The sequence below is a fragment of the Agelaius tricolor genome, unplaced genomic scaffold (genome assembly GCF_023055355.1).
Source record: "Agelaius tricolor isolate 1412-34295 unplaced genomic scaffold, bAgeTri1.0.p SCAF_2, whole genome shotgun sequence".
NCBI classification, from domain to species: domain Eukaryota; kingdom Metazoa; phylum Chordata; class Aves; order Passeriformes; family Icteridae; genus Agelaius; species Agelaius tricolor.
Window position 1 is genome coordinate 55,717,824 of NW_027269262.1, and position 72,089 is coordinate 55,789,912.

Sequence of the window (72,089 nt, forward strand, 5' to 3'; positions counted from 1 at the left end):
CTACAGATATGGAGGTAAAAAGATAAGTTAAAAACTGTGATGAAACATATCCCAAAGGTAGCACCACTTTTTTCTCTCAGGAAAAAACTTCTTAGCACACCTGATATGAACCTACAATTCTTCCCACGGTTTTCAGGAAGTAATTTTTAATTCTGTATTTATGGTCTGTATTCCATATTTCTACATATGTAGCCTTAGTTTTGCTAATATTAATGCAATATTAAAGCAAGCCTGTCTTATAAATCAGTCTGGACATCAAATAATCCATATAATTATATTTTTTGATTACTTAACATGACTGTTACCAGCAATAACTTCGTAGTTCCAAATCATAAATCAAAAATATTTAATTAGCTTTAAAAGCATTAGTTGATGTGGAGCCCCTTTTCAACAGCTCTCCCAATTAATGATGAGCTGTCATTGGCAGTTCATTGCAGATCAGCCTGTCAGCTGTTTGCAATCTGTCTACAAAGGCAAAATGCAGATTATATAGAGCATAGAGAGCAAAATAAAAGTGAGATACAGGAAATTATAAAGTTTATTAAAGTGAGAAAAGAGCCCATACTGCCTTAAAAAGAAGCAGATTGAATTCACCCAATAAAGCACGTAAAACTCAGATGGATAAAGGAGTTTGGGGGAAAAAATCTGAACAGTCTTTATTTCATGTTGGGCTCTGAATATAGTCATTGTCAGTTAGGATCTCATAGACTGCAAGGCAGTGAAGTGAATAGACATGCTTTCCTCCCACTTCTAATCTGTTTCTCCAGACTCTCAGCCTGGAGATTTAAAACAAACTGCACTTCTCTGCTTGTTTACATACTCAAGTTTGCTCTGGCAGGTGGTAAAAAGGTAAAGACTATATAATTCTTAGCAAAGGCTACAGCCACAGAAGCACTGTGATGCTTAAAACCAGAATGCACTTTCCAAGACACTTGGGATCAGAGTATCTTAGTTAAAACCTGTGCTGTTACTGGTTTTGCTATGCCCATGCAAGTCTCAACATTTTCTTCCCATTCTTCAGTTCCCCTCTTCCATATGATTACATGTCAAAACATAAAACAAATTAATCTAACTTTTATCAGTGGAGTGCTAAATCTTACACAGTGTGAGTCAAGTCTCAAGGTCACCTCCAAGATTTTTCTTACCATTGCATTACTTTAGTTAGCAAGTGACAGGAATTCTATTTAGGAATGACAGATCTACTGTACAGACAGCTTCTTCTAGTGGAAGCTTTCACTAGATTTCATCTTCTTTGAGATATTTTGCAAATATCATGTTGCCAGTTATTATTAGACCTTATGTTAATTTAAAAATAAAAATTCCACTTGACAAAAATACTGTCATACATGTGCCTCCTTTGGCTCAAAGCTATCAATCATCATGATGAAGTAGACATAAGTTATGAGATTTCCATGGAGGAAAGAGTACTGGACCAGTGAGAGAATGTTATAACCCAGCTGTAGCAATAATTCCAAGCAGCTTTTAGGCAGTGAAGTCTTAATAAACTTAAACACTTCTTTAAGCCAGATTTATTGAAGCAGCTTCACATAATGTGGTTCTGGTTTAGGGTTTTCTATTCTGGGCAGAGCACCAACTGGAAAGAAGCCTTGGAATATGCACTCCCTAGTCCACTAGAGAGTCCTCTGAAAACATCATATACCTTTTTCCCTGCTCTTCCCTGTCCTCCCATCACATGTATTACTAATATTAAATAATAAGATAGTTCACTATTCTATGATGCAAAAGTAAAATAAAAGCAAACCAAAAGGTTAATTTTTTATGCACCAAAAGAGGATGCATGTTACAAAGCTTACACCTGAGACAGCAGGTTTTTGACAGTTCCCATGTGGGAATTTGCCATTGCCTTGGATATCTCTGAAAGCTCTTCGTGTTGCTTATTTAGCTTTTTTTTTTTTTTTTTCCAATAGAAATAAGTGCACTCTAAATTTTCTATTTGCATGCTTCATGTTCATTGTGTCACTCTTTCATGTTATCTTGAACTCCCTCTTTTTGAAGTATAATTTGCCCTATATTTCTCCCTCCAGAATGGTTTCCATTTAGATTTTGTACTTTAGTCATTTCCAGGAGCTATTTTCATTTGCATGACCATTTTACTTGGGTCTCTTTCCTCCTCCCTGACCTACTCAGAGGAGTTTTTCCATTGGTATCTATTTCATTTCTGTTTACAAATTTAAAGGCATATAATATAATTTTGGGAGTTCTAGCAATCATTCCTTCCTTTCAAACATAAGCCAGTCTGGAATTCATCTCTATTCTTTCCAATAATAATTTATACACATGGAAACAAAGATTACTTCTCTTGCAAAGCACATTAGTCTTCACCATGCTGTGGGGTCTCCAGGATCTTTTTGAGTCTAACAAGATTCTAGTTCAGTTCTAGTCTAATAAACTAAAAGCAATACCTGAAATATGCTGCTTTATATTGTGTTACTAAGTCTTCAAGTTTTCTTGTGATGCTTCTCCAAAAATTAGTATTGTCACAAAAAGATATGGCATGACCTGATCAGCATTTCTTGTTATTATAGGATGTGGATGAAAACTAAAACTGGAAAGAGAATTCTCTCAAATTGTCTCTGTTTTTGATGTCAACAAGTCTTAATGAAAAATGACTGGAAAAAAGTCTCAATCCAAAGCTCTCTCTAAGCAAAGCAGTGACAATGACTCTGACACTCTCCATTAGATTTGCATTGGGCTTGAGGAACTGCTATCCATCCTGGTCTGAGGGTATCAGACAGTGGAGAACAAGGCAGTTTCCTCAGAACTCTGACACTCAGTTTGATGTCAGCCTCCAGCCATGAGACTGCATGGATTGGCTGCAAGAATTCAAGAAGTATCATGGATACACTAATTTCATTTGGGAAAATGCAATATAACTCCATAAAGTGACAAAATCCAGTCTCGCCAAGAGGAATTCAGCCCCAGAACAGCTTAAAAACACATTCCTGTTGTTCAAGTGAGAACAAAATATAAGCTGGTGGTTTATGTGCTGTGTCAGTCTGCTGCGTACCCTGGGTCTGGGTGTGACTGGATGTGTTCAAACCTCTAGGGTTCAGAGGCAGCCTTTTTATACTTAGTCTCTGGTTATCAGCTGTAAATAAACCATGAGCCTGGTGAATGTGCCCTGAAAGCTGTACAGTTCATGTAACAGAAGTACAAGTTATTCTCAGGGTATGGGAAAGATGAAGGAACTCTTCAGGAGCAGGTAACATTCAAAACTCTTTTACCCCATCTTGCAAATTTCGGTTTCTGATGTCATCAGTTATTGCTTTTCTTTGGGGTATATGAATGGGAGAGACCTCTTTAAGTTGCAGAATTAACCTATTAGACTAAGGCATCTTTTAATTACTATAATTTATTAAACATATTTCAGTCCCCTAATAAAAAATGTTTAACAACTGCCATTAAAAGACTCTCTCACAATCTGACAATGAAATAATTCAGGGTTTTATACTTTCAAAATTTCATCCTGACATTTGTCCACAGACAGCTCCAATGTAGTACATCTTCATGTAGACTTTTAAGACAGAGAATTACACCAAAAAGTTTTTGATTGATTTAATTACACCAAAAAGTTAGTGATTGATTCTGTATGGGTAAGGCAGTAAGGATGTGGAGGTCATGTGAGGAGAAATTACTCCCACTGAAAGCCCTAAATAGCTCAAGTTCACAGAAGTTTAGAGACACAAAAAGTTTAAGGAACATTTCCATATAGCACTACCTAAGTACTCAAAGTTGCATTCAGGAATGTGTGAGTTATACAGATCCTCATATCTTCCAGTTGAAGCAGGGAGAACATGGTAAGGCAGGGGAGAAGCAAGTTTCAAAATGGAAAAGAAAGGAAAGGCTGCAGTCTGTTTGCTTTCTTAGACCTCTCTTACAACCAAATGCAAAATATTCCCTCTATTTTGTAGAATTCCCTCTAACGAAGCACAATCAAAAAGTGATCAATTTTAAGTACTTTTGTTGATGAAAACGAGTTACTTTGAGTACCAAAGATGAAAGCTGACCTGCAAAATATTCCTACCAGATCCTTAAGATACTGAGTGACAGGGAAACAATGAAAACAATAAATTTGATCTGGATAATCACGAAGCAATGCAGATGAGAATAGTCATATTACACTTTATGTACAGATATAATGATGGGCCTCAAGCTAACATTTTCTGAGATATGGAATGAAATACTTCCATGAAAACATAAATTTATTGTTCACCTCTAACTAAAGTGAGTGTTACTAGAAAACAAATATCAGTTACACAAATAAGAAATATTTAATTTATGTGCTATTTAGACAGTGAGTTCTAAGGGAGGCAAATGGCATAAATGGAATTCATATTGCACAGAACAGACTGCTGCAAAATGTGCTTCATAAGTAGAAGCACATGACCATCAGTGAATATTTCAAATAAATATAACAGTTTCTTTTGTAGTAAATGAGTAAGTAATTATTCCTTGAACTGGTTGCTTCATGGAAAAAATGTAAAAATTACCATACTCAATGTAAAAATGGACAGCAATTCCAATGACAGGACTATTTTTTAGAAGAAATATAAGAGGGAACAAACATTTTTTGATACTGCAAGTAAGCAAATGAATCAACTACTAAAGCAAGGGGCAGAATTACTGCACTTCTATAGAATTACAGGAGTGATAAGGACAAATGAGAACCAAAGCTAAATTAATTACACTCATTACATTGTGCAGTGTAATTACATTAATAAAAATCTACATGGATAGTAAAGTGATTCTGGTATGGTTGAAAAAAATACTCGTCCTTGGGTCTAAAAGCAAAAATCATGCTATAAATTTGTCTGTCAAAATATTTTAGAATTATCATCTTACGGTGAAGCTACATGAAAGCTTCACAGATTATTTACACTGTTTTCTTTCTTTGGTGGACTTTTTATGATAATGGCTTATATTTGATTTCATATTTTTTTAATACCTGTCTGTGAGCAGAGGATAAGGCTTTCATATCCGTAGAGACAGTGAGGAGGTAAGACTGGGTGGAAAGTTCAGCTATTGTATGGCTGATGGAGGAGGAAAGAAATTAAATGTAGACAAGCAGCAAATATTAGCCTAGGGAATTCAAACCCATCCTCCAGAGTACTAAGTGCTGCCTACCCTCACTTTTTTTATTTGTTCCACTCCTTTGCTTTTCCATAGCTATCTTTCCCAGCTCAGGTCTAGTGCAAGTAGACCCTGATTACGGGATTGTGAGAGCAGTGGGACATATTTCAGGCAGATTATTCCTTTCCCAGCATGGCAGCTATTGATCCTGGTCTTCTGCACCGACCAGTTGTCACAGGTCAGAGTCTCTCATGCCAAACCATCTTGTGCTGGGTAACTCTGACAGGTCTATAAGCAGCATGTCTACTTCTGCTGGCCAGTACAAGCTACTGACCCAGGTGAATTAGAGATCCCATGGTGGATAAGGAGGATCAGGTGGGATGAAAAGAATGTCTGTGAGGTGCTGGTTTCTTTGGTCATGTTAAAGCAATTAGGATTTCTACATCTCCTATGCCTAGTGTATTTATCTATCTAATGTCTCAACTTTACCCATTTCCTCCTGCAGCTGAAAACCAACATAGCCATTAATAAATTATTTTAAATATGATCTGAAGATATATTCATTTTGCTGTTTTACATCTCAGTTACTCTCCCAACACTTTTGCTGGTCTTCACAACAGGTGACCAGTGCATGTGTCCAAGTTGAATCTTGCAGTTAAACTTTTCCACATTTTGCTTATTCTCATTTTTGGTGTCTTCCATTTTTGAAACTAATGCCTCATTCCATGCTAAAATTTCAGTTTCTGACACCAACAAGGTGTTCATACCATCACTTATTTCCTATGTGGGTTCCTGCGTGCAGCATTGGGTTATTCTATTTATTTTAGAAAAGCCCCTCCACAGTGAAAGCCCTCATCACAGGAAGAGTTCCTTATAAAACTCTACTTGGCTGTCTTGCCCTCTACTGTCAAATCTCCAAGTGATGCATTTAGATAGCTGACAGTGGAGTAATTTTCCACCTCACTGATCAAGAAAAGTTCCTTGTTTTCATGTACACTTTCCTCACACTGTTTTACTCTGTGTCTTTAACCTCTCTGAGATGAGAATAGGGTCTCTGTCTTGCATTTGAATAGCACTCAGAGCACAGACTAGGAAAACTTTTCCAGTGTTTTGATAAAAAATTAAGAAGGTCTCAGCAACAAAGACAAAATTTGAACTTTGGGTTGCAGTCTCCATTGACACAGATCCAGGTTAAATTGCTGTTGGCCTTATGCTGTTGGCCTTCTCTCTGCAATATGCCAGATCAATAGTATTTGCTGACAGTGGTTTTCTTTAGTAATTCAGAACTCTGGAGCAATGAAGTTGTTTGAAAAAGGTGAACAGTTTAATAGAGTGAAAAATCAGGTTGAGGCGCTACTATTGCTGCTGGGTCTGTCTCTATCCAATATTCCCCACCAGGATAAAAATTAGACAAAAAATCTTGAGCAGGCAAGGACAACACAGTAATGGGAAAAGCCATAATCAGAAGTATTTCTGAAGCCAAAATATTTTTTATTTAATGTCACGAGAAAAAATGAAAAAAAAATCTGGAAGAGAAAACGGTCATGTGAAAACATGACAAAACTGCAATTTACTTGAGTGTATCATCTCGGCTTCTATGGCATTTGCTTCTTTACTGTGTTTCCAAAAACCATCCTGTAGACTTGATTCCTAAAATGTAGGACCATCAGCAGATCTTACAACTTACGTTCAGGTTAAACAAGAAAGGGACTGTCTTATGGTTTTTCTGCTACTAACTTTAGTATCCCTGCATCTAAAAATCATGATAGAGTATAGTGACAAACAAATGTGTAGATGGGTGGTTCGAAAATGTTGGGTGTATTTCTAGCTACTAAGAACATGCTGAGCATCAAAAAGGGGCCAAAAAGAAAGAAGGGATCCATGCCACAAATGTCTCAAAGAATAATTTTTTTCCAGAAAAAAATAAAAAATCTAAGCCATTTGACTTCTGGGAAAGAAGAACTTATAGGGGTTTATCCCTTTAATCATTTCATGATTTCTTTTTTCCCCTCATAAATATTTTAACTTGTCATACTAATCTCTGTTTTGCATCTTTGTAACATCTGTGGATCTTCTCTAAGATAGGGACTTGATCACTTTTCAACTCAATAGAAGTGAGATTTCTTTATTTTTTCAAAGGTGAAGCTCTTGATTTAGCACATTAGATTTGCGCTCAAAAATTTTATTAAATAATCCCAATTAGGTCTTCTCATTGGAATTTAGATATCACAAAAAGGAATTTTCAGAAAAAAAAACACAAATACTTGAATTCTTTTCAATTCCTTGAGGAAAGAAAGGAGAAACCTTTTTTAGACTGAGAAGCTAGCAAACCAGAGTGGAAAAATCAAAGTGAGACTAAAGACAAATGCTTTTCTTGGAGACTGATTGTCTGTTCTGAGCCTCATCCTTTGTCCTCCCACTGAAGTGTTTTGGCCAATAATCCTTCTATGAAGTATGTTACCCACAGAGATCCAAAGATATCCCTCTCACCATTCAAACCACTGGCATTTTCAGTATGAGTATTGCTTTCAAGATGGATTAGAAGGAGACTTGAAAACTTTGTTCTTAACAAAAGAATATGATTGCAGAAAGTTAGAAAACCAGTCCAGTTAATCACAAAGAGGACAGGACAACCTCCTAGCTGGGACTATAGATGGAGTACTTCTAAAAGTTGAGGTTGGACTGGTTAGAGCATCACAGGACACTGCACAGCTTTGGTGCAGTAATACACTGAACATATCAAAAGCAGGAAGAAAATCCCTTTGGATAACAAGGCAACCCTTTGCTATTTGGTGAGGAATTCTAGGGCAAAGTTTTCCTACTATTCTGTAGTGGGAAGAGTGCTGGGCATAGAAGCTAAGGGGCTCATGAATCCCACAGTGAGGGAAAGGGTAGAGATAATATTTAATCTGAAGGGATTATCTTGATGGTCAATTAATCTCAAGAATTGTGATTTGAGCATAGTAATCAATGTGTGTTGTCAATTACTCTGGATCTGACTGTAAAACCTCCACTGGATACTAGATTCTTTGTAAAGCAATCACATGAACTTGCAATAAAAGAGATGAGATAGCAAATGGACAGCAAACGCGACCAACACGACTAGATTTTAAATAAAAAATATGTAGCAGTTGTGCCCTGGAGACACAATCTTATTTAAGACTGATGTATCACCAGCAAAATTCATTCATTATACCCCTTGGATTTGTGGTATTATACTTTAAAGCATTTTTTCTCCTGTTAGACTTTTTTATTACCCTCTTTGCATACTTGAAGATGTTTTCTGTTGTTCACACTAGGTACATGATGCACTTTTGTTCACACCTTGTTCAACTGAAGAATAAATGGCTGAAAAAAATTTACCTCATGAAAATTAAATGCTGTAAAATACTAAGCCCACAAGTTTGAAGTTCTCAGTCGAGGATTATTTCAAGTTCACCAGTAGAATAAATATATATATTAAATAAGTGACCTCTTAATATACTTAAATAATCCCTCCTGTAAAATAGTTTATTTTTATGTTCTTTATTCCACCAAAACTGCATTGCAGTTTTCCAGTCTTTATATTTACATTATTTGCAACTCTTTCCATAAGTGCCGGTACAAATGTAACTGATGAAAATCCAGAATAGTCATACAAATGTTCCTGAAAGCAAGGTGCATTTCTGAGCAAATTTTTTTCTGATGCACAATAATATATATGTATATATTAACAAAGCTTCATAATATAAAATATCTTCCATGGCAAGTAAAACTTCCCCACTTACAGCTTATTCAGATTTCAGTTACACAGACTTCTGCATTTCAAGTTAGTGCAAATAATGAGAGTAAGAGCCTGAGCAGAACGATGTCAATACAACGGAACAAGAGAAACAGCAAAATTTTACCAACTCCCTGCATACGGTTATAACATTTAATCAGTACATCATTAGTATTCTTCATATACAATGTATTTAAATAATTGGCTTGTCTGAGCTATAGGCAACAAATTTACAAAATAAAATAACGTTTCACACAAATATGGAATGTCGGACAAATATATGAAAATAAAATGCATCTAGTAACAAAACATTGTAAATCAAAAAGATAAAAGATGTCTTCTCCATTTTTGAAGATTTCAAGGCACTTTCTTGGCAAATCAGAATTCTCTCCTTGGTAGAAAGTCTGCAAGAGAAAAGGACATGCCATTTTATAGCTAGTTTCAAACCAGAGAAGCAGACTGCTTAGCAAAATTCCGTTCATAAACCACAGTTTCCTGTGGGTTGCATAAATCATAAGATTAACTTCAAATGCCAGTGGGTCTTGCCCTCCTGTGAACACTAATGAGTTTTGCCGGGGCAAATCCTCAGTGCCAGTGCCAAGAGGTTTAACACACAGAGGTCTGCACTGCTGCACCTTGCAGGGAAGCTCCCCATGCACACAGCCACGTGCAGTTCTGCATTCTGGGTTTCATTAAATGCTTTACTTCCATTTGCTGGGATCTGACTCAGGAAGTGAAAAAGAACCCACCCAAACCTCTAAGGGCTGTAAGGGCAGCGTGTGCCCGGTATCCCGGTCCCGGCGCCACCCCAGCGGCTGCCCGGGGTGCGGCGCCTCTCCATGGTGCTGAAACATCCCGCCACGGCTTGCGCGACCAGATCCGCGGGCAGACAACTGGCTTTCCCCAAGCAAAAGTTCATTTCGAGGAGGAAAAGACCAAGTCTTCTCTGTATAGCCGGATATTTACAGATGAGGAAGGAAAAATATTTGCATAATAGCACTGCAGCTCTTTTTTTTAATGAGGAAAAGGCAGCCTATTTTAGTACTGGCAGGAAAAGGCTTAAAAATAGCTGTCAGTTCTTCAAGTAAGAGAGCCTCCTTCTTCAAGGCAACCAAGAGTCTGCAAGATCTGTCAGATGTTAAAGTGAAGACAAATTTTCTTACAGGCAACAGGATCTATGGCCATGTCCTCTCTACACTAATGTGAGGGTGGTGAGGAAAACAGATCCCTTGTGTGGAAAGATGAAGCAGAAGCAATCAGAGAATCATGTTAGAAATGCAATGTGATTGAGGGATGAACATATGTAACTCCTTTGTTGCACTCCCTACTAACAGGGAAGAAAGAGCAACTCCTGCCACTCTTCACCCTTCTCAAGAAAATGTTTCCATTCCAAGAATCAGTGGATATGAGTAAACATGAAGATCTGAGAATGTCTTATTTATGATGGAAACTATCTGCTGTGGAGGAATGGGCTGAGGGAGCACAGAGACAGCTGGGAAACACTCAAACCATGGCTATACTTTTTCCTATAATATTTTCTCTGTTTTTAACAAAGTAGAGAGAAAGCCAGCCTAGATACAACTTTAAGTGAATGCAGTGCACACGAGCTGCTAGCAATGCTTACCATTTAAAACCTTTCTTCCCTATTTTTCATGTCTTTGAATGTATTTTTGGCAGGCAAATTAAAACACCTGGCTTTGCAAATCATAGCAACTTTTGATCCTTTTGTATTTTAAAGATGGAAATAGGATGAGATAGATGCTTCTGTACTGTGGATATGTAGGCAGATCTTTGACTCATTCTCTTAAAAGAAAAAAGAAATTTGGAACACCAGAAATCTTTCTGAAAGCCCTGATACATGAATCCAGAGATGTAAATGGATACAGGTAAAGGAAAAACAGAGACTAAAAAGGTAAAACTGCAGAAAGTAAGAGAGTGGTAGGATGTTTGAACAAGCTGAGATTTAAAAGAGGATACTAAAAAACAAACAGGAATTTAAGTACCCCCCCTCCAATTTTTTTTTTTTTTTTAAGAGGACATTCAGGAAAGGATTCCTGCCTTGAGTCATGAAAAGGAGATACAGGCAAAGTAATGAGATGCCTAATCAGTCTCTAGTTTGCTGTCCTTGCTATATTCAAAACCATCTGCAACACCTGGAAATCAAGAGGCCAAAGAGACTGAAAAATGTGAAGAATAAGGGAAGAGAAAGAAATTATGTCATTTCTTCTCAGAACTGAAATATTGCCATATTCTTTAAAGCACAGCCACCAAAATGAATCCCACCTCCACTGAGAAATCAAATCAGCTAACACTGACTCATATCCTACTTTTCTTTTCTTATTCTTGATTAGTATGAATTGAAGTCTTGATGCAGGAAGAAGTGACATACACAACTCCCCCAAGCTCCAAGCTTGCAGTATTTGTCAGGAGGAGGTGGTGAAAGGAAACCATCTTTAAAGAAATGTAAATAAATAAAATTCACTGATCTTATACATTTTAGTGGTTAATAATAACAACCAGAGTGTGTATTTACAATTAATCTTTGAAATTATAACTATCTTATTATTATTCAAACAACAGGAGAAAACAACTCACTTAGAGATGTTACTTTTACCAGTGACAATGCTGTGTAATTAACATTTGACATGCTATTCATAAACAAGAATGGACTGGTTTCTTCCTCAGACTACTTAGTGAAACCTTTAGCTTTCCACATCTTTATGTTCAGTTTCCTTCCATCACCATGTAGTGGTTATTAACTTTTCAGAAATTCTCAGAAGACTATATGGGAATGAAAAGGGGTCCCAGAAATGAATTAAGTGATAGGTGATCTATGAAGATTGCAGTGGTAGACCTGAGACCAAAACATTCTGTTTTTTCCATGGATTAACAACAAAGTTCTCTGAAGAATGGCCTGAAATAAATGTGCTGATGATGTCCTTGGGCATTTTCTTTCACCAAGCAGACTCCTTCTTAAAATTTTGAACAGTAAGAGGCCACCCAGTGCATAACTATGGACTGCAGTGCCACAAGTGACTTGCAGGAAATTATACTGGGGCTTGCCAGAGGTATTTGTGCTTCTATGTATTTCCAGGAGGAGCCAGTCAGTTCTGCAAAGCCAAAGCTGCATGTTGATACACTCTGATAATACCACATTTTTTTATGCACACCTGATAACAAGGTATAAATGTGAAGTAAACCACTAGACCATTCAACAAATAAGAAAATGATTGGGGAAAATGATACTTACATAGCAAACATCCTAGGACTGTGTACACAAAGGGCTCATTGCTAATCTTGTTAGCAATCTTGCACACCTTTTGTAATCTATAAAACAGAAGTACCCACAGCAATAATGAATCTCAGTTGCCAGATACCCTCAAAAAACTGCATAAAATTAAATGTAAAGTGTGTACCTGAATTTCAGACACTCTACACAGTGAAACTGTTATCTGATTGAAATTCATGAAATTATCTGTGCAAGATGCAATATTAGATTGTACCTTAGCATAAACAGTGCTCTAGAGGAAAAGTACAAGGGATGCAAGGAATTAAATTTCAACCAGGAAGTTTTAAATTTCAACCAGGAAGTTTTCTACTGGGATGTGGAAGACCAGGAATTTAACTCATTATCTTGGAGGCTATTGTAACTATCACTATAACATAGTCAGAAGTCAGGCTGCTTCAAACATTTTATTGTTGCATTTCTTATTAATATTGATTTAATTCCATATTTTCCACATTTAAGTACATCTCCTAATCATCAGACTAAAGATACTAACCTCCCACTTCCAATCCCCCTGTGTGTGCCCTTGGTTCAAATGACCACTTGGTTCAAGAGGATCCTGAGTCACTACTGCTATCCTTTCTGGTATTTGCTAACAACAAATACATAGATGCTTCTCTTGCTTGATATGTATTTTAATGAAACTTAATATAAATTGTGCCAAACAGCAAGAAAGTGATTGCTATCTGGGTTTCAGTTCCTCAGAAAATATTTGTACAATTATAACCGTGTCAGAAGGAGAGGAAATAACTCATCCTCAGGCATCCCATGATGACTAAGGTGTCCCTGACAGAAAATATCAAACCCCTCTAAAGGCACAGGGAAAGATCTTGGCTAGGATCAGCCTGAATGATAGATAAGGTGAAGACAAACATGAAGATTTAGCTCTCCTTTTTAGAACAGAACATTTCAGGTGAATTTAACTCATTGTCTGGTTTGGGTTTGCTTGATGCAAGGGGGAACAAAAACTCTGCTGTGGTTTAAATCACCCTTTTAATTTTACAATTTGCTTTGATAGTTGAACTAAAACATAAGTTCTTAATACCAATCAAAATCACAGTCTTGTTTTTAACTTTAAGAAAAGCTATTTAATTAGAAGAAAAATAATATTACTCTTTTTCTGGAGAAATAAAGTGAAACACTCAGGCAATACATTAGAGTCCAAATAATATTCACATGCTCTGGATCCATGTGTCAAGGCATACAATGTGGTATTTTTGCACAGCATGTAATAGAAATATGCCTTGCCTACTCCTGTGTCTGCTTAGAAAGCTGCATGTGTATCTTTTGAGGATAAGCCATGGATTCCTACATTCCAGCTTCTAATAACAATAAAAGCAAAAAGCAAATGGAGATGAGGGCTGCTCCATCCCCTTTCAAACACTAAATGCTCTGATGTGCTGACCTATGGTGAGAGAGCACCTTAACTGCTCACAAACAGTGCTTCTAAGTGATGCAGCCAGAAGGTCCCATTGCTTGTTCATGTTAAATCCTGAAAAGCTTCCAAAGCACCAAACTTTGCCCACAGTTTGTGCTTACACATCCTTAATGAGGTTCACCTTCTCTAATTAAAACACACTCCTTCTTTTCCACTGACTTGAATTGAATTGTCCATTGCACTAGAGAATGCTGAAGTAACTTCTATTTAAGGAATTTCTATTTTGGTTTGGGGTTTTTGTTTGCTTTTTATCCATTTTATCCAAGAACATTTCTATTTTTCAGTGTCTCTGACAAAACTATATTCAGGCTGTGTTAAAGCAAAGCTTCTGCAGTCTCAGAGAGGAAGTTTGCTTGATAAGAACTGAAAGTATCAAAAACAAAGTGATGAATCAAATGATTTTCTGTTGTTTAACAATGGGCATATAATAGAAAATTATATTCACAAGCTGAAATATACTAAACCCCAAAGATATAACTCTACTGTTAAGCATTAATAGAAGGTAAAGAATGGTTCAGATTTTATCTTGCACAAGGAAAGCTAAAGAGAGCAAGAAGGAGAATATCTGCCTTCTGCATAAGCATGAAATGATTTTTTTCAGTGTGGTTTTGGTTTCATTTATTTCAGCATCGCATTGAAGGAACTCCATGGTGTTCAGCTGACAGCAAGTGCATTAACAGGAAATCTTTATGTATTAGAAGACCTTAGGTATGTTTTTTAATGTAGTGCTAAAGAGTAACTGTTAAAAAAGGACTAGGACATCAAACACTTAATAGAAAAAGTGTGCTGCTTTCAAGCAAGTATCACAGCTAGCATTAAAAAGTACTTTGCTACTTACAGGTTGGTGTTGAGCAGTCCCTTGTGTTGTGATACAGTCGATGAAAGTGCTTGCTACACTCTGAGGAAAATGTGACTGGCCCTGTTTGAAAGTAAGGAGGAGTTAACAACAAGCTCTCAGTGTCACTGCTCTGCAGCTTCAATGGATGACAGCAACACATAGCATTTTTTTCTTGGCTAAAACTGAATTAGTCTTTTACTATATCTTAAACAACTATGATGCAACAGAAGTATAATAATGCTAGTGAAATAACACAAAGAAATTCTTTTGCTGTGCCTTTATGTTCATGATATAAAAGCCAGAAAAATGACACATTAAAATGACTGGCTGGTTTAGCCTTGAAATTCCAGTAATTCAAAATTAGCAGTAAAATTTCTTATATGGTGAAAAGTAGAATGACAATTACAGCAGAATTTACTTTGTTCAATAGTAGTCTAATGCACCTGGACTGAGGGTACTATTTGTAAAGATAAATAAAAGCAACATTTTAACCAAATATGAGTTTCTAACCCCTGGAAAGATGAAGTACTTTCATGTACTAATGCTTTTAATTTGCACATAGATGGTTTATAAAATTCTTAATATACAGTGTGGGTGTTGAAGGAAAAAAAATGACAGCTGAATAACATCTAGGAACCTGATCTCCTGTTAAAATAATCCTAGTAAAAGAGCATACAGTGTGCAGAATGCAGGATATGTTTCTTCTTTGGCAAGGCAAATCCCTGCATGTCCAGGTTATAGTGTGCTGCTCTCTTCTTTGGATATACAGTGCCATCTGTTTACATTAATATTTGATTAAAAAGTGTCCCTGCTTATGGCCAGGGGGTTGGAACTGAATGATCTTTAAAGTTCCTTACAACCCAAAGCATTCTATGGGTCTATTTTTCTATAAAACATGTCTGAACTGTAACAAGTTGCCAAAGATCCCTTCCAAAATTGCTGACGGCCCCAGAAAGTATTACTGGTGACATTCAAGGAGAACAAAAATATAATACTTGCATCCTGTAACCTGCTTAGCAAGACTGTCACTGACAGCTGAGGATGAGTATCCTGTGGTTTGGACAGAAAACATTGACATAAACTGACATTAAGTGAATAAGGCTAAATTTAAATGCAAATTTAGTACAAGTAGGAACCCTAAATAAGAATAGATTGCTTCAAACAATGCTACAAAATGATTCACATGAAGCAGACTTTGTTGGCCAGCATTCCTTTCAGAGGAAACCAGGAAGCATTTCTGGGAAAAAAAAAAAACTTGTTTCATAACTTGAAAGATGGTTTATGGGCCTGGTAAAATATATCAATCTAATTCTCTCTGGATAGTGAAGCCAAACCACCATGAGCTCCAGAGAAGATTCCTCTCTATGACAGTGAACATACTTGAAGATTGGATTTATTTTACAGTAGTACATGGATTTCAGTAGATTTTTTCAGCCACAAAGGAGCTTTTCAACAAACTGGAAGAGCAGCCTTTGCAAGTCTGAACTGGAATATTGTTGCCATTTTTTTTATCTGAGTGAGTGCTTAGGCTCAAGGAAAAGTATGTAATTTGAAATTATCCAGCATATATGGAGACAACACTGGCTTTTGTCACTAAATAAATTCCATGTCCCTTCAGATAATATATGGTTTTCCAGCTCTCTTCCCTGTCATCAAAAATAGGATGTTAATTTTACTGTGTCTTACAAAACACTCTGTGTCAGCTGGCTTTCCAAGTTAAATTGATAGATTACTTTATGACTCACAAGATTATTTATGATTTTTCCTATAGTCAAGGACTGTTACATATGGTTCTTATTTGGCTTTAAAATGTGTCTATTATTCCTGGCATATGAGAAGTGTGCAATAATTTTCTTAACCCTGAAACTGTAAAGATAATGTACTATAAAGATAATATTGATTTCAGCTTCTCTCTTTTTTTTTTTTTTTTTTTACATCTTCATTAGTTTAGGATGTTCTAATTCTGAACTAGTAAGGACTGTAATCAAACAGTTTAATTAATGAAGGCTGCTAGAAGATTCTGATTGGAACAGAATAAAAAAACCAAAGTTCTACTGTATTTTAAGAAAATGCCAATGTATTACAGGATCTAATAAAACTATGAAAAATAAAATAAAATATAAAACAACAACAGGCAGAAAACTCCGCCACTGAAGATCTTAGAATATATTAAAAAAAGAGTGAAAGAAAGAGAGGAAAAGAGAGAGAGAGAGAGAATGAGAGAGAAAAAGAGATAGATAGATAGATAGATAGATAGATAGATAGATAGATAGAAAAGAAAGAAAAGGAAAGAAAAAGAAAGAAAGAAACTAACTGTAGGCAGAAATTTGTAGCCAACAAATAAACTTTCAGTATTTTGGAATGATCCTGCTTTCCTCATTCATTCCAACTAATCTTACTCAAGGAATTTCAGCAATTTTGATGGCAATTAAATTAAATTCATGCAGAAAAGGACTATTAATTTAATGAATGGGTCCAGAGACATGCCTTGAACTAGTTCTTTTCTCTTTTTCTCTTCTATGATTTACCACTCTCACAATAACTTCTGTAGAACTCGTGGCTGTTTTTCCCTGGTTTTGAGTAATGAAACTCAATCTGTATTCATTACTTAGCTTCCCCAGATTCTTATGTTGAGCTTTTTATGGTAGCTGAGGAGTTTCCAAAGCTAAAAATGAAAAGGAAATGGATTAAGTACTAACATAAACAAATCTCTCTTTTCTGACCCTCCCAGGAGAGGAATATTCAGTGTTCTTCTGTCACATAGAATAGCATAGTTTGAAGCTTTATGTTAATTTCTTTCTCATATGGGCTGAAAATGATCAGGTTCACAATTCCTCTTGTTTACTGCAAGGATGAAGGGCCAGCTGGCTCTGGCACATTTCCTGTAGATTCTGTTGGGTTGCAGTGAGACATTGGCAGAAAGATCCTTAAAGTTGTGCTTATCCCAAGGGTTGGAATACACTTCCCCCATGCAAAAGAGACAACAAATACCTTCCTTTCTTGTCAAGCACTGCCTGAAATTTCCAGCAATGAGGAAATGCATAATTATTTCCAATTCTCTTTTTCATGCTCCAATGTCCAACTATTTCTCTAGCTTTTAGTTTCAATACTTCAAATAAACCCGAAAATCACCACAATATTTGCAGAATCACACTTTGAGACCTTCACTTTTCTGAGTTACAGAAAGCTGGAACTGGAGAGCAAAGAATCAGTGCAAGCACCTTGTCATTGGCAACTTTATTGCATATATTCAGAGGGTACTATATTTTTCTCAGTAGTTGCAATACAGTCCCAAAGTTAAGTGCATTATACAACTCCACCTCAGTTTTCAAGTACTTGGTTGTAATCATCATAAGCTTTCATACTTGAAACAGCAAGTTATTTTTTATATTTCGTTTACACTAATTTAATTCTTCCTTGTTCTATCTGCTTCCACTATTAAAATAAGTATCCACACGTAGACATCATGAGACAGATGCAAAAATCTTCCCTGATTTGGTAAAAACTTACTTGGCCACAAAGGTCTGTTTATTAAAAATATGTGCAGGCCAATGAGAAGTTCTGAAATTAGTGAATGTGAAAATAAATATGGAAAGCACAATAGGAGGATAAAAGTTAAACAATGAATTTTAAATTATGTTTTAACTTACCACATTTTGAAACTTATTTTAGACCAGATAGTTCATTTGATTATTCAATGAAACTAGAATTGTTCAAAACTTTATACTTCTAAAATATGCTCATTTAAGTTCAGAAATGTTAATTTGGTGTTGAGCCTCAAAAAAATTAGTTGTGTGACATTTGTAGCTACATAGAATATGCACATGTGGGAAAACACAAGCAGCTGCCTTACCTGTAAAATGTTTTATGAACTTGTCTTTTAGACTGGAATCTCTTGGAAAAATTTCTGAGGAGAGAAGAAAACAAAATTACATTTATGTAGCCTAGGAATTACAATAAAAGCTCTGAAAGCATAATATGCCAAGATGTCTGATGTACAGAGACCAAACAGATTCCCAAATTAATTATAGTATTAATTTTCATAGTGGTGGGGGGTGTGGGCATGTAAACAACATTGTGAAGTATTTCAGGTAATTCCCAGATGAAGTGAAATATTGTGAAGTATTTCAGATAATTCCCAGATGAATACTAAATGGTCATCCTATGACACACAATCATTTTCTGACACAGATTTCTGCACATCTTAGGTCTGAGTGGGGCTGTAAGCATAGAAAGACTGTAAATAATATAAATGATCACACTTACAAGTATTTAAGTACCTGGATAAATTATGTAAAATACATAGATAAATAAAAACTAATTACTTTATGGATTTTGAAATAACAAGTGCCTGAAGAGAAAATTCTCCTACAAATCACCTAAAAGAGACATGGGCCATGCACATTTTTATTGCAATATTAGTAATAAAATGGTCCTCATCTCCTGTGAAAAGTGCTGTGAGTTTTAAAATATTCCCTTTCCATTTATGGCATTTTTTTTCCCAGAAAGTACAAGAGTAGAAGCCTCAGAACCCACCAAAAGAATCACAAAGAACAGAAAATGGAAATAACACAAAAAGATAAAGTTCCTTTTTCATTTTCTTCCTCTTTTTTTCAATGGGATGCTGCCTCTGGCTGACAGCAGAAACTTTTGATGCAAGTAAATACCCTCAGAATGAGTACATCTGCCCCCAGTCTCATGAATTTTCCACTGAAAAAACCATATCAAAATTTTTGAGTACCTGCAGTTATTACTGGAGACAGTAACAAGCTGCCTGTTATATCAAATTCAAAGAACCTCTCCTGGCAGTAAGACAAGGAGCATTACTAACATGTATTTAACTGCAGGATTGGGACCTGCAGTTAAATACATTTATTCACTAAAAATATTTCTTTATATCTAAAGTAATTTTAAATCTTTGTATTCTCCTACATTTTTTTTTCCAATTCTCAATCTGAGTTAACATTTAGCTCAGAAGAGAGCTAGTTTCCTTTCATACTATAGGAAGATGTTGGTTATCTGCCAAGATAAATTCTTACCACTGGCTTTAGGCAGTTTCTCAGAGGTCACATGGGTGTATTTTTAGGCTGGGATTTTAAGATAAAATGCCCAAGTCTTACTGCAACTCATCAAGGTTAGGAAACCTACTTTACTTAATATTCCTTAAATATATCAGTTTTAACTAATTTCTTTTCTCATTGCACAAGAATTGCAATGAGAAGGGTCTCATTGCATTTCTTCTCATTGAGAAGAAATGCACCCTTTCTCCAATAAACTTAGAATTTTACCGATAAGAAAAGTCAGGTAGTTTAAAATGATACAGAATGAAGACAAAAAGGCAAAATAGGGAAACAATTGGTGTGAGCTTTGAATGAGATGCCTCAAATGGGCAAGTACTGATGAATAATCACTGCCTGGTGAAGGGTAGGCTAGGAACTCACCGTCCTTGCTCAGACAAAGTGCATTTAGATACAGACACTTGCAAAGTGCATAGAATTTCCTGTGGGAACAGTAGCTGCTTTTTGCCCCATAAAATTCTCTATTTGCCTTATAAAATTCTCTAGGAAAAGCCTGTATACAGCCAAAACCCCACCTCTTAATGGCCACAAGGTGAAACAGGAGGACAGATTGATGCTCTGTCAAGGAGCTATGCACTGCAAGTATAAAATTGCAGCTGTAGCTGTGGTGGCAAGCCTGAGAAGGAACACTGCAGAGTCTGCTTTCCATGAGTAACCCACACTGGCCCAGGGTTCACACCAGCCTGCCCCAACAGGGAAATCTAGGTCAGTTGTGTGTTGAAAAGCAGCCAAGTGTCGCTGCCTGCGTGCCTGCTGCTCCCCTGCTGCGGCTGCTGTCCCTCCGGGCAGCAATCAGCTTTTCACCATGTGCCCATGGCTCAGCTTCCTTCAAGGGCTCCTTTGCTTAACAGTGCAGTGCATGTGCTGGGTGAAACACAATCAGTGAGCCCCCAGCCCGGCACAAAAACAACCTAAGCTCATTTGTATGAGAATCACAGGCAGCACAGGTTACTGGAACGCTTCTGGCTCTAATGGCAGAGGCAACTCTCCCTGAACCATGAATTGCCCAGCAGAAGCACAAGGACAAGCACAGTCATTTTCTCCCCTCTTCCAGCAGCGTAGCCAAGCCCTTCTGTCTGTACACAACTGCGAGTTTGAGGTCTCAAAGGACCTAGCATTTCAATCAAACTAACACACATCTTTGAATAGAATATGTGTCCCTGACTCCTGATGACGCTGCAGCCAGAAGCAGGACATCAAGTCCATACATACTTCTGGCAAGCTTTTCTATAGAGCAGCAAAAACTCATCATGAAAAAGCCCCTGAGCTAGCTTTTTCTGGCTTCTAAACAGTTCTTAGTTGCTCCAGTCATATTTTATGTGTTATCTATCACCTATTAAGGTGTCCATTTTCACAACAAAGGTTCATATCCTCACAATGCAAGCTAAATTCCTTTGACATACTAATTTCACAAAAGAAAAGCAGAAGCATGTATATTACTATTATAATAAAATAGATTGGCAAAGTATTACTAAAATCAAAACACTTCAAAGTCACACTGTGAAAAACTAAAAAAGAAACAGGAAAATGAAAAAAAAATGTTTTAAGTGTGAAATCCACATAAATGGAAAATATTGAGTGGAAAGAGCTTACTGAATTCACTCTTGCCCCAAGAACATATTACACAAACTATTAAAATACAGCCAGTATATATCCTATGTGATATAGTAACATTGGTTTTATTAATCTGGGAGAATATTTAGACTGTGGCATTCTTGTGTCCAGGCTTACAAAGTCTGCACTGCTCACCACAGAGTACATCTGGGTTAAAAGGCACTTGAGCTATTGACTCTGTGTTTGTTCTGGGCATAATCTCAGTTTATAATCATAAATAACATTAGTTCTAGGATTTATTTCCTATCTACATTAGGACTTCGATGCGTATCCTTCGATATTTACTCATCCAGAACAAAATATTGCCTGTCCTTCCACAGACAGCACTGGCCATGGGCAACTATTAAGTGGTGCTAAGATGGATTTTCTATTGGCTCTTCTGTCCAAAATGGCAGAAATATTTATGGTAGACTCTAGGGACAAGACAAATTTTGAGGGTTTTCCAGCTCCGCTTCACAGACAGAATGGTTAACTTTACAATGCAAAGTTGGTTCTAAACCAATCCATACCATTAGTCCTATCAAGCTAGGACATTTCAGATTCTCATGGCTTTAGGTAAGAGGTGAGTAGATCTGCCTGAGTTTTATCCCAGCTGGGATAAATGTGATGATGGAGAGAGCTAGCCAGGTCCAAGTGAGGAATCAGTTGATTCCTGATCCAGCTCCTCTCTCTCAAATTTTTTTATAAACTTTCCAAAGTTGATTTAGCCACTGTTGTAAAGCTAATTCCTGAGATTATTCTTTCAGTTGTTATTCAGCACTCAGCAGCTGACAGGAATGTTTAATTTTTCACTAATTCGGGTGAAATTACAAAAAGCTCTGAGATTAAACAAACTACAGCGTGGTCTCAGGTTTGTCCTCAGCTTCCAACTTAAGACATAGTTGCTCCACCTTCAGTGGTTCTTTTCACCTTTCTGTGCCTTCAGTTTCTCTGTGTTTTGTCTGTTCAGACTGCAAAGTTGTGACAGCACATGCTGATTTTTACCCTGTGTTTGCACTGTCTCCTGAATCATGTCACCATAATTGTGCCAGGAACTTTCATGTCCTAATGGAGTATAAATAAAAAGAACTGTGATCACAGCCCTGAAATAAGCCAACTCCACACAACAGTTTGTTGACTTGGAACATAAAACCTCGACATCCTCAGGCAGAAAAAAATCAAGATCTCCATTTGTTTATGCTCCCAACAGACAACTTTTGTATATTTTTAGTTTATTCAGAGAACTAGTGTCAATCAGACAGCAAAAGTGCTCCACTGGTCAAGTCTGGGCCAATCAGAAATGGTGGTGACACCTTTGTGATAACATATTTAAGACAAAAATAAAAAGAAGTTATTGTGCAGATGTAACTACAGCCAGAGAAGAGCAGATTGAGAACATTGAGAGGAACAACTCTGCAGACACCAAGGTCAGTGGAGAAGGAGGAGGAAGGGGAGAGGGTGCTCCATGGTGCTTGAGCTGAGATTCCTCTGCAGATGGTGGTGCAGACCATGGGGAGGCAGCTATGGCCCTGCAGCCCATGCAAGTCCATGGGGATGCAGAGATCCACCTGCAGCCCCTGGAGGAACCCCACACCAGAGTAGGCGGATGCCTGAGAGGAAGCTGTGAACCTGTGGTAGGCCCATGATGGAGCAGAGTCCTGGCAAAGGTCTGCAGACCCATGGATAGAGAAGCCCACTCTAGAGCACGTTGCGTGGTAGGACTTGTGACCCCATGGGGACCCACACTGGACCAGCCTGTCCTTGAAGGACTGCACCCCATGAAAGAGTGGCCCCCATAGCAGCAGTTTGTAGAGGACTGTTCCCCTTGGGACGGGCTCCAGTTGGAGAAGTTCATGAAGAATTGTCTCTCATGGGAGGGATATCATGCTGGAACAGCAGCAGAAACAACATGCAATGAACAGACCTAATATCCATTCCCTGTCTCCCTCTGCCACTGAGGGGGAGGAGGTAGAGCTAAGAAGAAATGAGGGGTGGGGGAAGGTGTTTATAAGGTCTTACTTTACTTCTCATTATCCTGCTCTGATTTTAAGCAATAAATTCAATTAGTATCTCTAATTCCAGCCTGTTTTGCCCATAACAGTATTTGATGATTGATCTCTCCAGGTCCTTATCTCAACTCATGAACCTTCATTATATTTTCTCTACCCTGTCCAGTTGCATAGGGGAGTGATAGAGTGGCATTTGTGGGTGTCTGGCATGCAGCTAGAGTCAATCCACTAAAGTTGTGCATTTTCTTAGTTCTGTCTGTGAAATGGCAGAAGAAAACTGTCAGCAGTAAGATGCAGCTGACTCTTCTATTATGAACCCAGATGCAGGCTTCCAAAATGTTTTGGCATGAAAATAGCATGTGGGTTTTGGTTTTTTGTTTTGTTTTGTTTTTTAGAAAGAACATTTCAAGTCATGAAACTGCTTACAACACAGTATGTTTTAGCAGAGTTTTAAATAAATGTGACATTTTAAAGGAAAAGACTTTCCAAAGTTTCAACTTATACAAAGGCTATATTGGTTCATAGTATACAAATAAAACTTGCAATGGTTGAAATTTCATGCTCCCAAAAATATTGGAACTCTGTCAGCAAAACTTGTCTTGAGTACTTACACAGACAACTCACATTTATTTGAATGGAGCTTTTCTTTTCTACAAATTCTTCACCTTGCCTAAAGATGGCAACTCTTGCCTACTGCAACAATCAAGGTGAAAAAATACTAGGAGGAGGTTTGCATACTTTCAACTGTGTCAAGATGGTTTACTTAGCACAGAACATAGAATGTTTGGAAATAAAAATGATAACAAAATCTTTCAAATGTAAATTCATAAGGAATTTTATACGTTCCCAGAATAATTGAAGTGGTAGAGATGGAATTCAACCAGGCCAAGATAATAATACCCAAGTAAAGTGATATGCTGGGAAGATGAGTGAATAGAATGACATTGCAATGCCAGGATGAAAGCATCCTCAGCATGATTGTCCAAAATATAAGTGAAACCCTAGAAAAACAATGCTTAAAAAAATATATATATTCAAAAACTTAATGTCCCAAATTAAATGTCTGCATTTTATCTACATACATAACTATTCCTACAACTTTTAGATATACATGTACTGCCTCAGTTTAACAAAAGATTAGAAAGAGTTTTGCTCAAAATAGAAAACAGTTCAAAGAGCAAAGATAAGGCATCCTAGTGGAGAAAAAAAATGTTAATATTTATTTGAAAATAATTCAGTGTGGTGTGGAGTAAAACATAGGTGTTTCACTCAGCAGCAGATGACTTAAGCATGGTTGAATCAATTAGCATATACTTCTTTCTTCAGTTCCCTTACCAGGGGGGGAGAAAAAGGTCTTAATTTCCTCCTTTCATTTTTACACTTTGGCTGTGACCAGATTACACAAAACTCTTACTTCTGGGCTCATGGCTGGACAAAGACCTTACCTGAAAAACTGAGGGCTTCCAGCAGCTTTGGCTAGGCTGAAATGCTATATTGTATATGCTGCTAGGCCATTGCTACCAGAATGATATTACTTTTTGTTCTGCACACAATAAACATATCAGTATAGATTGAAATGTTTTCCTGATTCCTCATGTGGTGTCTGAAACAACAGAGAAACAGAGTACACACTTTGTTGAAAAAGTGGGACATTTTTATTCCCTGCTAAGGGACCACCAATTGATTCTAAGGTCCTTAAGAGCACTCAGAATCCTTAGGATGAATTTGTGGTTGTATTACAACTCAGTCCACAGACTAATAGATTTAACACTTTTCCTACTGCAGTCTCCCATAGAGAAGGAAAAAACCCCTTTGTGTAAAAAGGAGCAACTCCTTCCATCATTATCAATCATCAATCATTAAAATTTTTATATTATTTGTGTTAGAAATAACTGCCATATGAGAAAATATCTACAAAAAATGTTACTAAGACAATTAGAAATTATTAGAATAAATGATGTATTTTAATTCTCTTAGACTACTCATCTGCAATTTCTACTACATAAACTCTATTTCTGCTTTTGCTTTGTTCTTTTTCTTGCAGTTTTCCGCAATTAAAAGTTTTACAATAATTTCTAATTGTCTTAGTAACATTTTTTGTTTATATACCCCTACCCCAACTCCCATACCCAGCTTTCCCCTACTAGGTCTGCAATGCATTCCTTTAGACAAGGGAAAATATCTATTTCTGTGTGCAGTATTCCGAGAAGTCTGTGTTACTACTCCTGTTAAGTAACACACACAGTTCCCACTTACTGAATACTTTTGTTTTGAGACTTTGATGTGTACATACTGAGCATAGATGGAAAATGAGTCAATGCTCCAGACAGACACATTCCTTTTCAGATGTAATATTGCTGTTGAAATTCAAAACTTACCAGATTCCTCCAAGTGTTGTGTAATGAAGATTACAATAACTTAGCAATGGTTTTTTTTTCATTTTCTGTCACTTTCTACTCTAGCAAGTGAAGAATTATCTAGTATCTCAGTATTTTCTGGAGAAGAAGAAGCCTCAAATAAATCCCCAAATCAACACAGACTGGATTCACAGAGGCATGAGTGTCTGCTCAAGAGAAAATCCGGAATTAATATATTACTGCATACCACTGCCATCTACTGAATGTAGAATATGCTGAAATTACTCATGCATGCCTTCCTGCTCTGTGAGCAGAGTTTACCAGGCTTCCCATTACCCTGCCTAATGGGATCTCTTTCAGTTCCCACAACACAAAGTATACTCCAGAGCTTAAGGGTTACACATAGAGCGCAATTAAGAATTCATAATTAATGACTTGGTCAATTTATCCTCTAAAAGACTAGATATAAACACTATTCCAATCTCTTTGGATTTATTTGCTGTCCATAAAATTTTTGTTTGGCATTAAAACTTTATTTATACAGAAATTGGAAGGCACATTGTGATATCTTATACTACCTCATTAGTCAAGTCCTAAAATGCTAATTCTGCTCCCATGCCTAATACATGCTTCCATGTTTAATTATTTGTCCAGGCTTGACACAGTGCTTCTAGGGACACTTAAACCAATGACTTAACACTTACTTGCCTTGGTATTCATTCCAGTAATATTTTTCTGATGTGAACATGGCAAATAATACTCTTCTTAAATGCAGATTAATTGATATATCTTCAAGTTCTCCCAACTTTAGTTATGAACAGAATATGTGGTCTTGCATATAAAATGTTAAGGTTTTATTCTGGAACATTCACCATAAACTTGAGTAATGAAGTGGGCTGTGGCAACAGGCAGTTTAGACGTACAGTGGAATCACCCCAAAGAAAAAGCGTACCAGCATCTGCTTTCATAATGGTTGATGAAATTTACCATGTCAGCCACATTGTCAAGACTATTACATTAAAAAAATCAGTGTTGTTATTAACTCTGCTAAAGATGGGTATAAAAGGAAGAACTAGCTTCCAAAATCACAGTCTGGCATTTAGTCACAATTTCTATTTTTGTCCTCTCTTCACTCTAGAGTCAACCATTCACTTTTATCCCAGAATGTTTACTCATGTGTGTCCCACCTCTCTTACTCACCCTTTTAAGTCTTATCTACATCAGCTGCTCCCTTAAAACTAGGGGGATTAATATCCACAGGGCATTCAGGAGCATAACTACAATTAACTTAGTTCTACCAAAGCCGCAATACTGCAAATATTGGGCATTTAAAAAATGTGCAAATTGTTGTACAGTGGGATTCCCAAAACTGACAAAAACCACCAAAACATCTACAAATGGTAGTAAAATGTGAAAATAAGCCCATTAAAAACATACAAAGAGCAAAGGCACACAGCTTTCCTAGTTCTGCATGCTTAGATTTTTGTCTGTAGATCTATGTTTATATGGCCTCATAAAATTTGTTTGATGGATTGACCCCTGCACACTACAGGTGAGAATAGATTTGAAGTATAGCAAATTTCTCACTATTCACCTTTTGCTTGGAATGGAATATTCTTTTTTTTTTTTAAGATTTCTGAAAATAATCTTGAAATTTAATATGAAATGCTGCCTTTTTACAGTGACCAGAGTAAAATTCTACTTTTACTGATGGTTGTATACTCTCTCATTCATCACCTCCCCATTCATGTAATTGCAAGAGAATTATGGAAGACATTTTTTACTCAAGTAGTTTTCAGCTTTATCATTATTACAGAGACCTTCAGGTGGATACCAAGAAAAAAAATGACAAATGTGAGACACTTAGTTTCAGTTGGATTTATAAAATTTATTTGAGCAATGGGGCAGTAAATTTTAGGAACACTGTTAAAAATAGTACGGAAAATTCTGTACATACTATAATATAAATAGTAACACAAAAGACGTGACTCGGATCTTTCCTCAAGAATAAAGGGGTACTTATTTATCTCTAATAACTGATACACAGGCAAGAGAAGTCTTACATTAGCTAGGCACATTCCATTTATTGAAAAAGGTTATGAACAAGATTCTTGGATGTGCTTCCTGAAATATCTGATAGCTGGATTCAATAAATCCAATAGGCTTCAACCAAATTATTCTAAATGTGAAATACCAATTTTAATTTATTTACCAATTTATGTTCTGTCATCCCCATTGGATCATGGCATAAGAGGTGTGATTTCCCCTTAAATCCCTACTCCTACCTCTCTCCTAGAGTGCTTCTGATCACACCCTACATCTTACCTAAAAACAATGCAAGCTTGTAAACCATGAACCAAAACATGTTCTTAAACCTTGAGAAGAAGTGGATTTATCTGTCACTGTGTTTTATCCCTAAATCCTCCATTCTTTGTTTACTGCAAGTCACTAAATGGAGTCAGGTTCTGAATTAATTCAGTTTACTTGCTACTACATGTGAAAGTGTACCTGGGATTAGAAATTAAATGTCTCAAGCTCCTTGCCACATTTCCATCAAATCTGTAAGTAACATCCTACTGATTAAGTGCTAGGTCTTATGAAAAAAACTGCCTGTTATTCAGGCCCTTTTTGGATGTTTCAAACTGTTAAACATCACTGTTTTTGGAAAAGCAAATGAACTTTGGTGTACATCATGAGACAGATAACTTTTAAAGCAATCCATTTTTTCAAGTTTCTCTTTCTGAAGCACCAGAGCCATAATTGTGCTGCTGTCTCAGAAGGCGTTATGTGCTCATTTCTATTCTAAATTTATGTTCTAAATTTATGCTCATTTGTATTCTAAATTTTCTTCACTGCTGCAGTTTTTTCTCCATTCATCTGTGGTAGAAAATGAATGAAGCCTTTTTTTTAAAAAGCAAGACCTTCAGTCCTGTAATCCTTGTACCTCTCTATCAAACATCACAGGACATACTGAGAGCAGATTGCCCCGGCCAGGGATGCTGTGCTATTGCAGCTAGGATCGTGGCAGTCTTGCAAGCACAGTCCATCCCCAGCACAACATGGGATGGACTGGGGAAACCTGCCTTCCTTCATGCAAGTGCAGGAAGGAGAAGTGACACAAAGTTCTCTGAGACAAACTTTTGTCTCCAGGTTTTCCTATGTTTCAGGTGAAATCAATTTTTCAATAAAACCTTTTACAAAATCAGATCAGTAAGAGTAAACAAAGCAAACACATACTGATTTTACTTGACTTTGCTTTTTCATTTGATTATGCTGCTAACTGGAAAGAATACAGAAGTCCTATCCTTTCCCAGCTTTCTGACTTGAACTCCTAGAAAAATCCTGGAGATACCACAACTGTTCATGTACTCTCAGTTTCCCACTCTCTGTGATCCACATCACCATGCTGTTCAAAAGTAAAAGCACCTGTGACAGTGCAAGGGCAGAGGCTGGAAAATTCATCCAGATGTAAGAGAACAAAACTAGGAGAAACAGGTATAGGAGTATTTGGTGTTCATCTTATCATCACTTGGAGCACTTTCAATGGATACAAAACACCTTCCCACCTTTACTCACACGGAGGTCAATCCTTCAGAAGCTGTGGAGGACAACTTTATTTAACCAAGGCCCGTCAGTAGCCTTAGAAGCAGAAAAGGTTGATTTTCAGTCAGGGGAGGATGATACAGATCTGTTCACATCCATGGTAAGGATCCAGACAGATACTTCTCCCACTCCTCCCTGCATCTACCCTCCCCTTGCCAAGCCATTCCCTTTGCCTTCTCCCCTCCCTTGCATTCTGCTTGGCCTCTGTACCTTGTCTGGACTCTGCAGAGCTGCGAGTGGGGGCAGAGAGTGACAGGAATAGTTAGCAATGGCTGCTATGAAGACGACTAACAGCATGAACAGTAATTCCAGGGAGGCCTTCCCACCTCAGCACAGCAATGACTATTTACGGCCTGAAAGGGCTTGCCAGCCACCAGTTCAACATCCTCTTAAGGGCAACAGATTATCCCTAAACTTGGCTCCTCCAAGACTGGGCTCTGGACTGTGGGAAGGACATAACCTGAAGCTGGAGGGAGCTAACCCACTCAAGCTACAGAAGAAACATTTGATCGTGTCTGAAGTGTCAGGATAGGTGGACTGGGAATGGGGTGGAATACCTTCTCCTGCTGTCGACTATACACATTTTTCAACACTGGGAATATTATGTTCCTCCTCTTCCCCTCAAACGTTGATTTTTCTTTAATTCACCATTTATGAAGGAAACATAATTGCTCACTAAGTGCTTAGACACCGTACTTCCCTTTCTCAGAAAAAGAAATCACAGCTCAGTTCTGATTAAAAGACTACTGTAATGGCATTATCATCATCACAAACTTGAAGAAGCTGAGCCCTAGCTGCAGTATGAATGCAGAAACCAGCACATAAGAACAGCCCTATCTAAATCAGAATATTTCCCAAAGCATCTTCCAAGTATGTCTAGAAATATGATACTAAATAATTTCTCTCTGTTCCTTTACAATGTATCAGTTACATGCTGTACCAAGTCATTCATCATCCAGACACAATTTGTACAAATATATGTCAGTCTATAAATTGGCTGTAGAAGTTTCCAAATATTTTTTTTTGTCACACGTCTCCCAGTATTTCTCCTTGTCACTAGTACTATGTGAAGGATCTTAGACAGAGAATGGAAATGTGTTTCAATTGTACATGAGAAGCCTTCTCCCAAAACAATCCTATTCTTCCTGAATGTAAGATTGTCAGCCAGCTCCAGATAATTTAATTTTGGTTGTAACAAAAAATTCCTTTCAAGTTTTCAGGTGCTAATGTCCTTCTTTAGATATTTTCCTCACTCTTATAAGGCCTTCATAATTAAATATGGGTTTGGTTTGTTTTGTTTTTTAATTTTTAATAGAGAATTTAAAAATACTAAAGGAAGCATTCATTAGTGTAAGATTGAAAGTGGTGTGATTTAAAAAAGATTCTCCCTTTATTCATAAAAGTAACAAGCATCTCTTAGATGTTCATTACAAGAAAAAAATATCTCTATGAAGTTATAAGTTTTTCAAAACTACAGTTTCCCAAGGGGATATTCATACGCTAATGTCTGTGGCACAGGTCTAATTATAAGACTGGAAGAGCTGTAATGCAAGACTACAAAAAGGGGAGGAAAATAAGTGTACATCTCAATGTATCTCTTTGAGACTGTCAAAAACCACTGTCTGAACCAGGAGTTGCAATTGTGGTCCTTAATGACAGAATCTGTTGTTTTTGTTGGAATAAAAACCAAGAGCAACTAAGAAAATAGGTTCTGTTTAGAGTCTTAGCTTATGTTTACAGCAATAAACCACAAAGCAGTTGTGTAGAAGCAGCTCTCTGGATTTCTGGCTGGTACAATTAATCTAGGAGCTGGTGTACTCTCAAAGAACACATTTTTGAGGACTGAAAAACGCTGGAAGGAGACTATGCCCTGATTCTGTTCTCCTTGATTTCAACAGGAGCAAAACCAGGTCCTCAATCTGTGTGTAATTCACATGATCTACTTAGCTAAACAATTAAGTCACAGCTCTGACATCTGATATTTATTTTAAGTTCTTTGAGCCAGATTCTCTTTTCTGAGCCAACCCTTTTTTCTGTTCTGGTGGCACAGAGTCCATAACAACCATGGATTTTCCCAGCTGGAGATTCTACCAGCATTAATAAGTCTTTACCCATCTGGCAAAATCAACTTTCATGGTATTTCCTCCTCTATTTTTCATGGTATTTCCTCCTCTATTTCACCTTCTGAATATTTACCATACCCTTATGAGAAAGAGTAAATTACTAGGCCTGAGCTACATTCCTCATTACCATGCTTCAAATATCCTTAGTCTGTATACTTGCCTCTTCAAATTAAACCTATATGGTTAATTTGAAATAATCCTTAGGCTATTGTGACTGAGGTAGAAGCATAGTCTGCTCTGGTGCTTCTTCTGTGGTATTTCAGAAGACATACAACTGAGTATCCTTCCAGGATGTGTACCAGTGAGATACCTCAGAAGGTCTAAACCCATGTACTCTGGGTCACTTCTATCTGTGCAGGCCATGCTTAATAATTTAATCAAAGTGCAAGGTCACCCCTAAAGAGCCTCAGTCCAAACATGCCAACCTCTTAGCCCCCATCTCCACTCTAAGACAGCAGAGGCTGAAGACAGGTTCAACTGAAAAATTCCACACAATCTGAACAGAGTGTTTGTCAACCATTGTCTGAGTGGGGAACCTTATGACACCTTCTATGTTATTGTAGGGGATGCATGCAATGAGAAGAACTTTGGATGAGATGAATTTATTGGGGATGAAAAGAACCAGGATGCAGTTAAACGCTGCACTTACTTGAGTCTACTTCAACCAACAATGCAGTGTGGAACTGATCTGCTGGGAAATGTGAAGGCTCACAGAGGAATTGCCTCCTATGTGTGCTGCAGGATGTAATGGACAATGCTAAGACATTGTGAAGGGACCACCAATTATTCAAACTTCATCCACACCTTTAAATATGTTCAGACTGTCAAGGATCTGAGTCCAATCTCAAGATGCACTCAAATCCTCATCCCTTATGCCTCTGCTGTTTTCTGAATAACAAAAATCTGGAGCTCTCCACAAGTATATGCTGGTACATAGTCTAGGCCACAGCTCTTCCCCAGTGCCTCACAGTGACTTCAGTGTCACAAACAGATATTTTCACATTAGAGACTCTGCCTTGGGCAGCTGAAGAGTCATCAGTTTCAGAGAGAACTGGAAACTGGCAGCAAACAGGTTACCAAACAGAAGAAAAAAAAAAAAGAATAAGTATGGAAAGTGTGGTTTCTAAGAAGAAATTAAAAGTCTGGTTGGGTATCTCACTTATTTCATTGTATCCCCTTTAGCTACCATATAGTTGTGCCCCACTTCTGGCGAGAATTCTATTCTAAGGTGTGAGTTCCACTGAGCACTTACAATGTTCAACAAACAGCTACCCACCCCATTTATCTTCCAAACACGATATAATGGTCCAAAAAAGTAGGCTCAGACCTTCATGCGCAGAGATTTTTGGCCAAGGAAATGAGTCAACTTGGGAGGTAAACAACATCAAAGAGAGCAACATTTAGAATGCAGCAGCCTCTTCTGATTCAATGCTTTTTAATCAGCCACTTTCCAATAATTCATTAAGACTTGAACAAAGAGATTGAAGCATTGGCTTCTTCTAGGGCTTCAGCCAAGCGTAATGAAATTATACCAGGATATATTTACAAGGTTGGATACCTTGAACTCAGCTGTAATTATGTTTATTAGTAATTCTTCAATAGCTGCTCAGAAAGCATATTTGTATTAGTTAATCCTTGCCTGTGGAGACCCTTATATTAGCTTGGCAAAAGAACATTAAGAAGGATGGATTTCTTTTTTTTCCCTCTCAGCAAATCCCTGTTTCCATCAGAAAATGCTCTGGGATCAAGAAATAAGCCAATTGGAGAGTATGTGGTTACTTTTCTGCTATTACTATTAGCAATCACTTCAGAAAACAGTTAAAACTAGAAAGGATAAAGATCTAGGTTAACATACTCTGTGCATACTTCATCTTTTTTTTTCTCCTCTGCCAGAGATGTGAACATATAAAACCCTAAAATACATATTTATTTTGAAAAGTAAAGAAAAAAATCTCAAAACTATTACAGATCTGATGTACGAGTTTAAGCAAAAGATCCCTCTTAAATAAATAAATCTAATAAACAGAATGGCATATTCCTCAAAACAGTTGAAATGAGAAAATGTGGGTATTTTGAAACCCTTGCTGTTTTGAATATTAAGCTGTACATATGTACTTCCCCCTTTCCAAGAGGAAATATGTATTACAATGCTAATTGTTCATTAAACTTACAAAGGATAATTCACTGAAAATAATGAGGCACATAGAAAAGACTGGTCGAACTATTCAAGGCATTACTTACTGAAGCTATCTTTCCCTATTCAATTCTATAGAATTGAAATTGATCTATTGAAAAAAATTCTATTTTTTTCTATAACAGAAAACAATTTTCATTAATTTGTCTATTAGCCCCTCAGGATCACTAAACTATCAAGATATTTCAGATGATATTTCAGATGAATCAAGAGACTCCAAATTATGCCTGGAAAGTTATTGGAGGGCTCCTGACTGAAGGCAAAACCACTCATAGGATAAGATACAGACACCACATATCTGTAAGTATTAAGAGGAAATTCACTTTGTGCAATTCTGCAGGACTCTATGCAAAGCACTCTGGTTTAGCTATCATGGCTGCTAATAAATGTAGATTTTGGAATATTTGCATAAATTAAACACAAGAACAGCTGCAATACATCAAAGGCAATATATGAACTAGTTGAATTGACTGAATGAAAACTGATGACATGTGCTTTACTGCATGCAAGCCAAACTCAGCACTAACAAACACAGCAAACTCTGTTGGTGTGAAAGGAAATAGAATCGAGTTTGCCAGAGCTTAATTAGACCCTGCTCCTTTTCTAAATATGAATAGGCTCCAGGTTGATTGCTGTGCAAATGGTAATGTTTAACTGTACTTTACATTTCCTGTGCTTATTTTAGAAATGTTTCTATTTTTTTCCGAATTTGAACAGATACAGAACTGTCACAGGTGGATTTATAACATACCATTTCTCCATCATAGATACTTTATTCTGAACTACTACTTTGAAGATATTTCCAGGGATCATATGTCAGGTTTATACTCAGGCTAAGGTCATTTTACCCTATCATAATTACATAAGGAGACCGCTGATAAAGCATAACTAAGATCAAAATATTTTGTGAGTGTTACATATAAATGAATCAAAGATAGTGAGCTAGTTACACATACTAATATTGGAGGTTTGATCTTCATAAACAGGTGTAATATACATGCAAACATACATTTCATTGGGCCAAAAGGTGCTGAGCAGAAAGAGCTAACCTTAAATTAAAAAGCAGAAAACACTTTCTATAGTTTGTGACTGAGCAACTTTAATATTTCCCTGATTTTTTATACCACTGTCACTGTTATCCTGGCATTCTGAGATAGAGTGTAAATGCAGAAAAAGTGCCTCCCCCTAATACTTGAGAAGTTTTCTATTTATTCTAAGATTACATTTAACATATTTGTAATACTTAATCTCCAGATTTTCTCTTTCTCTCACTCCTTGTTCTGACAGGAAAGAAACAGCTACCCCAGCCAAGACTAAAGATGGCTTTTCTGGAGGTGCTGCTCAGTTCTGGGACAGTGGACTTCAGTATAAATGTGTAGTTTGGATTTCTTTCAAGGATTTTTAAAGCCCTGACTGCATCTTACATAAGTGATCCTCCATATCCCCATGCAGCTGAATCACACATCCATGCATGGAGTGACTCCATCATGTAGGTAATGTGGAGCCACCCTGTTCAGGAGAAGCAGATATGAGTGTAAATTTGCAGTACCTTTGCCAGTCTTATCCACACAAATGATTTATTTTCTAGTAATCCCTTTTCTGAAGGAATGAAAGTTGCCTGATATCTAGAAAAGTGACTTGGTACTGAATAAAGGGGGAAATCTGTATATGTTATCTTCATATACAAACCTGGAATTTGATCCTATAATAATGGGAAGCCCAAATTGTGGTACTTTGCTGATTTACTAGTGACCAAGAGGTCCATTCAAACTTTGGGTGCCTAGTATCAAATGCAGGCAATTAACCTGCTCTAGATTGCCTTCTGACACAGAAGGTTTCCCTGAAGGCCACAAGAAACCCTCTAATTAGTATGTCTCAGTCATCACTTTTCATTTGCTGTGTAAAAGACAAGTTCTGAAAATCTTTTTCCTAAATTTCCTAAATTGAAATTTCTGTGACAGCAGAGAAGTCTCTCATGTATTAGGCATGCTGTGTGATTAACACACTAAGAAGTAATTACTCTATCATGATTAGAGTAATAACATCACAGCTATCTCCTTACTTATTTTAATCCAATGGGATTTAAGGGTTTTACTAATCCAGGGCATACATCCACTACTGCCACATATACTGACAAGGATGTATTTTCTAACACTTCATTTCAAAGTCATCATAAACAGCACAGGTTAAGGAAGAAAAATTGTCTGACTGTTTTCCAGTAGGGTTTTATTTTGCTTTTCACTTTATTTTACAGGCTTGAGTAAAAAAGGAGAAAATAATTTGAGTATCAAAGCCTTAATTAGAGCTGTGCTATGTCACACAGGATGCTGTCTAAAATCTGCAAGGAACATGACAATAATTGCTTTGCTGATGTAACTTTAAATGTTTTTCTTTAAGCCAAAGACACGGATTTCAAACCATGTAGTAAGACAACACATATTAAAATGCAATAGAACCAACTAACTGGAATTGAGAAATAAAAACGTACTAGACTTTAAAAAAACAACAACAGCAAGACACTTACAAAAGAAGTTTACCTATTCTTAGCATTCAAAATTGTGCCTTTACCATGAGTGGTTTTTGCTTGGCTACATACATTTTGACTCTGTCTTTAAAAACAAAGAATTAGGATCAAATAGTAGCCACAATTTGTAACTCCAAACAGTATTTTTCACTGGTGTTAAAGCCCATACTAAACAAACACGTTTTTAAGCACTGTTTTGGTAAAATCAGTGGAGCACTGCACATCAATGATTTTTTTGCACAAGCAGACATGATAAAACATAGGATAATATCAAAATGGCCACTAATCAATCAAATGCTTGGATCCTTCATGTGTTATATCTTGTTTATAACCTAAAGAGTTGTGCCCTCAGTATGTAATCAATAGTCAATTAAACCCCTCACTAGAGCAACTGTTTTCCAATTGGCCAACATTAAAACCCCAGAAAACTTGAGTAAATAGCCTCTAGGACTTACACAAAAGTAGTAACCTCTAATTCACAAGAGACAAAATGAAGCACTCATCCTTAAATTGAATAGAAAGGCCTAACCATCAACCACCAAAACCAAACATAAGCAAACAACTGAACTGTTTTCTTTTTTTTTCAGTACAATGTCATCTGAATGCATGTAACAACAAAGAAGATATTTACCATGACTATTAAAGTGTACTTTTTTGGTATGTTTTAAAACAAGTCTTACAAATTAGTAATATAGGATAACATTCCATTTCAGTTTTGGGGTATTTTTACTTCTGTGAAATGTACTTGATAAACCACTGAAAATTTTATTTTTCTAGAAAACAGGTGTTAATAAGGGGAATATTTTCCCCTTGCAAAAACTACTTTTAAGTGACTTGGAGAGATCTTCTTTAAGAATAAAATGATCTCAATGCAGACAGTGGCCTTACGTATACTTTAGGCATGGAAGCAGTCACCCCTTTCTCTCTCCAGCCTCTCAGTGGCTCTTTTTGTAGATAGTGCATCTTTCTTGGGCATCTCATTGGTTATGAAGCTTTGTTTATAGCTTTCCACAGCGACGACTACTTTGCAATTATTTTTACGCTGTGTTAGCACTTTGGAAAACATAAGCCTTTATAATTCACATTGGTGAATTATATCTCTTAAATCACATGTGGGTGATTTAAAACATCACATCATTCTCATGCACATTGCCCTCAAACCTTATTAATTAAAAGAGAAGTCTGTGTGCCTAGATGCATGGATGTATGTATAATTCTCTTTTTATATCCTTTTCCCTGTATACATGCTTATTCAAAAAGCAACATCATCTCCACACTTGAAGCAGTGTACTTTCAAGGCTAGAGGCTACCTATCAAACAATAAATGTATTACAAAGCCTTATACCTGTGCACTGCCTTTCTCCCACCTCTCAGAGGCTTTCCCTGGCAGACTAACACCTGAAATAACAAACCACAAAAACACAGAGACCTGCCATTCTTTCTTGATAGAAAAATCAAATTGTGCATAGTGTAAAGGAAAAAACACTCACACACACACACACACACACACACATATATATATATATTTAAGGTCTTCAGTTTGCTCACAGGCTCAGGGCCAAGCTAGGCTTATACAAAATTCATGCTGCTCCTCAATTACAGATGGTAATGCATGCAGATCTACTTTGAAACAAAACTTCTGTTTTCTTTGCTATTCACTTTGCTGCATATTGGAGAAGTTCTGGTGTACTTCAGAGCCAGTCCTGGTGTAATACATTGAAAATTCTGACATGCACTTTTCTGGGGCCAGAGCTGCACACACTAGTAATAGGGTGTCTTGTCGTGCTGAATAAAAGTCCTATAAAAATATTAAATAGGACTAAAACAAAACCCAGAAGACCTCCTCATATTTATCAAAGCAATAGCTCAACAGAAAAGCTTTTCCATATGCTGACATCCTATCTTGCTCCCGGGACAGCACAGTGCACTCTGAAATGTTTGCTGCTCAGGGTACTGCAGTTCAACAGGGCTTCTCCCTTTTTGTGCCAGGACAGCACAATGTCTCAGATATCCTTCACTGGGATTAACGGGAGTGAGAGCAAAGCCCCTTGGAGACCACTTCATTTGAAGCACTGCTCTATACTTCACTATATTTTGGGTCTCCATGTATGCAACAACTACATTTTATCTTTGCTCACTCCCTCATCAGCACTTAGGGTTGGTGCATGGGCTTGATATTCTCCACCACAATATGGAAGACTTCTGTCTCGTCCTAGATTTCAGATGCCTTTTGTTCAGTGGCCTGGCTCTACAGTGGCAGTTCTGTTTGCCAAGCACAGAGTATTGCTATTAAAAATCATATTGCACAATACACCTAAAACCCCAAGCAGGCAGGGACAGGAATGTAGCAGTGGTGTGACAGATGGCAAAGCCATCATAACCATGATTGGTCCAAGCACTGTGCAGAACTGAAGGAACAGACAATCTCTGCAGTGTTTGGGACTTCCTTTCATCAAAGGAAATGAAAATCTATCCTGCCCACTGGTATTTTTGGGTGGAACTGACACCTAACCATGGTACAAGCAGAGATAATGGTTCTTTCCACCAAACCCTCTGTAATTTTTTATTAACTTTCATCTTCTTCTAAGCTTCTAAGTCTCCTGAATGCCCAGCAATTCCTATTAACACAGTACAAAAAAAAAAAAAAAAAGGCACTAGCTTATTAACAGGAATAATAATCAGATGAGGCTTAAGTATTACAAAGAACACTGTGTTATGTCATATCATATATTTTAATTTCTTAGAGACAAAGTTTACATTCCTCAATGGTCTCCTTTTTTTATTCCAGATCTGTAATTACATTCACTGAAGTAGTTTAGTACTAGGCACAGCAGGTCTTTCAGAATTAGGGACTTCCAGCTGTAATTATCACTACAGGAGAAATTATCATTACAGGAGATTTCTTTAAGTGAGGAAAAAAACCATAACTTTTCTTATGCCTTACATAGGATATAGGGGTTTGATTTAACCATAAACTAAAATAAAACTCAAATATATTTTTCAAACCTAATTCATGATGCATAATGTTTAAACTAGCACTATGTCATAGCACAACTTTTTCTGCTGCTGATGTGTAAGAAATTTTGGCATAAAACTGAACTTATAAATGCAACCTCAAAGTTTAAATATTTTGAGGACCAAATTCTCTTCTCTGATATGTTATTCTAAATCTGAGGTAGATATGCTCAGGAGGCTAATTTGAACATACTCTTAAACTCAGAGCAATATTTGTCTTCATTCCTTCATGCTTGACAAATGACTACTCAAAATGTTTTAAAATGTCTTGTTGGTCTCCCAGGACAAAAGGGAAATTTCAGCCCCCTAACGCATGTAAGTTCAGATAGCTCCTTTCTCCACTGTGGTGGGCAATATGTAAGGAAAGAATAGTCAAAGCAGATGTTTTTATTTCTCAAGATTCTTTAAATCTAATTATGTGGAAGCTATTCTGGTTTTGAAGAAAGTGTTTGGAAAAATCTAACAAAGAAAATCGAAGAACAATGACAAACTATTCTAGTTCCCTTGACGTGACATCCAAAAATAACCTGAAGCTGAATCTTCTCTTTGTGAAAATACATGCTTTCTTCATACAAAAAGCTGACCACAGTTATGCATCAGAAGTAGGGGATAGTTATAAAAAAGATTACCAATTGAAGAGCTTTCATCACTAAGATTAAAAAACTTTAAGACACTTCTTAGTGAAAAATATAAAATCACACTCAAGCATAAAAACTTCATGGAAATCAGGCAAGTAAAGGATGTTATGACAGAAATTTTAATCCTACTAGATATAATAACTCTAAGGAACAACTTGTATTTTTAGTGACATCCTACCAGGAGTCCTAGAAAAAATGAAGCTTGCTTTTTGGGTAGTTGGAATTTCTTCTAAAGGTACTGTTCAAAGTGATCGTTCTCATTAATCAGGTCACCAAGAAAAACAGGGACAGATCTGTGTGAGATAAGACTTTTGAACATGTAGGGATAAAAGAGATAAGAAGTTAAGACAGCTAAAGTGTTGGTGAAACTGGTATTTCTATTGCATTTGTAAGTGTGCTGGGTCATACAAGAACCGTGACACAAATTTTCTAATGGTTAAGAAGCACATGACATGGAATACAACCCTGGTTATTAAGGGGCAAGAAAGACCTAAAGAGTCCTTTCCAGGCAGCTCACAGCATCACACTGTCCCACACAGCTGAGCAGGTTTGAGTGTCCACTCTATTTCAGGTTTGCCCCTTTGCTCTGTGACAAAATCACAGGAAGTAGAGCACAACTCTTATTCCCATGGCATAGCTCTGGCCTGGGAGCTGTCCATGAACCACCTGCAAGCCACATCCAGATGGGATATCACAGAACAAAACCACTTTTGCTTTTATATCCCCTTTATGCATCTGAACTGAGTGGTACACATACAATGGCTGACAGGTAAGGGTTTCACTCTTCTTTTTCCTGCCTCATCAAGGTGCCCTGTGGATGCTGTGCTTTTCCATTACTGCCTCAGCTAAATGAGCAGGAGCCCATCAATCTAAGGAGGAGGTCCTATCCTCTCTCAAAGCACACCCCTGGACATGTGCTGTAGCCACTTGCCCTGTGCTGCCCCTAGAATTCACCCAGTGGTACTCCAGGTCAGCTTTCTCACAATACAAATAGTTAACCAAGCCCCTAAATGAAATAAAAGAAAGGTGAGTGTGGAGGTGCAGCTCAGTGAGAGGCTAGACTAAAGCTGGAGAGAGTCCTGAGAGTGAGGGAATGAGATAACAGGGGAGGAAGCACATTTCAGTCCTCCTGCTATTCAACTCATTGATAATACAGAGTAGCATCCTCAGAAAAAAAAAAAAAAAAAGAAAAAGAAAACACACAGAAATCATTTGTCTTGCATTCTCTATTCTGTATACAGCACTATTCCAGATGCTTTTTGTTTCAAACAAAAGTAATTAGCTGCTCAATTGCCTTTTAAATCAGACACTTGGGTTTGATTTTCAGCAGCTACAGACAATCAAAGTACATAACTCCAGTTTCAAATGCTTGGCTGAATACTCAACTGGATGCAACAACTTTTCTGTCTGAGGGGAAGATAAGCCTTCTGTTCAGCTGATGATCAGGTACTACCAGCTGGAATAAAAAGCTGCCATTAATGTGTTGGTGACAGGAGTTATAAAAATGAGTTAATTACTTGTAAGAAAAGCTTTGTCACAGTCCTCTATCCCAAAAAACAAGTACACACCATCATGACAGGTACTAATTTGTATCCTTGGTATTGGTAACAAAAAATGAGGTGAATATAAAAATGGGACTATTATTTAAACTGTAGAATGCTCTTTCTAGGCTGGAGAGACAGCTACCTTTGTGGCTGCCCCTAGGACACTGTACCTATGTCAGGGACAGCGGGAGAATTTCTCTAAGAATGTTCATCTGTTCCTTTTGTGTACAACATAGTTACTAAAAGTAATAACTAACAGAAAACACCATCTTACTGTGTATAATACTGATGTGTTTAAGAAAATTCCCCTTCACAGTTATATAAATATTATGAAATATTTCTACTTTCTATAGTTAAATAGAATTATTTAGTTAAGAGCAAATATATCAAATGGGAGAGACTTGTTCAAAACAGAATTTTTTTCTTAAACCACCTGATAATAGTAATTCTTGCAATAATTACGGCAAAGTATAAACCTGAGACTAATTCTCAGGTTTATACTACTCTATCTTTCATTCTCTTGAAAAGAAGAATGTAAGACTTCATGTACTCTGCCTTGAAAAAACATTTTACTTTCTTTTTCTTGGGCTGTGGTCTTGTCCACAGCACATAAACAGATATAACCACAGTAAATAAACAGATATGACCAGTCATGCTGATAACCTGCAGCATCTTCTCCAGTCAGCACACAAATCCGTGGCAATCTGGTTTGGGCTGCCTTTCCATAACTACCAGAGACCTTATATCTGAAAAAGCAAGAATATCTGGAAGCTCACTGGGACATTACAAGCCCTTACAGACGGGGTATTGAACCCCAGGTTCAATACCTGGAGCAGACCAGGCTAAGAAGCTTCCATGGCCAGAGCATTGTTTACTTTTTGATGGATAAATTTTAGCCCAGTTCCCTTAGAATGTGCAGCAATCTCCCTGAGCAAGTGTGGCCCTACCAATCAGTTATTCGCCTATTAACTTCTCAATCTGTCACCCAACTTCAAGTTTTTTGAAAATGGAGCTTAATTTCATTTAAAACAGGCTACTGAACAGAAAAGAGTAAGTCTACCAGTGAGACTTGAGGAGGGCTGCATCTCAGCTTCACCCATTACCAGCCATCAGCCACAAGGGCGCTCTCCAGGGACACAAATCCCTAAGAACCTGAACTTCCTTGGGTTTCCTCAGTTTGGCTTCTCTCCAGCAAGCTCTGTGGCAGGCAACAAGAGAAAAATATTAGTGGGCCACAGCCAGGGACAGTCACTAGACTCTCCTTTTTTGTGGCACTGCACCATCCTAACTCACACAAACTCCTCAGGCAGCTCCACTCCAGGAGGAAATGCTTTTGCACGGCTCTGCATCAAGCCTAGCAGTGTCAGTCTCCTGGGCAAGGACAGTGGGACTATCACCAGGCAGCTGTGCTTGGCCCTGTGCTGTTGAGTATCACCAGGCAGCTGTGCTTGGCCCTGAGCTGTGTGAGTATCACCAGGCAGCTGTGCTTGGTCCTGAACTGTCCCTGCTGTTCCTGCCAGGCCTGGCCCATGCCAGTGCTCCCTGCCCGTCTGAGCATCCTCCGAAAGGTGAGATAAGCCCCATGCCCAACTCTGTCTGGATCTTTTGCACCTGTCCTGAGAAACTAGAGAAGTGCATCACATGGGAACTAGCAAAGTTGGAGAGGAAGTTTGAAGGAGTACATCCAGAGAGCTGTCACTCAGATTGGTCATTTATTCTCTTTGTGGCTGTCAGAGCAGCTCTCCTAAGACTGGGGAGAAACAGGGCTCCCCCGTGCTGCGCTGCAGCATAGGGGAGTTGGAAGCCTTGCTCTGAGGGGCTGTAGATCAGTGGTGGTCGCAGCTGACTCCCCGGCCGAAGGTGCCGAAGCCCCGGTGACCCTGTCCTCCCTTCGGTCTCGGATCCCCCACAGCTCCAGCCGGGGAGCGGGGCTGGGCTGTGCTGCCCTCAGCGGTGCTCGAGCTCAGCAGAGCCCCCGCCGTGGCTGCCCCGGGGACTGGGAGAGCATCCCCGACCCGCTTTCCTCCCGCCCGCTCCCTCCGTCCCACCCGCAGCGGGGTGCTCCGGCAAAGGAGCCGTCGGGCTCGGCCGCCGGAGGCAGCGGCAGGGACGGGATCCGAGGGGGCTGCATCCCAGGCTCCTGTCTCTTACCTCCGTGCCGGGCGGCGGCGAAGAGCCGCGGGGGCGGCGGGGCGGCGGCGGCGGCGGTGCGGGGGTCTGTCGGAGGGGCACCGCCGCCGCTGTAGCGCCGGGAGATCACCCGCTCCCTCCGCGGCGGGCGGGGCGGCAGCGGGCGGCCGTCGTCGCCCAGGGCTTGCAGGAGGATGTCGAGGAGCGCCCCCCGCTCGGCTCCGGCGGCGGGCACGTCCCTGCCCTCGGCGCCCGGCGGCGGCGGGGCCGAGGCCAGCAGCAGGAGCACGATGGCGGGCAGCGCCTGCCGCTTCTTCGCCCCTCGCATCTCTGCGGCGCTGGGAGGAGGCAGAGAGCGAAGGCGGTCAGCGCCGGGCCCGGCCCGCACCCCACCCGCCCGCCCCCCATGCCGCGCCCGGGGCACCCCCGCCCGCCGCTCCGCACGCCGGGGCCGGGCAGAGGGGGCGCGGAGCGGGGACACCGAGGGGCCGCCACCCGCCGGCCCCGCCAGCCCCGTGCGGTGCCGCTCGCCCGGCTCCGCGGAGGCTGCGTTTAATAGACACGGATTAGGGGAAGGGTTTTGAGCGCGCCGCACATGTTCGCGGTACGAGGTTTGGCGGGGTATTTGCTCGGCTCCCTTTGGCCCCGGAGTCCCCGCGCCCGCGGGTTCTGCGGGTTCTGCCGGCGGAGCCCCCGCGATGGGCCAGCCTTGTCCACTGCCACACCGGGGGCTCGGGGAGCGAGCACGGACGGCAGTCGGATGGAGTTCACTGAGGGGCAGGTTACACTGGAAGTGCCGCACATCAGGGTAGAAAGGGGGAAAACAATTACCACAGGCTGCGGCTTCGAGAGCAGCACTTAATGCCCTAGGTAAGCTATTCTAATTATAGAGAACGGGCAGGATTAAGAGGGAGGGAGGGAAATTCTGTTATTTACAAACTGTTTTCTAGCTGGCCTGCCTTGCAAATCCTCTTGGGCGAAGGAGTTAATCGGAGCCTCAAGGGAGCCGGCTTTCCCCGACGGCTCCGGGCTCTCCCTCCCTCCCTCCCTGCCGTGCCGGGGCGCACGGCAAACCCGGGAGTAACCGGGGAACGACCCGCGGTTCGCTGTCGGGGCAGCGGCACCTCCTCGTTCCACGCCGAGGTGCCTTCTTTAGAGCCGGCTGGCGGCCGCTTACCTTCAGGCAGAGGCGAGTGCGGCCGGGTGCGTGCGGGCTGCCGAGCGAGCCCCGGTGCCGCCGTGGCAGAGCCCGTGTCCCCGCGGAGGCTCCGCTGGGCGCGGAGTGGGGCGCTCGGTGCTGCGCCCGGAGATGGGGGATGCGCCCTTCAGGGCCATGCGCTTCTCTTATATAGTCCACACCGGCGTACTCATCTGAGTACTATCGACTTTAGGTGGGTGGCAGTCGATGGAGACACCTCTGGTAATCACTCTTGGGCTCAGAGAGGGTCTTTTCTGACAGACTTCCTCCTCCCCGTTTGTCCCCCGGTGGATGGCAACTGAAAGCTGCGTTTGAAGTGACTGTGATCTATTTGTGAAATTAGATTTCCCTGAAGATTGGGGAACGCTTACTAATAAAGCTGCCGGCTCAAGAGATTAAAATGTGCTTTAACTTAGCGGGATTCCCTTGGGAGTACAACAAGGAAACTATTTAATTCCCCCCTTTTTTTATTGAGCAAGAAGCCGTGAGCAAAGTCTGAAGTGTGTATAAATTTGGTTCTGTTTTGATGTCAAGGAAAGTGGTAGTCTGTCTCTGGCAGGTGAATTCACAAACTATGAACCTCGTAAAAGTTTGCTTCTTCAAAACAGCTTTTTTAATTTTTGACAATGACACTTAATGAAAAGTTCACAAAAAAGGTAGTGACCCCAATAAACCATTAAACCCACAGGTTTAAAAACTTGCCTCGTAAAGCCCTAAATAGATCTGCCAAAAATTAATAAATAAAATCTCAACTTTTAGAGAGCAGTTGTATCCAGGTGATCTTGACAGATTGAAAAGCAATACACATTTTTCAAATTATACCAGACAATATTTTATTTTGGTATTTTTGTTGCAAGTATAACTCTTTGTCAGAAGTTACCACTTAGATATTTACTTAATAAGAGTGGAACAAAAAGAAAAAAATATTTGAGATGTCCTGTAAGATGTGAAAACGGGGAATTTAGATTTGAAGGAGATTTAAACTATTCTGAATCTGCCTGGCACACATTTCCCCATGAACTTTGTCTCTTTCCCCAAGCTCCTTCATTCATACCCTTCTCTGGTTGTCTCAGGCAGCAGACACTCTGGGCTGTATCTCACAGGGACTGTGTCATTGCTGGTGATGGGAACCAGCTTCTTCCCTACATCTTCCTCTGCTTGGGCCATCCTCACTCACCTTTGGGGGTGTGATCCCACAAAGATCGGAGATCAAACAATGTTTAACTAATAAAGGCTTACAAAGGGTTTTATCACACTACATTTTTTTTAGAGGTCAGTGTACTGCACAAGATACACTGGTCTGACCTGTGGATTTCCAGAATAACTGAAGCAAGGTGCCGTTCTCTTTCCTCCTAGGTGATTTCCTGCTTTTGCATCTTTATTGGGTGCATATAAGGAGTTTACTTTTGTCAAGCTGATGATTAAGTTCAGTGAAGAGGGAAAGGGGAGCACTAATCAGCTGAAAAATAAAGCACCATATTAATTAACCAGCTGCAAAATAAATCCAAAATTTTCTCTCCGTTTGCTCATTTGTTTCTATTATTTTATTATTCTTTTATTTTGCCCTCAGAGACATATATTGACACCACAGAATGGGACTGAATTTTTCTATGGAAACTACCAAAGTATTGCCTTCACTGGAGCTCCTCTGCTCAACTTCATTACTAGTCATGGACTAGGTTTACGTCTTCTAGCCCTGGAAGCAGGTCACATGGGAAGGAAATCCATGTGGCACTGCTAAGACAGAATATTTTTGCTGTTCATAAAAACCTCAAAGTCTTTATTGGATGTCTGTTTGTGGCAGATGGCAGAATACTCATAAGGATTAAAAGCAGTGTTGTAAAAGGCAAGCAAATAGTCCCTTTATTCTCACCCACATCCCCAGAGAAGATCTAGGGAGTCTGGGGACTAGCATGGCTGACTATCTAATGTTGATGAACAACATCCTGGGGCCGCCAGTTTGGGAAATTTCTAACCCCTTCAGCAAAGATTTTCAAATATGTCTCCCCCATACAGTGGGTTCCTAAGATAAAAATGCTGCTACTAAGGCCATTAAATTTTGTTCCTTAATTTAAATGTTTATTATTTAGTGTTTTGAAGCTTTGTATTGGAACCCTACTAGGCCCTTTACCTTTATGAGCCACCCGGTTTTACCCCTGTCCTTTACCTCTGCTGTAACTTGTTTCTCTCCTTTGGAAGAGCTGTATCCTTCTTTCCTGGAATGGACATTATACCCACCCAGAGGGCAATTAACTGTTTTATAATTAGGTTTAAGTTAGACAAAATAAACAGGTAAGTTACTTAATTTCTTACCCTCTTTTTATGTTATCTTTTGGTATTTTCAAAAGAATAATCAAGAAGGTTAGGAAACAAGAGAGTGGGTGTCCCTGCTGAGCCCCAGCTTGAGAGGCAGATCTATCAGCCCTTGAAGTTACTGCAAAGATTTTCATTCACCTCTGTAGGAGTTGGGACAAGCCTCAAAATGAAAAGAACCAATTAGAACCATAGCACATCTAAATCACAAGTTTTAAGTAGCTTTTTCAGATTCTTTCTATGCTCAAGAACCTTAAAGTCTTGTGTAAAAACAAAACAAACAAAAAGATTTGTTTTCTATTATTGTGCAAAGCCTTGTCTCCTTTTAAGTTGTTTTGATATCTGAATTCATCAGAGAGCAGTTGAAAGAAGGAAGACCAGACTGCATCCAAAGGATGATGTTTTACTAATCCTGGGCAATTCTGGCAGGATGAAACCCCATTTTCATTGGCCCTTTTGTTAGCAGCTCTAGCGTTTCTCCTCATCATTATATGGAGAAAGCATCTCAGCATGAGATTTACATCAAAGAGACCATCTTAGGGCTTCACTCAGTACCTTATTTAGGAACAGAAAACCTGTTAGTAGTGAGCCTAAATAAGTCTGGTTATTTGCTTCCTGTGGCAAACAGATTTAAACAGGTACATCACATTATTTTTCCTGTGACATGTTCTTTTTATTTTCTGGTGTGCCTTAGCCACAAGTATGTCTGATTGAAGTTAAAAGCAAACTAGTTATGTTGAAGTATCACAGGGCTGACAGAGATTCAGAGAGATGATCTAGTGCTTTCCCTTGCTCAAGGCAGAGACAACTGTATCTATGTCATCAGGGCTCAGCAAAAAAACTTTTAATTTCTCCCGTTAAGCTCAACACGTCATCACAAATCCATTAAATGAAAAATTGCTAAATGTGGGTTCAGAAGTGACATTTTACCATGGGATTTACTCTGAAATATAAAAATTATCTAAATGTATTCCCAAAGCACACACTCAAATAAAAGTCAGGCTAAAGTGATTTAAAATTTAGGTGTCTTGCTGTCTCTACATAAATCTGTCAGCTAAAGATTTCCATGGCCACTCATCTAAATCAAGAAAAAAACCAGAGAATACCTGTTTCTGTTGAAGTTCATGGGAATTTTCCTGTTGACTTTGTTGAGCAGGGATTTAATGCAGGGTTGTTACTAAAGGAGAGGTGAAGAAGTGAGAAATCACCTCAAAAATATGAACCTATTAGTCAAGGCAGTAAACTATAGTAAACTAAAGGCAGTAAACATTCAAAAATATGAAGGTATTAGCCAAGGCTGTTGTAATTTCTGATAAGTAACAGAGGATTCCAGCTGTTTTCAGATCACAGCATTTCCTTAAAATCAGAGTTTTTACACAGCCATATATGTATGTGCCTGTTGGAGCTCAGTGCAGAGGATTTGATCAGATTTTGAATACTTTTGAATACTTTTTGCAGTCCTTTGTTTCTATCAATCCATAGAGGTTTTTTGTGAGTGGCTTTTAAGGCGCAGGTCATGCTAATGAACTCTCTGATGGGAAGGCCATACAGCTAAAGAAGCAAAACAGTGTCACTAAAAGAAATGTGAGAATCAGTGTGCTGTATTTATATCTTAAATGAAAACTTAGTGCATCTCATAACTTGATGTTATTTTTTGAACATTTTTTGGTAGAAGTAGCACAGCAGAGAATTGTGGCATGTTCTTAATTGAACTCTAGACAGAGGCTTCCAGTGGTTATTCCATACAATAAATATCATCATCTTTCTCATTAAAGAATAACATATAAGTTTTATTATTACAAACGTATCTAAGCATTTTTAACTACAAATCTGTAATGATCTTTACTGGCCTTATCATTAAGATATACTACAATTAAGTCACCTTTGAGGTTTGGGGGGTATTTTGCACCTTCAATTTACAATATAATGAGTCATTTTTTTAGGCCCTTTGTCTCCTTTGTGCTCTGGAAGGCTGAGCTGGAAACATGAAGAAGTTTCTGACATAGAGATCTCAAATAATAACCTGAAAACTAACCTACAAGTTGTTTAGCAGGAGGCAGAGAGGATCTAGGGAGAACACTGAGGAGCCAAGTTTGGTAGGACTATGAAATAGGTCCTATATTCTTTTATTTTTCCTGAAACAGTTTCAGTAGTGAAGGTTTTGTGTCTGCACTGACTGACTGTCTGCAGCTGGGACTGTTCAGCTGAAGGTGGCACATGGGACAAACCACCAGTCTGAGTCTGTAGGTGTTATTTTATTTAGCGTAGCTGATATTGAGAACTTAATAGCAAGAAATGAACATGGCTTGTCTTTTAAATTGTTCCCTGGACAAAATCTTCTGCAATATTTCCAAAGAAAAATAAAAAGACTTTAAAACCTAGAAAGATTTTCTAGGACCTGAGAGTTGTGTGCTGAGGACAACTGGTCTCAAGGGCTGAGAAATAATTTGTCTGGTCAAACGACCCTTTGAGCTGCTTGCAGTTCCTCACAAATGCTGGAACATGGAGGGTATGAAGGCAATTATTTGTATTACCATGACTCTGAAGATTGACAGCTTAGCTTATTTTTAGAAAATATCCAATAGTGGCTTGGTTTGTTGTCACCTTTTGATTTTGGCCAGAATTACATGTAAGAAGGACAAAGCAGACCCTCCACCACAAGAATCCTGCTGCAGGTACCTGCTGTTATCTGACTCCAGAATACCAAAAATAGATACCAAATTGTCCCACTGGTTTGAGCCTTTTTCTTTTGAACCCAGATCCTCAGCTCTGTCAGATGTGCTACAAAAGACAAAAGTTCTTTTTCTGAGGTAATGACAGCTTATTACACCTGTCATTATAGCAGCTAAAAGAGTTTATTTGCAGATGCAGCAGGTTTAAATTAAATCTCTTGCCTGGCACAGAAGACATCTTCACCATAATGCCCCTTGGGACAGCAAATTCATGACAGCAACTTCCTGACAGCACCAAAAAAGCTGACTGGTGACCAGAACACCAAAAGCTGAAAAGGATACTGAAAAGCTGTGCAGGTGCCATGGCTTCCTTGAAGAGATCCATCTGACCAACATGAGGATCGTTACCCAAACTTTTCTTCTCAACAACACCAAAGACTGAGTGACATTTTCAGGGCTTGGCAACAAAGGCAGAATCAGGACTTTACTTTCAAACCATGGAGTCACTGATTCAGAAAAAAGAAGTTTAATTTCAGCTTGCAGTGACAGCCTTCATCAGGGGAGCCCGAACCTGGGGATTTTTGTGGATGGAAAATTTCAAGAGCAACCTTCAATGCAGATGGAGAATCACCCCAAGGTGTGCTGCATCAGAGTGGTCTGAGTATAGAGCTCACTGACCTCCACTGCTGAAGTGATCAACTTTTAAATAAGAACAAGAAAATTTGGATGCAAATGTTGTGTCAGTGATGAAAGAGGAGGCTTGAAAACTTTTAGAAAAAATGAACTGTAGGGACCACTCCAAATGAAAAAGTCCTCCAGCTTAGGTTCATGTTACTTCCAAAGCAGAAGTTAAGACATTTGATGCCATCCCCTACAGCAAAGATATTTTCTGATAATCTATTACATTAAGGATAGATTTCCACAGTGGTCTCCTGTAAATCCTTGCTGATTTCTTGTCTGATTTCTCATCTGATTTCTCATCAGACTGGCAAACTTTCCAGACCTGCTGCATATTGATGGTTTCAATGCAAAAGATTTCTATGAAGCATTTGACTTTGTGCCACTTGACAGTTTAGACAAGAACTTTGAAAGTTAACGTGGTTTGAATTCAGTGGATTAACTGGTTCTCAGAGGAACTTCATATAAAAATGTTAGTGGGGTAATGTTTATTTGAATAAAATGCACATCAGTGTTGATTTGGTAAGACATTTTCAGCAGGAATTGATTTTTAGACTGGAAAGAGGTAAGGAAAATTGGTCTCTGTTTTGCTGGCCAATATGGGCACTGAGACTGAGGGGACACAATCAATCAGAACACAGCCACGTGCAGAGAGAGGAGCTCTCTGAGGGTGCATTCCTGCCTGGAAAAGAGTTGGCCAAGCAATGCTGCTGATGTCCAGAAAGAAGAATCTCAAATAATACTGTCTCACTGGTGAGATTGCTGATCAAATCTTGTACTTTAATTGTCAATTCAGACCTCGGGAAGAATAACAGAAACTGAAGAAAATTAAGGAATATGCTTTTAAGTTTGGAAAAAAAATACTTTAAAGCAAAAGATTCAAGCTTATGAGAAAGATCTTTTAGCTTGGTCTAAAAATACCTACTCAGAAAACAGAAATTTGATGTTAGGAATCTCTTTAATATAGGAACATGAATTTGTAAAAGACCATCATGGTAATTCAGTCCACAGATCTGAAGCTGTTAGAGTGCAATAGAGACCTGCTTCAGACAGAGTACAAAACATGCCCTCCACATGCCCCTGCAGACTTCAGATGACACAGTGTTATTAAATAGTCTAGAGCAAATTTAAAATGCCCGTGACAGGTCAAAAGTAAATCTATAATGTCTGAAGACACTTCAAGAAGATATCCAGAACAATGCCACAGCCTTGAATGAGCAGGGGATTTTTAAAATAAACCAACCTGAGGAAGCAGGTCATCCCCTTGCTATGAATGTCAGAATTCTTCTGCCTACCTGACCTAGAGGAAAAATTTCATGATGACTCCAGCCCTGGTGACTGACTTAAAGCTGAACCTGTGATTATGATACACAGCCAAGCAGCTGAGAATTTTATAAATTACTAATGGATCTTTTTGACATATTGTCTCCAGCTGTGAAAATCTCCAGTGACTCAAAGGGAAGGGAAAAATACCAATCTGTTCCTCCTCTCTGCCTCCTGAGGCAAAGAAGGCATCAAAGGGACACCTAAGGAATAGTTCCTATTTCATCTGGTGGGAACATGGGATTAAAGCAATGGGAATGAAATAGGTGAGCAGTGCTCCTATAACTTCTAAATTCACTTGGATATAGTCACTGTTAATTTTCAGAGAGTACTTCTAGGTCTGGCACTCTTCTGGTAGTGGGGCAGTGTGACCAATGGCTTTATCTTTTCCTTATCACTTCTCACCTCCCAGACTTCTTATTAAACTAAATAATTGTTCAAAGGAATAACTGATCATAGATTTTCCTTATTTCTTAAGATGTCCATCCTTTGATAAAAGTTATTTTGTAAAAACCTCTACCAACGGCAGAGAAAAATCTCCTTATGATAAATTGTGTAAAAGTGTCTTTAGACCTTATAAATAAAATAAACTGTTTAATTTGTTAGCATCAGGTTTGAAATATTTTTAAGGACCTTGCCATATCCCTGATCCAACTAAAGCTTTTGATTATCATAAGAGGAACTAATAAATTACCCATTATGTAATTTTATGTGGGGTTTTTTTTCTGGTAAGTTTGAAAAGAACAAGCATTTAATTTTGCTTCCTTTCTACTGTGTTGCAAGACTGGATTGTTGAAGAACTCAGTTCTAAAATCATACAAAAAAATAAGAACTAGATCTTCCTAACCATCTTCAATTTGACCTTTTTTGTCCTCTTTTCTATTGCACTTCCTGTCATGCTACTCCTAAATCTTAAAACATCACTTAACCTGTTCCTTCCACTGCCTCAGCTTCTCCTTGGTGTACATTTTTTGATCCTGCCTTCCTCTTTTAAGCCATCCATCCCCCACATTATTTTTTTTCTTTTCATTTAAAATGACACATGACACTACAGCTAAAATACCAAATGTGTTCACCCATGCAGTTTTTTACATGTCCCTCATATTTCTAACAAACAGAAAGCCATTTACTAAGTTCTTTGTTACTAAGGAATGAAAGAAGAAACCATACTAAACACATCCAAAATCTCTGCTAAATATTAATTTTTTTTCCTGATCTACAACAACTTAATAAAGAAGTGCTGAGTAACACTTTAAATGTTTTTTAATTATTTCATTTTAATTATAATTTTTAATTTTGGTGGTGGTGATGTATTTCTTTTTTTTTCTGTGGAGTTCTTTTTCCAAATTGACTTGGACATTTTTAAAAGAATAAAGATTGACTGACAGAAAGTCAAACTGTGTTAATTACACAGTGTATTGTTGTTGGAGATTATTTTCAGTTTAGTTGAAAATAATATTAAAACTGGAAGTTGTGCTGAGGTTGTACATTCCTTATTTTGAATTACTGCATCTTTTGCCATAAGTCCTGGCAGTGAGACCCTATGGGAGTGAAGCTGTGCCTACCCAATAGCTTCCACTGGATCCCTTTCTGTTCACCACTGAAGGGCCTCCACAATTCAGGTAACACACTTTACACCAGTGTCATCTCTCTGTCAAAATGGGACCACTTCTGATAGAGAAAGGACCAAATGGAGCAGAAAAATAAAGAAAAAACCCCAAATATCTATCAATCCTTTCCAGTCATGGACAGGATTAATATGAAGCACACCATGATCATAGAGTCACAGAAAAACCTGAGTTAGGAAAAAACGAAGCTGCACTGGCTCAAGAAACCATTTTGAGCTGAAATGAGTTCCAAATGGCTGGTTCCCCCACCAGACCCACTGGATAGCTCACAATTCCTCTTGGGGAGAATATGAAGAAGCAGATACCATGGAGATGTCAGTGAATTGCTGGTAGCAAAGGAGAGCAGGAGTGCCCCTTTCAGAAGCCTTTCTGTCTTATGGTATTGATAAATTTGTGGGTCCAGATGAGACTGTGGTGCCCTCTGTCCATCTCAACAACGTTTGAGTGCACTGGACATTTCAACCATTTTGACAGATGTATAACAGTTAAAGATATGCTCATATTTTTCTAAATATAAAACATCAAGTCAGAGCAATTCATTAGTGCGTGGAGAGCAAAAGGAACTAAAGACCTCTGTGAGGGCTGCTGTGCTCTTCTGTTCTCCTTCCCAGCTCAAGACAGAATTAAGTCAGCAGGAGGTGGACCCAGAACTGCATTCACTACTGCTCCATCTCTACTGTCTCATCTCCTGTTTTCCTTCCTCCACAATTCTCATCTCATTATCATTGTAAGAATTTGAATATGCTGCTGAGCAAACTGCGCTGGGCTCCTCACGTGCTGCCTACTCACCGGGTAGGTGACACCAAGATGTACAAAACCCAACAGAAAGCTAGGCAAGTACTACATTTCCAAAGCCCCTTTCTTCCTTACACTTCTAAATAAAAAAAAACTTAAATAAATTTTTATCTGCCAGATGAGATGTTTAGAGAGTTTATAAAATGCTGTGAAAAATGTGTTACTAAAGCAAGTGGATCTAAGATAAGCAGATCTCCTTGGCCCAGACAAAGACCCTTAGCTGTTTGAGGAGAAAGACTAAGATTAGGAATAGCCTGCCACACTGCCTGCCTGCAACATATGGGCCTTTACTAAATCTGATTTCAGGAAATTTAACTTACTTGGATGTAAGCCCTGATAAATATTTGAAGAGCACTTTAGAGTAAAAACAAACAAACAAACCAACTTTTTTGCTTTGTATGACAAAGTGTCAGCTCTGTAAGGCAGAAGACTAAATACTGCAGACAATACTGGAAAAGAAAGCAGAATATAGATGTCTCTGACAAATGGCTCCAGTGACACAGTCAAATCACTCCCACTTGGTTATCTGAAACAGCTACCTACCTAAAGTGAGATTTGCTGGTACTTCAATCCCTAGCCCAATTTTCCCTCAGTAGAGTATTACTGAAACAACAAAATTATAGAAAACTAAACAAGGACTTCATGGTCCCATTAGGTGCCATTGCCTTCTTCAGTTCTGTTCACTTCACCTTTGTCTCTATGGTCTCTTTTTATATTGTCAGTTTCATTGGCAGAGGCCTCTTTTCTTTCTATGGAAGGTTTCTTTTCTACTGTTATTATTAACAATAATAACACTGAATGAGTCAAGGAGAGAATTTAACTAGGGAAGATAACAAGCTAGCGGAGGAGGTAGAGAAAAAATTGAAAAGAATGTTGAGTGAGTGCAGTGAGGAGCAGTGATGCAGGGAGCAGGAAAGATGCAGGGCACAGAAGGGTTAAAAGAGCAGCAGAAGAAAGTCTGAGTCAATGCAGAGTAGGAGGAGGTGATTAAGAAGAAATCAAAAAGTTGAATGTGAAAAGGAAGGAAGATTTTTCTTAGAGTGAAATCAGAGGGGCAAGGAGAAAGAAATGGAAAGACAGAATAGGCTGAATAGACTGAAGGAAGGAAGTTTTGCTCCACAGCTTTTTCATAAAGTGAAGAAACTGAAGCAAATTGAGAAGGGATGAAGGAATTGGAATACATGAGGTAGACAAGAAGAAAAGAATAGTGTGCTGTGGTAGGAAAAGAAATTATGAAAAGCAAAAATCATGTGTTTGATACATGAAGGGGAAGAAGCTGAGGTATTGGTTTAAATATTATATTCACTGAATTTTCCTAGAAAATGAAGGGGTCTTTTTACAGGAGAGTTGAGTTGGAATTGAACACCTGAAAACGGGAGTTAAAAATCCCAAGCAAAAGACTTTTATAAACTGAGGGAGAGGTGTTTACTAGAGAAATACCACTTTAAATATAATAATTTATGGAGAAAGAACACTGTCAGAATGTCACCAAATACATACCTGAAACATATATGGATAGGTCAGATTCTTTTCATGCACTCTTCTCAAATATGATTTGTGTTAAATAGATTTGGTTGGTATGTTAGTTGGACTTTATGTCATTTACTAGCTGAAAAAAGTCCCAAAGCAAAACATTTTCTCTGGCATAGGGCATTATAGAGGAATTTTGTTTGCTACTGAGGTAAATGAAAGATGGTGAACTTGGCTTTGCTGTTGCATAACCAGGGGTGATGTTCCTTTAGCTATCCTCCACTCACGCAACAATGCTGAGCTTTTATAAATTAGCTCTGGGCATTTCTGAAGCAGGACACAATTACAGCTTTCTATGTCTAAAAACTGAAGACACTGGCTCATAAGGGTTTCCCCCCAGCTTCTTCCCATTCTCTGAGATCATTCCTATCCTTCTGAAAGGCTCTGCTTGCTCATATATTGAAATACCTGAGTGTCTTTCACTATTGTCAGCTTTCAGGACCCCTGTGGTTCTTTTTCAGTTTTTCTTGAGCCCTATTTGAATATGGTTCTGATACATTGGCACATCCTGGAAGTGTGCTGAGCACACATTAGTGTAGTTGCAGCTAAAGGGAACATTTGAGAAGAGCACTCCCGCATACCACAGAAAATTACTTGTTTTACTGAGGAAAATTACTTTTTGTCCCTGAAGGATTGCTGCTCCATGGGAGAGTATGAATTAAACAGCACATATGAATCCTGCAGGAGCCCATCAAAAATTCAACAGAAATAACACAGGTTTCCCTATACAAGGCTCCAGCCAGCTGGCAGTGGGGTGGCAAGGTTGCCGGCTCCCCATAATCCTGGACTTGCTCCTTTGTGGGAAGAAAAGGAGCTCGGCAGCTAGCAAATCACGAGAGATATTAGAAGGATCTCATTCCCATGAAAAGTGTCAGGTTTCTGACTTTTCATCCATATCCAGGATGAAATATACACATGTGTGTACATATGTTGATATATAAGCAAAAAAAAAAAGATGGTTATAAAAAATGTCATGATGTTGTCACTGCATGTTATCACAATAAAATATCATCCAGGGCATGAGATTCAATTGATAGAGCAGAGAGTTTTTTAGTCCTGCATTAAACAACCATCACTAAATTCTTTTTCAAGCTTTATTAAGTATGAGGAAAATATGAAGGCAGGAGGAAAAAAATGTAAGTAATTTAATTAAATTTTAAAATATATATTTATGTGAAGTAGGGCTTCCGTGTCAGCAATATTTGCTCTTACATTTCTCCTGTTCCTATTTGTAAGAAAAAATATTCCTCTGTTTGGGAACATTGAGAAAAAAAATAAAGCATGAGCTGAGAGGATAATAAGCTCATTCTGAGGACTTTCTGACCTGGCTCTTTAAACCAAAGGGCAAATTAATGGAAATACTAAAAAACAAACAATAGCAAAGGCTGAAAACGCTGTAATACATACATCACTGCTTCAGACAGAGGAGCAAGCTCTCAGTTTTGGCAGCTACTGATGGAGGTGGCCAGCAGAGCCACAGAAATGTCCTGAGGGTCTTGCTTTCAGCTGGCCATAAGCACAAAAGCAGTCTTTTGAAGAATGCAGTCCTGGCTGGTGGACCAATGAGTCAGTGGTTTTGTCCAGCCAATGCACAGAGTAGGGAAAGAAGACTGAGGCAGAGACACACAGGCGTGTACTCTGTGGGTGACCTGACACTGGAACACAGTGCCCAGAAGGTTGTGGAGCCTCCCTCTGAAGATATTCAAGAACCATCTGGATACAATCCTTTCAATGTTTTCTAGATGACCCTACTCATTCAGGGAGGTTGGACCAGATGGCCCACTGTGGTCACTTCCCAGCTGATCCATTCTGTGGTTCTGTGTCATTCTGGGTCTGGAAAGCACAAGAGACCGGCCCAAAGGAAAAAACCACAACTACTGGGTTTTAGAAACTCCCTTGTATGTAGAACAAGGGGAAATTATAACAAGAAAGAAGTATAAAAGATGCAGGAAATCTCTTCATATGAAGATTCATTGTCTTGGATATGGAAATCATTTCTTCCCCTAAGCCTTAAACAAGTACAGAAAAATATTACATTTTGTATTCTTTTAAACAAAAAATAAAATAATTGAACATTATTTCATATAATCATAGAATATGCTGTATTTTAAGGGACCCACCTGGGTCCTCAAGTCCACCTCATGGCTCTGTACAGAACACTTCAAGGGTCACACCATGTGCCTGAGAGTGTTGTCCAAACACTCCTTGAACTCTGTCAGGCTTGGTTCAGTGACCATTTTCCTGGGGAGCCCATTTCAGTATTCAGCCATGCTCTGGGTGAAAAACTTTTTCCTGGTATCCAACCTAAATTTCCACTGACACAACTTCAGGCCATTCCCTTGGTCCTCTTACTGGTCATAGGAGTGAAGAGATGGTTACCTGTCCCTCCTCTTCCCTTCTCAAGGAAGTTGTAGACTGCAATGAGGTTTTCCCTGTGTTTCCTCTTCTCCAGGCTGAGTAAGGGACCTGAGCCACTCCCAATAAGGTTTCCCCTTCAGACCCTTCACCATGCTCTTAGCCCTTCTTTCAACACTTTCTAATACCTTAAGACCTTTCTTATATTGTGGTGCCCAGATCGGCCCCCAGCACTCAAGGTGAGGCCACCCCAGTGCAGAGCAGAGCAGGACAATCCCCTCCCTTGCCCAACTGGCCATGCTGGGCCTGATGCCCCCCAGAACAGGGCTGGCCCTCCTGGCTGCCTGGGCACTGCTGGCTCATGTTCAACTGGCCACCAACCAGGACCCCCAGATCCCTTTCTGCAGCGCTGCTCTTCAGCATCTTCCTCCCCAGTCTACATAGACAATCAGGGTTGCCCCATACCAGGTGCAGAATCCAGCACATTCCTCACTGAACTTCAGATTGCTGGTGATTGCCCAGGCCTCTAATTTGTCTAGGTCTCTCTGAAGAGCCTCTCTGCCCCTGAAGGAGTTGACAGCTCTTCCCAGTTTGCTGTTGACAGTAAATTTATTAGATAATGGCAAATTAAGAAGACTTTCTTTTTAAAGAGAAATAAGTTTAAACCAAAGTTAACAATATAATATTTCTTTTATTGATAGTGAATTTTTCTTCTCTTCTGAAATACCTCAATAACTTAATACAGTAAACCTGCAACATAAATATATCCATTGTCGCCAGCATGCTTTGATCCCCTTAATGCTGGCAGGCCTCTGTTGCCTCCCACTCTTGATTTTGTTCACAGTAATTTAAGCAGCAATCCTTTCAAGATAAAAGGATTACAACTGTATGAAAATGTTCTGTTACAGAGTTCAAACAACCGTTCATAAACTTGTCAGGCAGCTTTACTAGCCTTGTACTTCCGTAGCACAAGATCCTGAAATCCTTGGTCTGTGCTGAGCACTTTTCTCCTACAAGCTAGTAGTCTTCAATTTTATTTTAATTTATGGTTCAAATTGACAAAGTTTTCTTTACTGCTCCAAGCACCTGAAAAACATTCATCTTAAATGAATGAGAAATGAAATTTTAGGCTATTTGAATCACCATTCTGCTTTGACATCAGTTGGCATCTTACTTGGTGAATGTGCAGCGGCCATTTAGGGGAAATGATGTCAGCTAAAGTAATTGCAATCTATAATTGGAACAAAAATATGGATGAAATCTGGGGCTTCTGAAAAAATACATCTGTTAATTTTCAAGAGAAACTAACAACCTTGAATGTGTTCAGGAAGATCTATACACCATTGACTACAAATTGGAAAAAAACTTCCTTCTTCCAAATCTGTTTTGACCAATTCTCTAATCTATAGTTGCAATAATGCCACTAAAGTATAAATTTACACACAGCAGAAAAACTTATTTTTGTGTTAGTTGCAACACAACTGCAGTAATGGCATAATTCATGGTAAATTTATATTTTATCTTTGCAGCGTAAATAGGTCCAAATTCTGAAAAAGTTAGTGACATTGAGCCATAGAGGATGTGTCTAAATTTAGTTTTGAATTATTTATATGTAGGTATGAAAATCTCTTAAACACTGAACATTCAAAATAAAAGTGTTGAAAAACATTACTTAGTGCATTATTAGACTTGTTCGTTCTGTACAATTAGTACCCCTAAATATTCAGATATTGAAGAAAAATGTTTAAGATATTAATAAGGGGTTTGTCACTTAGTTTGTTTTGCCTATGATTAATTTCATAGCTGCTGGTAGGGTCAGTTCTCCTTTACATGTCTAAATTAGTGGAACTCCCATGCAGCAAGGCTTTTCCTTTCTTTGCTCTTAAGACCAGTGTACTAATAATGAACAAAATGTGACAATCAGTGCATTTCCTTTAGAAGATCTCGTGGTGTTTCTTCTCACAAGATTTGTGCCATGAGCAAGGATATAAATGTGGTGGTCAGTGCCTTCTTTGAGAAGATCTCATGGTGTTTCTTCTCACAAGATTTGTGTCATGAGCATGATTTTTTTCCCCTCAAGCAACCAAGTTATCTCTTACTTGGAAATTTCAATTTTTTTAATCCCTTGGAGCTGTCCTAGCTAGGTGTTTGCTGGAAACAGAAGCACAATCTCATGCAAATCATACAAATGGAGATTTGTGTTGTAAGAGACAAAAACATCCAACTAAGACAAAGAAAACTAGCATAAGAAGTGCACATTTCACATGGGGTAATATTCTCATTAAAAGAGAAAAAAGAAAAACAAAAAACTTTAACAGCAGCACGTTTAATTTCAGGTCAATTGTGTAATTCCTAGCGCATTTTCTCAGTGGGATAGTAATGTTAGCTTATTTGTTGCCAATAGATGGCAGTGATCACTCAGTTTCCTTCAGGAATAAAAATTCTGTAACAAAGTGTTGGGAGATGGGTAGGTATTCAGGCAGATCTTTCTATAAATCCTGAAGTTATGACTATTGGGTGTTTAACCAGAACATTTCCTTACTTTCATATGTTCCAACATCAGGTAGCCCTTGGATTAAGGAAGCCTCTTCTGGTGCTTCCTTTGAAGCCAATTTCATGGCCTGGTCTCAGCCTGAACTGAAGCCCTCCCCATACCTTGCTCCTCCCTCCTCAGGAGGCACGTGGGCAGGTGTTCTTCCTTTGCTAGCTCATATCCCAGTTTGTGGGCACCTCTTCCCTGCAGTCTTCCCTTTCTGGTTTCTGACATATCTCTCTTGCTTAATGGGCAGCTGCCAAGGGCAGCTCAGCAGGCAGTGGCCACTCTCTTTGGAAAGGTACAGTCAAAAGCCGACTTGATGGACGCTTTGGGGTTTGAGGATGGTGAATTGCCTGAATTGTTTGTGTCACTGGTGATGCAAAGGATCTCCTCATCTGGCATGTGAAATAGATTCAAAAATTCCCCTTTCACTCACTTCCTGTAAGCAAAACAGAAGTCAGCTGGGATTGCTGTGCCATCAGCATGAAAGCAAGAGAAGAGAACAGCAAATCCTCACCAAGTCACTGGTGGGTTTTTTTCTGATCCAGATGGTACCTACTGTGCTTGAGTCCTCTGTAGGTCTTAGCAGTATGGATGTGTTTTCTTGAGTGACTCAGAGCACACAAATATTCACTCCTTCACAAAGTTCAGACAGCCTCTTGAAGGGTCTGAGTATGCAAGTATTAAAATATGCAACACATTCAAAATTTTCTTTTTCAGCAGTTGCACAGCTTGCCAAGACACAAGGTGACTTCAGCTCAAATATTATCTCTGACAGATGTGTCTTCTCCCAGCATATTTCAGTCCATATCAAAACATCTCATAGCTTTGGTAAAGGAGTTAACTGTTTTCTTTGTTTTAACTACTTCCATGACCACTCTCAGTTGTTTACTTTCCACTGTGTTAGAGGAAAATGAACCCTTCCCAAACATTTCTTCAGACTTCAGGAGCCTTTGAATAGACTAATCACCACAGATCCATTAAGGGACTTAGACATTTTACTTCTCCTTTAAATACCTAAGTCAAATCTCTAGATCCTCAAAATGCCACACTTATCTATCACCTAATCATGGTTCCATCTGTAGTCTGAAGGCACTTTTGTTTTTACAGACTCTTTATGTATTTGATGATCAGCCAGACATTGTCACTGCACCAGAGTTCCAGCAAAATTAACAAATTAAGAGCTTCTCTTCCAAGTTGGATGAGACTGTTCTCAGAACAGTATTTGTACACACATCAGCAAAAGAGAAGCAACAATGGCAGCATATTTTTGCTTATTAATACTGTGGTTAAAAATTTACTTGGAATGAAGAAAATCAAAGCTAGCTTCCTTTCCTGCTTGAAAATAAAAAGCTTTGAAATTTGACAGCTGCTCTAATCTGTACAGCTGCAAATTCACAGGAATTCACAGGAGGTGAGCACACTTTTCCTCCTTTCTAAAAATTACCCAAGTCATTGACTCATCATTTCAATACCCCTTTTCCCCACCACCATTTGTACTGCATTAATGTTTTCTTAAATACAGGACAAACGTCATGGATATGAACATCACAAAAAGAAATACCTCTTTTCCAGCCTTGAGATAAATGTCAGACTTCCTAGAGGAAGTAGTGGTGGCTGAATATCCATGTCCAAGACTTACAGAAACAAAAAAGGGATGTGTACCTATAGTACTGCAAATACCAACTTGATTTTCTGTTTAATTTCTAGTACACCTGACTGAATTTGGATCCAGCACATATTCCCTAGTCACAAAGGTCTCCTCTACTCAAAGAAATACCTTCTCCAGGTCTCATCTGTAGTCCTGATTAGCATGAGCCAGTATATACATGAGGAGAACTACTTACCACTTTTGGTGTCTTAGGGTGGGAATATCTCAGGGGTTTAAGATGGATCATGGTAGGGATGAACAGGCATTTCTCATCTACCAAGCTTCTAATACATTAATGCAAACACATAGATGGTCATTTTCTCTCTGTGGCTCAGTAATGACTCAGCTGATATAGTAGGTTTTTCATTTAGATCTGATATATCACCAAAACCAAGCTATTTCAATATTTGCAGCCACATGCTCATCTGCTCTGGTAGAAACAGATGTGATCTGATACTACTTCCCATGTAAACTACTCCAGTCTCAGTATGCTCAGGAGAACTAATAACTACCATGGTACAAGCAGCTCATGAAAGACGAAAAGAAAGTAAAAATAATCCACCGTATTTTCATGATGTCTCCAAGATAACAGGCTCAGCAGAATTGGGCAAAATTTGAACCCAAACCACAGAACTTGTATCTAATGTCCTTTCTAACATCTCATTCCTTTATTGCACCTGTTTCATAGTTGGTACCAATAATATTCAGCATCATTCCCCTTTCAATACTGTTCAAAAGAAGAGAATAGAAAAGAAGGGATAGAATCTGAAACAGAAAACAAAGAAAATTAGTTGAATTTTCTCTGCCCTTCTGCCTTAGCTTTCAAAACTAATTAGCCAGGAAGCTTTTAATGAGTGCACATATATTGCCTAATTTCTCTTCATATATGTCTGTGTTTAATTTCTCATTACACTTCTTCTCTGCGTTGAGTCTAAAAAATCAGCCAGAATCATAGATCATAGTTTTGACACATGTTTTACTAGACTTTATTCCAGTGTAAAATTTTAACTTATCTGTGGCCCAGACTTTCACAGCTGACTCAGTGCATGACATCCATAAATAATGTAATTTATGACACAGAGCTTAAAATCATCAAGACAAGATGCCAGGAAGTTTTCTCAGTTCAGAATCCTTTTTTTCATTTGAGCCTTGATTAGTGTCAACAATTTTTCTTTGACCTTTTTAGAAAGGAGTTCAGACTTCTCACTCCTAAACTCCAGCTAAAGATTGCCTTGATGATATTTTGAGTCTCCAGACTGTGCCAGAAGAGTTGCCAGAACAGCAGTACTTCTGTTTATTTATGAATTCCATTGGTTTCTCATTCACCTCTGAATTATTCCAGAGTCGTTATTGCATGCTTTAAATCTGTCTGAGGGTTTTTTGTTTGAGAACCTAAGAATCTACCTCATTTTTTGATCTGATACAGTAGCTCTGAAACATACATGCTCTTCATCTATTTGGCTACAAAAGAACTCTTATGGTTTTACTGACTTCAAGATCAGATGCCAGATTTGTTGCTGTGATCTAAGATAAATCTGAATGGAAAAGAAGTCATTAAGAGTCTGAAAACACATTTTTAAAATTTTGAATTCTTGGAAAAGTAGGAAAACATTATTTAGATATTTAATTCTATATTGAGATACATAACAACCATATATCACAATGCACTTAATATATTAGAATCAATCCATTCATAATAAAGATTAGTTTACTAAGATTAGTAATTGAGCACAGGTCTCAAACTATCTGTTGCTCTAACCATACAGTCCTTGATTCAGTGAAGAGTGAACACAACAGCAGCTCAGCAATATATATATATATATATATATATATATATATATATATATATATATGATCTATATTTGGGTGAGGAACAGCTCCTATTTGATGAGGTCCCATGCATAACACACAGGCTTTTAAAAGAGAAAATCAACCCAGAGTAGTTAGTCACTGACAGAAATGTATTTTTGTCATTGGTTGATATCTCTTTTGAAAAGCAAACCATTTCAAGGTTTTCAAAAATCAGAGCTCCTCTGTCCATCCCTAGTTTACAACAGAGGTTGTACTTGAATTGGAAAAATACTTAACTGTAACATTAGTTGAGTTAATATAGAAGTTAATATATAATTTAATAGTATAATTAATTAATATATTAAAATAATTAATATAATAGTTAATATAGAATTTTACCAAATGCACCAGGATGGGAGGGAAGGCAAAGTGATGCAACCTGAGACCGATGCTATCACAGCTTGACCAGTCAGGATCATTTCCAGGTCACACAGAGAAGTGGGTGCTCACCCTGTTAACAGTAGGTGGTTTAGCTCCTTCAGTAGCTTTTTAAAGATTCCTTTCCTCTTGTGTGTTCTAAGTTAGAATAAAGTTTACAGAAGACTTGGGGCTAGGTTTAAATCTATTCATTTCAAAGGAATGGCTTTGTTAAAAATAGAAGATTAAATTCAACATGCCATAAAACAACAAACGTATTTTAATATTTCACCCAAAATTTGTAACTGTTATATTGGATCTGTCCTAGAACAATTATCTTGGTGACAACATAGACTGTTTGATCATTGCAGATATGTAAGGTATTATTTCTCTCTTGGTTTCTGACCAACTTGCTATGGCTCTGATTAGAAAAATCTCATTTGTGAACTGCAAACATTTCATATTAACCCATTAATATTAGAACACAACACAGCACCTTCACAAACAGCAATTAAATCTTAGAATAAACACATTCTCAGGCATATAAATAGAGGGTAAAACCTCAGAATACCTTCTATCAAAACACCATGCACAGTTCTAACCGACAAAGTTTAGTAAGGGTAAAAGCAATAAAGATCACACTACGAAAACAAAATTATCATCTGGGGAAAATAATTGATTAAAAGCTCTAAATACATTTTGAAAATATTAGATCTACAGTTGACCAAATTATTGAGAGTATGAGCGGCTGCAAATGGAAAAAAGGTGGTCAAAACAGTAATATTACAGCCACAGACCGTAGGGATATACAACCGGATGACAAAAAAAAAAAAGGTTTACATGGCTAACATACCAACATTCACTTGAGAATCCAAATGCCCTAAATAGGACTCTGGGAGAAAAAGTAATTCCCTAGTAGGCAATACATCTATTGCCTTTGAGACAAAACATCCCTGATCTACTTCCTTTTGAGCTCTGATCAAGTCTGGTCAAGAGGATGGTCAAGTCAGATGATCCTTATTTCAGAAAAGAGATGGTAGGAAGATAAGTTTCACAACCATCCCCTCTGACTCACTTATCTTGCCACTTTTCTTTCAAAAGGGGCCTGTGACAGATCTTCTCTGCAGTCACCCATCATACTCAGTAGAAATGTAAATTCAAGATCAGGAAAGGATTTACAAACATTTAACTACTTGTTGTCCTGACTGTGAGGCACAGAGATAGCACAAGCAGTAGGTGCCTAAAGAAACAAAGGTTCATTCACCTCATAAAGGAAGGGATCTGCAGTAACATCCAATGGAAAAATGGGAATTGTGCCAGTTGAACTTCAGACGGGGTTTGCAGAGTGAACTTTCCTGTAGACTTCTTAGTTTTCAATTTCACCAAAACTTTTAATGTAACTCTAGTTTAAATTTGGTACATTTTACTGGAGTCCACCACAGTTAATGTAAACCTGAGAAGTGGATATGGAACAAGGCACTGATAGAATATACAAGGGAAGAAGCCTGGTTTTGAAATATTTTTGAACAAATTTAGTCTCTCAAAATTATAGCAACACCACTACCATCAGTAAAATGTACTTAAAATCACCCATTTTGTTTAATTTTGTTCTAGTTCCATTGCTTTTTTAAACATGTGTTAAAAGAATCCTCCTAGTTTGGCATTATGTTTAGTAATAGAGACTCATGGAACTGTAAGGGTTGGAAAATACCTCTAAGATAATTGGGTTGAGCCTTTAACTCAGCAACACCATGATCATCACTAAACCATGTTCCCAAGTGCCACATCCACAAGTCTTTTGGAGACTTCCAGGGAGAAGGCATTTTTTCACTGTCCTGTGTTTATTGAAGCTGGAATTAATCAACATATGTAAGGAAGGCTTAAACTTGAAGAAGTCTCAACAAATTTCTTTTAGGGTCTTCTGGGGATACAGCACTGGTCCATTGACCAACAGGGCTTCATTCAGGTAAAAACTACAGAGCAAACTCCTGTGTTTTATCCAAGGCTGACAGGGAGGGAGCACCTGACTGCTTTTGTGTGGTCTTGAACTGTCACTCAGGCACTCCATGAGCCACTTCTTTTCTCTGCAAAATGGGATAAAATTGCTTGAGTAGCACCCTGAGCTCCTCAGCAGAGACTCTGTGTGAGCACAGCTGTGCCATGCTCGGCTGAGCCATAACTGCTGGGGGCCAGAAGCAATAGCTGAGTTCTCAGAGCCTGATGCCTGCAGGGATGACACAGGAATTGTGTCAGTGCCTCCTCTGGAGGTAGCCTGCAGCTAGCAAATGCTTCCTCTTCCATTAGCACAGATGAAAGCAAAGGGACTTACTGCTTGCAGGCACAATAGAGAAATGGCACTGCCTTCCTCGTCATCCTTCCATTACAGGTCATAATGCTGCTCTCCCACTTGCCTTACATATGGGTTGATGATCTAGCACTGGCACCATGGGAAGCACACTCCCCACTCTCCTCTTCTAGAAGAGTGTTACTCTTTCTACATGCAGTTCTTGAGTTCCTTCTTCTCACAGGAAAGTAGGGCTGGAAGTGATTATCACATAATATCTGGTCTCTCAGCCTTCTCCAAAACACAGCACTGGCATTTTTGATGGATGCTTGCACAGTCTACTCTGAAGTGCCTACAGTGCTAGGACACTCTCTCATCTTTAAAAGCAAACTACTTCAATGCTGTAAGAAAGATTTACTCTATATAATTTATTGTCACTTATTATAATTTAAATATTTTATTACTATTCCCAATTTAAAAAGGGTGAGTGCTTACTCTTCCACACCTACCTTTAACATAACTGAAGACTATTATCAAATCTTCCTCAAGTCTTCTCTTCCCTTAGGTAACAGCCATCCTTATGGAGGACAAGTGACCGTGATTGTTTTTCTTTTTTCTGACATAATAAGAATCCAGGAGAAGCTTTCTGCCTTTTTATTGTTTGGGTTTTTTTTCCTGCAAGAAAATTGTCATGACTATTGCTGCAGGCTTGGCTCTTGTTATGGCTAGTAAAACAACAAAGTCTGCATCATCTCCTAAAATATATAAATATTTTAGATTTTAAAGGGAAATGTTACTGTCTAGAAATATCAAATCATATCACTAAGAATTACCTAACCCTTGAACCAGGTTTTAAACTGTGATTCACTGAAGACATCAATCAATGAAAGAAATAAGCAGTTTTCCAGGAAGGCAGAAACCCCTTAATAGAAGACTAAGGCAAATAAAAGAAGATCTGTCTCTTAAATCATAGTCCACCTTACAGAAAAGCCAAGAATCTATTACATTGCTGTATTACTGAAATAACCTATTAGAGTCCTTTGAGAATTTCCCTTAAGACTTTTGGAACATTAGGACTGAGAAAAGAACAGGAATAAAAGTGCTCTTGGTTTTCATCTTGTGTTATTTAACTTTAAAGCAAATATAAAGCAAGGCAGAGAATTCAGCTGGAGGCATTATTTTTGGAAGATGCATTTACTTGAAATATTCTGACACTAGCAGTTAGAAAAAAAAGGGAATTTAATGTAAAAGTATCAGCATTTTCACAGATCTGGGGCTCTTGCTAGGGTTGCTTTGCCTTAGCTTAACAAATCTGACTCTAGCTTCACAAAGAGCCTTACTGAAAGAGTTCCTCCAAAAATTAGTTTTCTCAAAATCCCCTTTTTTCTCCTTCCCTCTTCTGTCCAAGGTGTATTAGATGTTAATCCAAAGCACGACATTCATTACATGTCCATCTACAAACAATGTACTTGAGTAGCAACCAGATGTGGAGGAAAAGATCATTACTTAGTGGCCAAACCACTATTCTGCTTCATGACATGTAACTGGTAAAAACAAACTAAAAGCGCAGTGTTTGCTCTAGAAAGCTCCAAATGATGTGTCCACCTGATAGAGATTTTCCCATAGCAATGGTATCTCCTTGTTCATGCAAGACAAAGTAAAATGAAAGATTGTCACCTCTGTGGAGATTATATACTACCCATGAAATAGTGATTTTCTCTCTTTTACTTACTAAATACTCGGAAGTCCACCGAGAAAGGTGGTATGATCACAGTCATAAATTTTGTAGCTCTATTGCTCTGATTTTCTGTCTAGGAATTGTAAATCACTTTTAAAATAGAAGCTTAGCACAGAAGAAAAGGCAGTTCCCATTGGTACCTCTCTGTGATCTGACAGACTATGAAATAGACTCACAGAACAAATGTGTAATCTGTCTAGAAAAGGCATTTTGTAGCATGGTATAAATTTCTGCTGAAGAAACTGCAGGAAAGGCTAAAGCTCCTTAATTCCTCAGTAAACTTCTTAAAGCCACTCAATAAAAAGGACTGGGCAGGAGCAAGAAAGATGCAGATTCCCTCCCCACCATCTTAAACCACTTATGAAACAGCCCAAACTTTTTTAAAAGAACATCTTGATCCACTGAGCTTTTTCGTCTTTTTCAGTTTTAATTTTTGTCTTATCAATCAGCTAAGAATTGGAAATGTGTTTTTTCTTACAAGCTTGTTTGTATCTCAGAGTACTAACAGGGAAAATCTGGAAAGAGACTCCTAGAATGATAAAAAAGAGTGGTTGAACAGTTCTTTTTCTTCTGGTCTAACCTTTCCAAAACCTGATGACAATACCTAAAGCCAAATTTTTCATGAATGGCTTTGTAAAAGTGGACAACAAAATCTGTGTTTAAGTCTCTGAAATCAAGCAAAATATTAAAAAATCTACAAAAAGGAAAAGAAGTCAGTATTTCAATAAGAAAGTTTACCAATTTGAGGTTTTAAAAATTGCATCCAATGGTCAAAAAAAAGCTCCAATAACACACAGAACAAATTTTTGTTGAAATGAATGATGCATCTTCAGTCATTAGAAGTTTTGTTACTTCTTCTGATATTCAGTATTTGGCAAATAATACCCAACACATAAAAAATAAGGATAATATTTGTATTTTTTTTAATTAATAAAGCACCGACTGTAAGAGTGAGAAAGAGGTATGGCAGGCATTTTATAGATACCTATAATGTGTAGTCCCCTTCCTTAAAAAGTTCAAGTGCTTAGTTTATATGACACAAATATATACAACTTATAATTCTCAATAACATTTCCCTCCCCAAAAAAGTGAAACCATTTTAATTCACATAAATAAAAAAGTTTGCTAGGGCAAGAATGAAGGTGTAAATAAACTAAAATCTAGAAGGCAGGGTATATCTTCATAATATATATTAGCTTTGTACACCAGCTCTGATATACCAATAATCTCTGCCCAAGCATAGGCTTGTTACAACTTTTTTGAAAGAACACTTCACTTTGAGCATCGAGGTTCCCTTTGTGTGTGGCAGGTTCTATTTTCTGTGACTAACAGTTTAATTCAATCACAAAGACTCATTCAGCAGCACTAAATATTGTAACTCCAGTGGCAGTATGAGCTGTTAAGAAACACTTCAATGTGACAGCCATAAGTTTTAAGCCCATCATCAAAAATTTAATTGCATAACATAGGGACAGGAGCTGGTTGCAGATGTAGCTCTCTCACTTGATGACTCATATTATTGACTCATTTTAATGATTTTAATGACTCATTGTGATGATTTCAGCAACATAAATTCGGTTTGTTTTGTCAGCAACATACAGATATCAGCGACACACTACAGAAAGAACAACATAAGCAGCTGAAATTAAATAGAAAAAATGGAAACCTTTTTTTTGAGTATTAGCATTGATGTCAAACACATAAAACCAGGGTTGTTTACAATACCCCTAATTTGCTTGTGGCATCCTTCCCAGAAGAAAGTGGCTGCTCACTTGTTGAAGGGCGTTTCCCTTGTCCTTGATTGATGAGGGCAACGCTCTGAAAGGTTTAGGCCACCACAGGTTAGCCACTGGGACTCTAAGCTTGTAATTAATTTTTGACAGCTGACATGTCCATATCTGTACATGTTTGCTCGCTTGAATACACTCGTTGTCCTCTCCCTTTGTGATAGGAAGAAGAAATCACCACCTATCTCCTCCCTTGTCCCCATGGAAGTTTCCAGACTTACACCTGCTTTTCTCGAGCTGCCTGAGCCTGCAGCACCCAACTCCCCTAAGGGGTCAGTGAAACCCCAAGCCAGTCTGTATCACCATTTCCTCACAGAGCTGAGAACTGCTAAGATGGGAATATCTCAGTCACACCCCAGTTTTCTCTGGGTTACTGAGAGCCTGGGCAGGAGGTCACTGACTTCATTCCCCTCACAGCCATCCCCAGCAATGGGAGTGTCAGAGGAGAGGTGATTTCCACAGCTAAGGCAAAGAGAAGTATTTCCCAAATCACACACAGGTACCAAGCAACTTGGGTATCTACACATAGATTCAGCCATAAGTGCTAATAAGTTTAAAAATTGCCAAAAAAGTAATGAACTGAATTAAAGCCATTATTTGTTCAGCTCAGCAGCAAACAAGAACTGGGGACAAAGTGCCCCCAACCAAGCCATAGGCCAGTCCTCTCTTAAATTTTCAGTACCCAATTTCTCAATTAGGCTGACCTTTAAATTCCTTTGAAGGAATTTGAATTAATGACCTTTGAAGATGCAGCCTAGTAGGTGTAAAATATCCTCAGATGCCAGAGATTAATTGTCATACACTTCACTAAAATCACAAAAAGTGATACTTTTCTGATAACAAGCCTAATCAATTATTTTATCATTGTAGTTTTTATATGCAAAATCTTGATCATAACAAAGTAGCATTTTGTTTCCAGTGCTGATAAATAAAACTGAGATCTTTAAATACATCAACTTTTTTTCACAGCTTTTAACAGTCCTAGAGTACCTATGTTGTTAAGGTAAAATACTTAAATTTTTCAAATTCTTATTTTGTAAAGGTAGACCAAATTTTTCTGTTTCTTATATTTTTTTTTTGCATCTCAGATGAGAAAATATTTAACAGAAGAGCAAACTTCCTGACTACTGAGCTGACTATTCAGGTACTGACTCTTTGGTCTGATCTCTTTTCCTTCACATGGAACTTTTTAGAAAACAGTTTTACTCAGATCTGTGGATAAGATGTCTGAAGAGCATCCTCTGGGAAATGCTCTCATTCTTTCTGTGGCAGACACCTGCAAATTAACAGATAGAAAAACTCCTCAGAGTTCATCACACTGCAAAATTCCTTGCAAAATGCTCTGTTGGACAGAAAGTTATGGCAAAATAGCTCAAAATGTGTGATGTTCTCACTGTTGAAACCACATCACTTTGATTTAAAAATAATCGTTAGTCAGATTAGAAGCTACTGAAAATAAATGTAACAAAACACATGTGGCTCTGAAAGTTAGAGGAAAAGGCTTTTTTTTCTGGGCCTGAATCTCATAAAATACCATGGAATCTTCACAGACTCAAAATTTATAGAAATTCTAGTTGTTTCTCATACCTAGGTTAAACTACCTTTTCCTTCTCTTCTTTACCTCCTTCTGTTTCCATGTCAGGTCAATGACAGTAAATGCTTCCTTTCATCAAGCAAATAAACCAAGTGGCCTGGTCCTATTGCAGAAAGCATCCCAGCAGCTCCTCCTGGCTCCACTGAGAGTGACACTACAAAGACATTCTCCAAAAAAAATGTGCACAGCCTGTCACAGCTAGAAGTCCAATCAGTTTCTTTTAGACTCTTCAACTGGGCCCACTTTTCTCCTCTTCAGTACAGGGCTCAGAAAATCGGAAAATCATCAGAAATTTTTCCAAGGGTAAGTAGAGAAGATAGCACCCTCTTCTATTCCAGTTTTTGCAACAATAAAAGCAAAATAAAGCATCTGCATTTGTTTTTTCTTATCTGGTACTATGATTGGTCTTACAAATGGAGAACTACTAATAGCTTCATTTGGGTTTTGTTTCTCTAATAGATTTTTTTTTTCTAGAAAATAAGTTTTCTAAAGGATTTATCATTCCCTGTGGCCACAGCTCTCTTCACAGAGAGCAGCAGGCACAAGTTCTCCCAGGATTTTTCCTGGGGAAGGCAGTG

At 38.5% G+C, this 72,089-nt stretch overlaps 1 protein-coding gene across 2 annotated transcripts; it reads right to left on the reverse strand.

The window, feature by feature from the left end:
- Positions 1-8,597: 8,597 nt before the first annotated feature.
- On the reverse strand, positions 8,598-44,699 carry ALKAL1 (ALK and LTK ligand 1). Of its 2 annotated transcripts, XM_071419384.1 has the most exons (6): positions 44,399-44,694; positions 43,243-43,559; positions 18,267-18,320; positions 14,414-14,494; positions 12,102-12,178; positions 8,598-9,255 (listed from the first exon to the last, which is right to left on the reverse strand). In XM_071419384.1, exons 2-5 carry the CDS (start codon positions 43,547-43,549, stop codon positions 12,114-12,116), a joined length of 507 nt encoding a protein of 168 aa, XP_071275485.1. In that variant the 5' UTR covers positions 43,550-43,559; positions 44,399-44,694; the 3' UTR covers positions 8,598-9,255; positions 12,102-12,113. The 2 variants fall into 2 exon arrangements, with proteins under 2 accessions (XP_071275485.1, XP_071275489.1); XM_071419388.1 differs by lacking the exon at positions 12,102-12,178 and having other exon boundaries at positions 44,399-44,699.
- Positions 44,700-72,089: the final 27,390 nt, after the last annotated feature.

Coding starts and splice junctions, on each gene's coding strand:
- ALKAL1 (XM_071419384.1), bottom strand. CDS start 43,549: ATGCGAGGGGCGAAGAAGCGGCAGGCGCTGCCCGCCATCGTGCTCCTG. Junction 18,321..43,242: donor CGCCGCCGCCCGGCACGGAG/GTAAGAGACAGG, acceptor TTCTCTCCTCAG/AAATTTTTCCAAGAGATTCC. Junction 14,495..18,266: donor GTTCATAAAACATTTTACAG/GTAAGGCAGCTG, acceptor ACTTTCAAACAG/GGCCAGTCACATTTTCCTCA.